Genomic DNA, 72,089 nt, shown 5'->3' with positions numbered 1-72,089 from the left:
TTGTGAGGGGTTTTGTGTAGCTTCGGAAGCTAATACATAGTTGGGACTTTCATTGTATTTGGCTCTGCTTGTAAATCGGTGGCTAAAAGTTTATGTGTGTTACAAATTTCGTTTTCTGAAAATGGAGTCAGTTGGAATGTTGGTGAATTGGTGATTTCCTTTTTCAGAACCTCAATGTAAAATTTACGTCAAACAATAATAATATTGTAAGCAGCTTTATCGGCCGGGACAAACACAAATTCCTTGGCTTGTTCTTTTAGTTTATGTTTGATACGAGAAATAGGTTTATTGTGGTTATTGTTAATAGTAAAATGATCTTTAAAATGTTGAATACGTATATCAACTATCTTCATTACTGAATTGAAAAAAGAGTCCGAAGATTATTTGTCAGCTTTTTCACGTTTTATCCATTTCATACAGTAAGTATGGAGTGAGTCGTGGATGATATTACGACACTCATTCCAATTATAATAGACGGGGGACGATATTTAGGTCCTTTACTGAGGAAAAAGTAAAATCATAAAAATACTGAACTCAGAGGAAAATCAATTTGGAAAGTCCATAGTCACATGGCAAAATCAAAAAACAAAACGCATCAAAAACGAATGGACAAGAACTGTCATATTCCTGACTTGGTACAGGCATTTTCAAATGTAGAAAATGGTGGATTAAACCTGGTTCTATAGCGCTAACCCTCTCACTTTAATAACAGTCTCATCAAATTCCGCTACATTTACATGATGCGTTAAATAAACAGTCACAATTAATAAAATAGTCAAAATATGGGTACATCAGTCATCATCGTATAACAATTTAAAAAGGAACAATTTAACAGGACACAAAAACATCTACTATCTACGAACACATGGATTGATTTGAGTGTCTGAAGTCAGCAAAATTATATACGTCACATAAATTTGTCGTTCAATGTGCATACAAACAATGTTAAAATTTACATAGGCAATGTACGCATACAGGGTTAAAAAATCAAAAGTATGTAAGAATAATTTACAGCAATAGACCGAGATTCAAACTAGTCCAAAAGTTATCGATAAAATTTATGAGAATCCAAAACTTTTAAAAGGAACAATTTAACAGGACACAAAACATCTACTTTCTACGAACACATGGATTGATTTGAGTGTCTGACGTCAGAAAAAAATATATACGTCACATAAATTTGCCGTTCAATGTGCATACAAACAATTTTAAAATTTACATAGGCAATGTACGCATACAGGGTTAAAAAATCAAAAGTATGTAAGAATAATTTACAGAAATGGACCGAAATTCAAACTAGTCCAAAAGTTATCCATAAAATTTATGAGAATCCAAAACTTTTAAAAGGAACAATTTAACAGGACATAAAAACATCTACTATCTACGAACACATGGATTGATTTGAGTGTCTGACGTCAGAAAAATTATAAACGTCACATAAATTTGTCGTTCACTGTGCATACAAACAATTTTAAAATGTACATAGGCAAGGTACGCATACAGGGTTAAAAAATCAAAAGTATGTAAGAATAAATTACAGAAATAGACCGAGATTCAAACGTGTCCAAAAGTTATACATAGAATTTATGAGAATCCATAAATTGTTAATTCCACTACGCCATTGATTGATTTTGATGTTTGTGATTCAACGTATATAGTAATTCATAATAGAAATATATCATAATGACATATTATAGACAAATATCATACTGGCGGGATCTTTTAAAGTACACAGTCACGTTATAAGCACAAAAGAAATACAAAAAGTCACATATACAAAACAAATCACCAAAAAATGAAAGCCAATACAAACAAATTGACGAGATGTATAAGTACCGAGCCACGTCAAACGGATATCCCATAAAACCATTCAACAGTAAAAGTAATCTTAATAATAGAACAAAAACAAATAAAAGAACAATAAAACATGTTGTTAAGATGATACACAACATCAGTACGCAGAATCTATACATCAAGACCATCGTGTATTATTTGAGAAGTTGATACGGAATATTTATCAACAAGGTCTTGGTACCTTCCGATGAACGTTTTTAGAAAAAGGAATGATGTTAACTCTCGGTCTTGAACGATGTTAAGATCTCCTGTCATAACATGGGAAATGGGTCCATAAATATATTCGGAATTACTGCAATTACATGAAGTAGGTGTATTTTGACTGATATTAACATCTTTACACAATTGACTATAATTATACACAAATTTCCGGGTAGATTTCTTGTAAATATAACAAATAAGAGGTAGCTCAGTATTGTCAAAATATCCAGGAATTTGTTCTTTAACAGAATGGTCGTTAAATATACCGGCAATATTTACAAAATCAAAGCCTTTATTGACATACTTAGTTTTAATAAAATGTTTTTTATGATCTTCAGCGCGATCAATTTTGGGAAATAATTTAGAATAACAATATGCCATAATAATTTAAACAATTTCATACTTAGGACTGCTATATGAAATTGTGTTGCAATCCTCAAAAATTTTATTTAACTTATGAACCGGTAACGAACAGAGTTTTGTTAACAGATAATGTCTGCCGTTGTTTTTTGAAATAGAAATTAGGTCCGAAATAATTTTTTTTTTTTTTTTTTTTTTTTTTTTTTTTTTTTTTTTAATTTTTATTATTTATAACTTCCAATTTACAACATAATATACACAAATATAATAGCAATATAATATATAAATCTATAGATATTTTTTAATCAATACAACTGTCTATTAGGAAGCAATTTTTTTTATTTTTTTTTAAATACAAATATAAGATAAAGAGTAAAGCAGTTTGAACACCGGAGAGAGAGAGGGAGAGAGAGAGAAAGAGAAAGAGAGTGAGAGTGAGAGAGAAGAGTGTGATGAGTTTTCAATATAATTCATCTAGAAATTGAATTCTATTTTAGTATAGTAAATACAGCATTTTCATTTATAACATGTATAATATTGAATGTAAAGTATATACATTTTTGTATTTAACTAAGTAATGTATCAAAAACATTCCATTCTCTGAGAAACTGATGTTCACATTTGTTTTTCATAGCAATATTTTTGTCCATTGCATACACATATTTCATCTTTTCTTTTACTGAGTTTAATGTAAGATTTTTTTTAAAACATCTAGAATTATAAATATATTGCTTTATGGTAAGAAAAATAGTATTTTCTGCATTGCCTTTTGATATTTTTGCAGAGTTACCAAACAAAAAAACTTCTTGTGTAAAAAGTACACTAATTCCATTGGTCAGAAACCAATTTTCAATCTGTTCTAATAATAATTGTGTATGTTCACATTCCCAAAATAAATGTTCTAATGTTTCAATTTCTCTATTACAAAAAGTACAATTTGGATTATCATAAATCTTAATTTTATGAAGAAATTTGTTTGTAGCTAAGATTCGATGATTGAATCTATACTGTAGCCACTGTAACTTAGTATTATTTGTGACAACAAATGGCAGTTTATAAAATTTTTTCCAATGATTTTGATCAAAGCCAAAAATTTCAGTCCATTTTAACTGACTAGTGGGAACACTTCCATTTTTATTTAAAACAATATACATATCTTTAGATCCTTTTGAACTTTTAACTAGCCTTTTAATAGCAGATGGAATTAAAGGTAGTTCTAATTTGTGATTTTTTCCCACAAATGATTTTGATGCTTGATGTATAGCAGATATAATACTATTATATCTCATGAAATTCACATTTATCTGATACATTTCTTCTATTTTTTTATGAGAGAAAAAGGTCCCATCTTCATTTACAATATCATTTATAAATCTTATACCATTTTCAAACCAATCTTTATAAAAAATAGGTTTATTTGCTACCTTTATATTATTGTTAAGCCAGATTGGACTAGCAAGAAAGCATTCCCAACTGTCATATTCTTCTTTTTCTCTAAGAAGTTGCCATGCTTTCAGAACATCTTGCCAAAATTTATTTTTGATATGTTGTTGTAATTTTTGGATATAAACACTTCCACAACCATAAAATTTTTCAAGTTCTACATGAACATTTGACAAAAAAACATTCTGCCATTTGTTGTCTGTTTTAAATAATCTCCTTATCCATGTACACTTCAGTGCTAAAATAAATGCACTAAGATTTATCATTTTGAGTCCACCATCTTCAATATCATTTTGTAAAACATCTCTTTTAATTCTATCAATTGGTGAACTCCATATAAAATTGTACATAAGTTGAATAATATTTTTTAAAATATCATCACTTGGATTTGGTAAGGATATAAACAAATGATTTAAAATAGGCAATATCAATGTCTTTACTACAGTAATTCTACCAATAACAGTAAGATTTCGTTTTGACCATTGTCTTATTACACATTTAATTTGTACAATTTTTTCATCATAATTAATTTTTACAATTCTATCAAGATTAACATCAAAGCTTATACCTAATACCTTAAAACATGTTTCTCCCCATGTAAGGTTTCTATTTTGGCATAATACCTCATTACTATACTTTTTATTTCCTATCCAAATAACTTGTGTTTTAGAAAAATTAATGTTTAAACCAGATATATTTCCAAACCAATCTAATTCATTTAATGCTTCATTCAAAGATTCTTCTTTACCATCTAAAATAAGAGATGTGTCATCAGCAAATTGTGAAATTTTGTGCTCAACTTGCGTAATTGTAATACCATTTATCTTATCATTATTTCTTATTTTTAGTGCTAATATCTCAGCACAGAGAATAAAAATATAAGGCGACAAGGGATCACCTTGTCTACAGCCTCGTTCTATAGAAAAAAATTCTGATAGATGTCCTCCCTGGTTAACAGCTGATTTGATATTGTTATAAAAAACTTTAACCCAATTAATTATTGATTCTCCAAAATTGAACAACTTCAAGACACTAGTTAAAAATTCCCAAGAAATCGAATCAAATGCCTTTTCGAAATCAATGAGCAGCAAAAGTCCTGGTATATCTTTTTCCTCTGTAAATTGCATGATATCATAAATTAAACGAAGATTTTCTCCAATATATCTACCACTAATAAATCCAGTTTGGTCGAAATCTATCAGTTTATCTAAAACTGTTTTAAAGCGTTTTGCTATAACTCCAGAGCCAATTTTATAAACTGTATTTAATAAAGATATAGGTCGCCAATTTTTTAAGAAATGTCTAGGCTTATTTCCTTTCGGCAGGCATGTAATGATTCCTTGTTTTTGCGTAACAGATAGTTCACCAATCTCATTACTGTAGTTCAAGGAGTCGACAACAAAAATTTTCAAATCTTTCCAAAAAAATTTAAAGAACTCTGTGGAGAATCCATCAGATCCTGGTGTTTTATTATTTTTCATATTTTTCAATATCAAACCAGCTTCTTCAATTGTTATTTTTCCTTCAAGATTTTTTTTCTCATCATCAGTTAGTTTTTTAAATTGTATATCTTTTAATCCTTCTTTAAGTTTACTGAATTTATCTCCCTTTGACTTGTCTTTATTCTTGTATAAATTTTCATAAAAAGATTTTACTTCTTTTAAAATATCTTTTTGTTTTGAAATTACATCTCCATTTTCTTTTTCTACTTTTGGTATTATCTTATTTGTAAAATTTTTTGATTCTAGCCCACAAAAATAGCTAGTAGGTTTTTCACCCTCTTGTACCCATTGTATTCTTGATCGAATTATCTTCCCTTTAATTTTTTCTTTTCTTATATTTTCTAATTCACATTTTTTATTTTCCAAAATCTGTATTGAACCTTCATCTACCTTTTCTTCCAAAATAAGAATTTCATTTCTAAGATCTTTCTCTTGTTTTTCTTTTACCTTTTTCTTATAAATTGAATAAGATATAGTTTTACCTCTAATTTCCATCAACATTGTCTCAAGAAATAAGTGACTGTTAATATTAAAATGGAGATCTTCATTATTTATGTCTTCAATTCTATCTATATCATAAACAGGTGTTACATATTGTTTTTTAACTTCAACTATTTTTTCTTTAACAATCTTTATATATTCTGAATCATACAATAATGAATTATTAAATTTCCACAATCCTCTACCTCGCTCAAAAGGATTAAATTCTAGATTTAATACAACCATAGAATGATCAGAGCGATAGCTGGGCTCAATATTACAGTTTTTCAAACAGCATAGTAAATCTTCAGATAAAAGAAAAAAATCAAGCCTGGCTTGTTTAAAGGGGGTTCTTTTTCGCCATGTGAAACGCTTCAAATCTGGGTAAAGTTCACGGAAAGGGTCAATGAGACACCTTTCCTGGATGATTTCTAAAACTTTCTCCCGAGCATTCGGGTTATTTACATGTAAATAGTTAAAATAGTCAATATCAGGGTCGAGAACCAGATTAAAATCACCACAAATCATATAGCTATCATTACCAAAATCATCTATAATTGACATAATTCTATCATAAAAAATTGGAGTATCTATATTTGGTCCATAAATAGTTACAAATGTAAAATGTAAAGTATCAACAACTAAGTCTAATACTAAATAATTGCCACCAACATCTTTTTTTTTCTTTTAGGTCCGAAATATTGGTATGATTGGTAATGCATTATAATGATGTCTGTATTTGATGACAAATATATAATTATTCTTACATACAAATACAAACACTATCTCGTGCATTTGACATTTTCGCTAAAGGGTCAAAGAAACCAAATCATTGTACAGTATATACAAAATACCCGCTACAACCAATCTGGAGTTGAGTGTTCATGCTAGTATTATTATCCAAGTTTACATACAATGGTCTGCTCATATCGTTAAAATAGTCCTTTCTTATATAATAAGTTTGACATGCTCATATAATTTGAAATCTGCACATTTTTTAGACAGATAAAATTGAGAAAGGAAATTGGGAATGTGACAACCCGACCTTAGAGTAGACAACAGCCGAAGGTCACCAATGGGTCTTCAATGTAGTGAGAAACTACATCCGTAGGCATCCTTCAGCTGGCCCCTTAAAAAAATGCATACAAGTACAGTGATAATGGACGTCATACTAAACTCCGAATTATACACAAGAAACTAAAATTAAAAATCATACAAACTAACAAAGGTCAGAGGCTCCTGACATGGGACAGGCGCAAAACTGCGGCGGGGTTAAACATTTTTATGATATCTCCACCCACCCCTAAACCTCTAGCCAATGTAAAAAGTAAACGCATATCAATACGCACATTAAAATTCAGTTAAAGAGAATGCCGAGTCTGATGTCAGAAGATGTAAAAGAAGAAAATAAATAATATGACAATAATACATAAATAACAACAAACTGCTGGCAGTTAAATGACATTTGTTTTTATCCACGACCGAAGGAAAACAACCATTGTCCAAATCAAGACATTGAAAGATCACAAGGAAAGTTTGACTTCTGATATGATCTTAAGCAGTTATTCCGTCAAGAAAAAACAAGAAACCTAAACGAAATCTTATGTTTCTTTTGTTATTAAATGATGTGGTTTTTTTTATTTGAAAGAAGTTACTTAGTTCATATTTTTCTTTCTCAGGAAGAAATACATATCATTGATATATTTATCGAATAGTACTTTTTCGTCTTTACCTATATATAATAATGTGTGGGACTATTTTGTTTGTCCTTGTATACCTTAAAGTACATTTGAGAATACAGGGGTAGAGGGCGTACTCCTTTTCCAAAATATCTATACAAATATTGAGCGTATAATCGTCCAAATTATTTTTCGCCTTGCTCCGCTCGTCAGTTTAAATCAAGATACCGCGAACTACACCCTTTTTCAAATATCTTGGATAAATTGTATTGCACGAAAAAAACTTATATGAGTGTCGTTTGCCATTGATAAATACTTTTTAAAACCATCAATGTCGGAAAGTAAGGCATCTCGCATGAGATTTTAAAGTTTAGACTACATACTGTATTGGATTTTTTCCGTGTTTTAGTAGCTCACTAAACTCAAAAAAGTGATACTGGCGAGTATTCTAACGGACACCTGGAAGCTACAGATAATCGTCTATACAGTTATGACCACTAATGATCATACTGACACTCTGTGTTTTTGACATGACAAAAGGTCTTGCCTTTCTAGGCTGCAGTATATGCATTCCTTATACTTAATTTGTGATATGTACAAAAAGGTGTAGTATAATTGCCAATGATACAACTCTTCACAAAAGATCAAATAACACAGATATGTTAACAACTATCGGCCACCGTATAGCTTTCATTAATCTGCAAAGCCCATACCGCATAGTCAGCTATAAGACGCCACAAAATGAAAATGTATAACAACTAAATCGAGAAAACTAAACGGCCAACTTATTGTTAAAAAATTGAACGAAAACACAACAACAAACAATACTCACTAAATTACAGGCTCCTGACTTGGGACAGATACATCTACACTAGGACAATCGTGTAACAGTAAGACAAGATTGATCAATATCATAAACTGGAGAATTATTCTCTATTCATTAGTTGTAGTTGTTTTTTAAATAGTGGTCAACAGCTGTGGAAACTACCAGATCGGTATATGGAGTTTTCTTAGAAATACTAGAAATTGCTGTTTATAAGCTTCGTTTCAGTCTTACGTCTTAATCCCTCTCTTACTGTTTTAATTGTGACATTATCATTTGATAACATACTTCTTAATTTTATTCTATGATCTCTATTGCTTTGACTTGAACATTTATAAAAACTATGTAACATAGAGATACATGCGTAAAATAAGTTCTCGACATAAATTGGCTAAAATATCTGTAAAGAATTCAGCCTCAATTTATAATAATTACGACGGAGAAGACTCAATCCATATATAATACATGTACTTACGCCAGAGAATTAGCGCCAAGCGATAGTACGTATGACGATAATGATACTGATGTATATCATATATCCAGCGACAAATATTATATATATATTAAGGATGATGAAATGATAAATGAATATACCTGTTTATACATGCCCAACACTTAATAACCACCATAAAGACAAACATTTAAGCTTACTCAATCAATATATATGTAATTTTGTTTAGAATCCACTTCTATTTTGATAGGTAAGAGTAAAAGAAAATTCACGTAAAGACTCAAAATGACATTATGGTTGTCTCAAAAATGTAACAAGTATGAAAATTGGCATTATCATCCTCTTTTGATCAGAGATATTTGGGGACAGGATATTGTAGCCAATTACTATGTACAATAAACTAATAGTTTACTATCCACAGTGGCCAATGTTTATATTCAGATTAGTATTCATAAGTTGTTAATCAAGTATACCTTCCAAATAACAATCTATATAAGGAATTGTTGTACAGATTACTTTTATTTACATACATGATAATCAATTACAATATTCTTTTTTTTTAATGTTCGTTGACCTATATTTGAAAGAAAAATGTATGTCAACTATTAAAATTTAAAGAAGAAACATTAAAAAAAAACCGAAAAGATGAAAGGACACCAATCTGATAACGACAAAAATAGCAATTAAAATATCAAAAATAATAAAAGGTTCGTTAAATTTTTTTGAAAAGTATATCGGAAAAACAAATTCATTGTCAAAAGCATGAAAGACAACTCAAATGAATCGTATGATAGATAGGTAAAGATACGTATATATACGTGGTCTTATGACAGTGAAGTTTAGGCGGGAATCTCAATAATCACGTGATATATAATAGTATGATTTCTTTCGTTTTTCATCATCTGAGAAATACTTGACATTGATAAAATTAATTATGAATTGTTTAACAATTTAGGAATACTTAGTTAAAACTCGAGTGACGCATTTGACAAAATTAATTGGTTAGCAATAACCGGTCCCGTTACGTGCGTACGTCGAGTTAGGTACGTATGGCATTTTATTGAATATCTCTATAAAGACATAAAACAGTTACATATAAATATCCGGTTCTTATTTATTTTTATACAAATATATCATGCTTATAAGGGGTATTTGCAAAAAATACCGGTTGAGAGGTACAAATTTCCAGAGCCGTTAGGCGAGGGAAATTCGATTACCTCGAAACCGGTATTTTTGGCAAATACCCCTTGTAAGCATGATATAATTGTTTAATTCCACCGAATGTTCCACTTCAGAAAGTTTATTATAATCAGGTATCATACGAAATTTCGACTTGAATGGCTAATTTATGTATACACTGCATCTGTGGTATTCGCAGTCAATTTGCATTGACCGTACTATAATCATTTCTTATAAAAAAAATTATGTAAAGTCACTGACTGTATACATATCTCCCTTTTTATGATAATAAGCTGGTTCTCGGCTGACTACTACACTGTGTTCATCAGTTTCAGTGAAGCGTAATACAAGTGGGTTACAGTTTTATGTGACCAGTTGACAATTTGTTTCTGTTGAGTTTTATGTATGACGTCATTCCCGGAATTTTTACGTCATTTGGTCCAAATTCAACAATGATGCATTTTTATTCTAAATATTTCATCTGGAACCATATATTTAAAATGACCATAAATTTGTCATATAAGAATAGAAATAATTCATTGAGTTATTTTTAGACATGGTATTCCCTATCTGCCATGGTATTTGCTAGGGTATTCCCCATCTGTCATGGTATTTGCTAGCAAATACCCCGGCACATGGAATTCCCTAATGGCAAATACCCCGGCAGAGAAACGAAAATCGCAATATATAGAAATTGGTGAAAAATATCATGTTTCTCATCCAATCAAAATACAGCATTATTACATAAGGTGGAATTACAATCGTAACACTACAGGTCGGAGGAATTTTGCGAAAATTTTACAGAGGCATAGCTTAGTAATATAAAAAAATAGCAAAGATATTTCCCAGATCAATTAAAATATATATATTTGAAATATTTTTTTTTATAAAACGTTCTTCATTGCTTCAGACACTTATATATCATTTGTGTCTTGTTACGAGTTAAACAACATATTACGAGTTAAACAACATATTACGAGTTAAACAATATATTCAAGAGAAACTATGAAATCAGTAAGTGCCATATATATTTCTAACCCTCCGTTTACCCGAATAAGTTTAATACATATCTCTAATGAAAAGATCGTCACAATTACATTTTCATGTTACCCCACATTAGTACAATCTATCTTATTACTTTTAGAGATATCTTAAACAAAACAATGAACTATGATAATTAAGTATTAACATGTATCCTTAAATTCGTTTTTAATGTTAGGGAAATAACAAATATTTTTTTGTTTAATATCAACAAACTAGGTTAAAAGTAAATGATACATTTTTCTTTATTTAAGAAATTTATAGAGGGGTTTATCGTTTCTAAGAAAACAAATTATAACAAATAAATTGTTCCAAGTTTTAGTTTAAATATTGTGTTCATATTCCCGTTCTTTTATTAGCAAATTAAAGTGTGCCAAATGTATAATGAAATAAAAAAAAAAGGGTATTCGTTGTTTGTTTATCATGTTTTATTGACTACATACGAACATTAGACCGTTGGTTTTCCCGTTTGAATGGTTTTACACTAGTAATTTTGGGGCTCTTTATAGCTTGTTGTTCGGTGTGAGCCAAGGCTCCGTGTTGAAGGCTGTACTTTAACCTATAATGGTTTACTTTTTGAATTGTTATTTGGATGGAGAGCTGTCTCATTGGCACTCACACCACATCTTCCTATATACATTTTAAAAAAGAAGGCTGAAAGATTCTAGTCCATATTTTGGACACACTACTTACAACGAATATAAAAAGCTCATGGACATTTTATAAAAATATTGAGTAGAATTTAACATCGAATATATAGAACCGAATGTTTTGTAAGAAGACACATATTCTATTTGTGTTATTAACAAAGATATTTCCTTTATATTTCCTCTACAAGCTATTTTTACAACGATGTTAATTTTGTAATAAAAACGTTTTACAGTAATTTAAATATACAACAGATCTTTGGTAATTATGAGGTCCTTGTAAGTGTTGCTCATATTCTCATTCCTATACCTTTAAATATAAATATAAATAATGTCAATACCCACACATAGTTCTACAGATGTCGCCTGTGTATTTCAAATTTCTGTGTCCTCATTCATTCAATATAAACAAAACAATTTAACACGATGTTTTAGAATGGTTTTGGTTATTAATAAAAACAATCCCATATGTATAAAATATATCCATATTTTTGTTTGCTATTTGCATATTCTTATCTTACAATTTTTATAATAATTAAGAAACTCAACTAAACGTTTTCAATATTTCATTCCTTTAAAGAGACGACGAGATGGATGAATGAAATCACATTTGTAAACAATTGCATTGTTGAAATCTATACATTGAGTGGTGATAACAATCTTGTTGGGTGTCTTCTCCATCTTGGATTGTAAAAAACAGAGAACCAAAGTTTCATATTTTCTATCAAGTTAGCAAAATGTGACGCAGGAATGCAGATATTTAATGTGAATTCTCATTTAAAAGAACCAATTGAAAAGAATATAACTTACAAATATTAATATTTTTGCAAATGTTGATTAGTTTTGGTTATTTAAAAGAAAAATTAAATTGGTATTTCAAGGGGAGATATCCCTCAAACAGTGCATTTCTGAAGGATTCTACATGAATTTTTCCTACTTTGTATTTTAGCCGGAAAAAATGTACGGTGACTCTATCTTTTCTTTTGATATTATCAAAGCATTGTCTGAAAGGTATCTTTTCCTTAACTATTTAATAATTCTTTTATATTGTTTAGTTTCTAAACACACAATGGTGTTTTTCCTGTATAATCCATACAAAATGTGTCATTTTGTCATGTCCTGTAGCTTGAGAATAAAGTAAACGGTACCAATTTTCTTGCACCAGATGCGCATTTCGACAATACATGTCTCTTCAGTGATGATCGTGGCCAAAATATTTGAAATCCAAAGCTTATATAAAAGATGAAGGGCTATAATCCAAAAGGTCCAAAAAGTATAGCCAAATCCGTAAAAGGAATCAGAGCTTTGCATGAGGGAGATACATTCCTGAATTTATAATAATTTCTAAATATTTTGTAACAGCAAATTTTAATAACACAAAAAATCCGTATCTTCATGCCAGTACCGAAGTAATGCACGGTGACCTATCACTTTTATTATATTTTTCAACATATATCAGTAGATACTACGTTTTCGCAAAGAATGAACAAATTCTATCATTTTTGATCCCATACCACCTAAAGATTTTTTCAATCGAAATTAAAGTTAAAGTAGCTCACAGTAATGTTGACTTCCTTAGACACTCGTTACTTTTTAAAAATAGGTGGTTTTAATTTGTCTCACGGTGACTCTATTGATCATCTTAACAAAATGATCGAATTTCTCAATTATAATATTTTTTCCGTTATTGCATATTATTTAAACCTACGATAGCACGATTTTGTTTGGGTATTGATAAAAGTACTTTTTTGTGTAGAATATGTCCTTTTTGGTCTCATATATTCCTATCTTACAATTTTTAAAATCGTACTTAAATCATGCACAAATTATATATTTTTTTCTATTCTGTAACGAATACAATATAAACTTCCTATAAGAGACGGGAATGATAAAGGAAATTCCATTTGTAAAATTACATGAGTTGTTGAAATCTATATACATTTGTATTAAGTGGTCATAATAATCTTAAATCTTATCGAAAATAAGGTGTATGTAGCTTACACAAATTTGACTTCCCTAGACAATCAAAAATTACTTGGTACCTTTGAAAATATATGTTTTAATGTTTTGAAAGAGACTCAAACGATGACCGTATTTTTCAATTACGATAATTTTTCTTCCGCAATTGTACATAGTTTCAGCCTTAGATATGATTAAAAAAATTAATATATTTATGGAAGAAGTTAACATAGTAAATTCTAATACTACTGATTTTTCAGTAACTTTTACACCTATCAATTATAATTTTGCTTTGCAGACTATATTCTCATACACGTAGATATACTCACACATATTTATAGCGCATTTGATTGAAATTGTCGCATTTGACAATGACATTGAATACAAAATTATCTCAATAATAGCTCGTTTATAGATGCAATATTTAAACTTATATTACAGTATATGTCAATTTTTGTTTAATACATTATGTGTTTTGTATATCTTTTCAGTCATTCCTAATCGTCTCTGTTTTGTGTGTTATGTACGATGTACTGCCTTTATTGGCAATGCCCATTTCCTGTAGTGGTGAGTCGCCTGAAAATTATATGAGATTACAAATACTGGAAAGATTGTATACCCATATCAAACCATCAGCCGAATCTTTGAAACAGAAAGTGGTAAGTCAAACTATATTAATTATCTAATTTAAGAAAAGAAAATTTACAGATTGATATTCGGTTAGCTTTTTAATTTTTAATTGATGGAACCTTGAATTTGTCTGAATAATTAGTTACCAACATTATATCTGTAGGTTTCTTTTGTGATTTCAACAATGGTAAAAAAGGTATCTAAAATATAACAAAAATTAAGATCTTATTCCGTTGAAGTATATGTGTATATGATTTTCATTTACTTTTTGTTTTCATACTTATATAATAACAACTTGGAGGAAAATAAGTAAGAAAAGTCCATAATCAAATGGCAAAATAAAAGTTCAAACACATTAAAAAATGGATCACAGCTTTCATATTCCTGACATGGTACAGTTATTTTCTGATGTATTAATCGGAGGACTAAATATGTTTTTAATGCTAGCCCAACCTCTCACTTTCATTGCAGTCGCATTAAATTTCTTTAAATTGACAACGATGTGTAAACAAAACAAACGGACATAAGATAATTATAAAACTATTTTTCAAGGGTTCAGTCATCCCAGGCTGGGCAAAACCACATTTAGACGCTGCACCACCAGTAAGTGGTTTTCCTATTATATCTTCAAGTGGAAAATGCTCATTTTGTAGTCAGGTATGTTGTTATCATAAAATAAATTTTAAAAAACAAAATATAAAGAAGACGTAAAAAAAAAGGTTATGATTAAAAAAAGTTAAACATATATTTATGAAAAGATTTGACATAGTGAAATTCGTTATCAAAAGTAATATTTAAAGCAAATGAAATTTGTATTTTCAAATAAGTGTAAGCATTGATCTGTAAAAGATGGATTATAAAAGATTCTTAATGCCATTTTTTAATAAATAATTACACCAATAAAATGAAGGAGTAGGTTCAATAAGACCCCTTTTTGGCCCTAAAATATAGCAGTTTTACAATATTGTGAAAAAGTTATCCTTTAATCTATCTATTGGAAAGTAGAATGCTTCTGCTATATAAATATGTGCTGTTTTTGACAATAAAATGCACATATATCGGATACTAGCATCATTAAGTCATACTAAATCACTTAAAAATCTTCACAATTTAGACGGTTTCATGTTTCAATGAAAGAGACCGCATTCGTGTTCATTCAAACTATTGAAATGTAAGTTGTATTTGATGATATAACATAACATATGTAAAGGTTGAGGATGAACACGGAGCCATTTTCAATTTGACAAAAAAACATCTGAAAAGTGACGTTTTTTGGTATATTTGATAGATTTGTCGTATATGCTTAAACCGGACCGTTTGTAACCACTAAATCAGTTAAAATCGTTCACATAAACTGATTGAATCAATTGAAATAGACACTTAAGTGTTTTAAAAATGTAAAAATTAATCTGAAATTTGGGGTCAAAATCGACCCTTACCGGACCTACTCCTTTATATGGAGACGGCAAAATGTAATTGAAGAGTTTGCAATTCGAAACAATCAATAAGTTTATTCTCTCCCTCTTACTATTGTCAATGTATGCAAAACGCATCATCTTAAAAAAAAATTTTGTTTATTATCATGAAAATGAAACAATAATCAACGTTAATAATAATCGCTAACACATACCTCAGAAACACACATGATGCTGATCAACTATTTCAGGCTTTTTTAGATTGATTTTATTTGTATTGTTTTGCTGACAAGTGTTTTAAAAATGCGCATTGTTATTAAATGCAATATCAGTAGTTAGTTCAAACATAATCTTAAATCAATCCTAATTCTATATTATTTTTTTCTAATGTGACGTCATTTTTCATTTTTTGATGATCTGTTTAACAAATTCAAATGACGTCATTTTTTGTCATTTTTTACAGTTTCAAATATGACGTCATTTGATCTTGAGGTTTAAACTTGTTCGGATGTATACTTTCTGTGTTGCAAATGTCTGGTTATGTAATGTATTTCATTTGTTTCCTGTAATTAGTTAATACTTCAGTTTTATCATGTACATCTTTTGTATAGTCATTTTATAAAATTTACTGTTTGCAAAAGTATAATTATTCTAAATAATAGGGATGTTCTGGTAACTAACAGAAAACCCTTGCCGTTTTTGACACAACTTTTTTTATCTTTTGGTCCTCGATGCTGTTCAACTTTGTACTTGTTTCGGCTTTAAAACTTTTGTATCTGGTCGTCACTAGTAGGTGGAGAAAATGCACTTCTGGCGTAATAAAAGTTTGAACTTGTTGCCTTTTGTTGGCTGTTGTTCGTGTGATTGTTGGTCAATTGTGTTCCTCAATTTATTTATATTTTAGTCCTGTGGTGTTGTGTTGTCATTTTGATGTTATATTTCACATGGCCATAAAAGTGCAAGGTTTGGCATACCACAAAACCAGGTTCAACCCACCATTTTTTCCTTTAAAAATGTCCTGTACCAAGTCAGGAATATGGCCACTGTTATATTATAGTTCGTTTCTGTGTATGTGTTACATGTTAACGTTGCGTCGTTTGATTTCTCTTATTTTTTAGAGTAAATTCACATTGCGATAAGACGTGTCACGGTACTTGTCTATCCCTACTTCATGGATTTGGTTTTAATGTTTTATTTGTTATTCTTGTGGGATTGTGTCTGATGCTCGGTTCGTTTCTGTGTGTGTTACATTTAAGTGTTATGTCGTTGTTCTCCTCTTCTATTTAATGCGTTTCCCTCGGTTTTAGTTTGTTACCCCGATTTTGATTTTTGTCCATGGATTTATGAGTTTTGAACAGCGGTATACTACTGTTGCCTTTATTTACTTTTTATTTTACAGATAAGCGACTGTTTTAATAACGACTGTGAACCACTTGAAATTTTAATGAGGTTCGTTCACAGCGAGGTGTCTTCTGATTATACTACAGACATTGTGAATTTAACAGCAGATTTATCTGTAGTTCGTGAACAAATGGGTTGTGAAGCAAAACATATATCTCCAGCAGTAGATATATTTCAAGAAAACGATACGGAATATAGAATTGCAAAAGATACCGTTGAGTTTATTGATACACTGGTACAACGGTACTCAACAGTATACTAAACAAGATGTCCTATTAGTATTATAGGTAATACAAATGTTCAGTATCTGAACTTTTAAAAGTGGTATCTTATATTTAGATTCAATTTGTTGTGTGTGCGTGTGCATTTTTTGTTGTACTGTGAATAAATTTTTTCAATAAATTTTACATCAGGCATTATATTTATTGTAAGAACTATTGTAAAATATTCGATTCAATCTTTTTTTCATAACTGTGATATTTATTATAATATTGTATGATTACATAAACTTGAATCTTAACATACCAAACACAAAGATAAATCATATCCCCATCATTATATAACAACATACAGTTTTTTGTGACATGTGTTTGTACCAAGTCAGGAATATGACAGTTCTTGTCCATTCGTTTTTGATGCGTTTGTTATTTGATTTTGCCATGTGATTACGGACTTCCCGAATTGATTTTCCTCTAAGTTCAGTATTTTTGTGATTTTACTTTGTTTTTGTTAAATATGTTAAGGGCAAATCTGAATATTCATAGTCATTCCAAGAAACAAATATACAACCATTGAAACAAATAACGCATTATTGTATGGATCCTAAATTCTAATATGACGTTCCTCTTTTGCTCTGGAACCATAGTCAAGTTCTCCTTCCATTCTCAAGAGTTAATGGTAAATATAAGGGTATCAAAAAATTTGTTCAAGTAACTTCACATTAAATTATTAATGTTTACACTACTACCTCCTGATATTTTCACCATTCATCACTGAAATACTTTAGTAGTCTGGTGTTTGACGTTTTGTTATATTCACATTAGTGATAAATTTGTATTGTGTTTCATCGATTTGTTTTTTTTTATAACATAATATTTACATTATAACTATTTTTTATTTTATCTATATTTTTATCTTATTCATTTTTTCTTCGATGAAATGTAGGACAATCTTGTCTCTGATTGTTTTCTATGTATCTAAAATATTCTAAACTTTTGTTTCAGTGATATGTTTCCTTTAATTTATATTTACTTTCATATTTTGTAATAAAAATTTACATTTAACTTATTTTTGTTGTATCCATTATTATATGCACAAGGCGCTTATCTTCAATCGAGCAAAACATATAGCTGATATCTAATATTAAAAATGTTATTTTCAACACATTCTGTCCGGCATCTTCATTTGTTGAACCTTACAACATTTATCTATTATTGCTATGATGAAGATATTAATGGAAAGATAATCATGATATAACTAAAGCAACATCATTTTACTCATGTTCAAATTGCATACATCGATTATGAAGGGCCACAGAGTAACACTTACAAATTGAGGGAATCTCGTAAACTCCAAAAAGAAACGAGACTGAGTGAGACGAATATGAATCATTTCAAAAGAGAAAGTTTGAGTCAGGCTTATGACACGAATCAATCACCAGTTTTAACTTTGATACTTTTAAAAAATAAATATTTTATTTTCAGCACAAATTTTATTTATTACTTTATTAGTAGTTACTTTATAACATAAAACTTTTATAAAAATCGATTCGTTTTATTTGTGCCAGATGAGTTTTAATATATATCAATCATTGAAAAATCTCCAAATTGTCTCCCTTTAATAGGTGCAAAAAAAGCAATTTTTTTGCATTGAAATTGAAATATCGTTTTTAACTCATCGGTGACCTAAATATTTTTATTATAAATAAGTAAGCTGTATTTAAACTAAACTATTGTAGGATTTAGCCGATTTATGTAATTTACTTTTTTTTTACGATATTACCTCTATTTCTCCAATTAGTTCAACAGAAAAAAAACTTTACAAAAATATAAGCTACTTTCGTAGGCAGATTTTGAATGTAAATGAACGGTGACCCCATTTTTTCCATTTGATTTTTCTATTAAGTACTATGAGATAAAGTTCATTTATAGAAAAAGAAAGCGAAATTCTATATTAAGAAAAAAAAAAAGATTTTGACCCGCAAGTCCATTTAACGTTAAACGAAAATCTAGAGAGTTTATTTTTCATGGGCACACGCATTGGTAACAATTCGCGATTTTAAGTGGCTAAATAAGAACAATAAGGTAAAAAGCAAGTGGTTTTAATTAAAGATTTTTAGCTTTTTTGGCTCTGAAAAAAACTTTCAAATTAAAAAAAAAATCAACAGGTATTTATGATACACGTTTGTATAAATAAATGTTCCTTTGATTATCAAGCGAACAGTTAAAAAATAATAATTTGCTGTCCGGTATGTGAGCCTACATTTCATTGTAGTATTTTTGTATCAAATAAAATGTCTTTTTTTAGGTTGATCACATTACAATTATCGCCAATAAACTATTTTGTGAACAGCACTTCTTGCAATGTTAAAAACAAAACACCTCTTACCTCAAAATATTAATCAACAAATTTTGAAAAAACTACATCTGAGGAACAAAGAATCAAAAATCAACAGGACATTGTGTGCAAGCATGAAAAAAATCTTTGCTAGTGTCTAAGTTGAAAGCAGCAAATGTTTGGAGGAGATAAACAAAACAATAAGAAATTGATTTTTTTAAATAAACGACACCGAAAATAGATTTAAATCCATTTACAAGGTACATTCTTTATTAGTATAAGGATGTCATTATACTTATAAAATCTCGGAGGCAAACATATCACAGATCACATTAGTAACATGATAATCGACAGAACAAACATCAAAGAGTCATAAACAGGAATAAATTGTTTTCAATGCGGAAGTTTGCAACGGTTTTGATTTGAATTATATTATTGACAAAACATTGCATTGATTCGAGACGAATGATGCTATCTTGCCGACAGGGTTACATCCTGGTACAATTGATTTAATAAGAAAAGATAATCGTATAAGCGGCACTTATGATGACGGTAAAATACAAAACATATGCGGCTCTCCGTTCATTATTACATATTTCAAATGTGAGTTTGTAATCATGTCAATTGAAGTGATGAATTCTGCTACTTAAGTTGGTGCAAAACACCACAACTAAAAATAATTTGGCTTGTCCAATTTTGATAAAATTTCCACATTATTGATATTCATGTCAACACCGAAGTGTGCACTTTTTTTTCACAAAAAACTATGTACTTAATTCCGAACACCTTTATTGCAACCGTCATTAAAAACTTATATTACCAAAAACAACTGACATTTAAGACACTCAGAGAAATTCAATGTGTGTCATCTGAGTTTTGTAGTTTTGAGTGATCAATAAGATTATAACGCAAAAAGTTATCAATGGTACCAAGATTATAATTTAGTACACTAGACCCGCGTTTCGACTACAGAAGACTCATCAGTGACGATCATATCAAAATAGTCATGAATCCAAAAAAGTACAAAGATGAAGAGCATTGAGAATCCCAAATTCGAAAAAGTTGTACCAACATATTTACGTGCTTTAAGAGACAATCAATTCCCAAATACCTTTACTTTATCAGTCACGTTGTCTAATTGTCGCATTGGACTCATGAAAAATGTTCCTTCTGTATTGAAAATGTCATTTGAATGAATTTAAAAGAATAATATTTTTTGTGAACCATGGTTTTTTTTCGACATTCAGACATTAGTTAAAAGTAAAATCACAAAAATACTGACCTCTGAAGAAAATTCAAAACGGAAAGTCCCTTATTGAATTGCAAAATCAAAAATACAAAAACACCAAACGAACGGCCAACAACTGTCATATTCCTGATAAAGTACATGCATTTTCGTTTGTCAAAAATGGTTGATTAAACCTAGTTTTAAGGCTATAATTCTCTTACTCATATGACAGTTGCATCACATTTTATACTATTAACACCGATGTGTGAACAAAACAAACATACAAGGTATTATATGAGTAGCTGTAATTACTTCCAAACACATATACAGGATAGTGTCGTCTATATTTCATTTTGTTACATATTGAAATGAGTACACGACAACTTCTGTGTAAAAAAATAAATTAGACGACAACTAGAAAAGTGTTTAATCTTATGGGTAAACATGGTAAAAGAGTTGGTAATATCAAATAATAGATAAAACCCAAAACTCGAAGACAATCGAAAAAACCATGACAAAATATTTTGTTTAAACAAAAATAAAAAATTTCACAATTCACAACAAAAATGAAGTGTGAGGTATGATAAAACAAAATGTTATTGGTGTAATACTGACACGTATATCACGGAAATGAATACCCAATACCCTCCTTTATATTACTATTTCCTTCCTCCACAGTGACTATCATTTACAACACTACAAATATATTATTCCTGAAAATCTACGACTCACGGAAATGCTTATTGACGGAATACAACAATATACATTATAAAAACTATATTAGCCTGCAAAAAGCATGATTTTATAAAAAAAAAACAACAGTAAACTAATCACTTTCCTTTCCTGCAAACAATAGTCAGATCCAAATGTGATGTTCAATTATGGGTATTAAATATTTGAGAAGTGCTGTATTAGATATCTCAATAAACGGATGGTACTTCGAAAAAAAAATTCTAAAAAGCATTAGATCTATAAAAGGTTTTTTTTTTGCTAACGAATGTTATTTTAGTTTCTAAGGAAATGTAAACTGATAACGTATTCAAATATAAAATAATCCTGCTACGTCATAATAAAAATAAACCAAATGGCAAGAAAAATTAGAAAAATAATCTGAATAATCATAGTGTTCTGAAAGAAATCATACAAGAAAGAAGCTTAACATAACGGATGGAAAATCATGGTTAATATTGAAATGGGGTCAATAAACCTAAAACCTGACACAGTTAAACCAAATCACGTATACGGAAGTCAATGAAACCTTTCAAGTATAAAACAAACCAAGTTTGTCACGATATCGGATATTGTTTTCTTGACATTGTCAGATTAGTCAAATAAAAGGAAAAATAATTAGAGTGATAGCGCCTGTGAGGTATTAATTGACTAATGTTATATGTCTTTTCAAACAATTTCTTACGTAAACTGGTACAAATCTGGAACATTTTATGGCATTGCCATTGAACTGTTAATTTTTCGTTTAGATTTACTTTAATATTAACAAAATAAATACATTTGACTTGTAGATGTTCCAATGTTGTTTTTTATTTGCTTGTTTATGACTTCACTCAACACTCTGGGTTATAAAGTATAGCATTAGTTTTAATAGATGAAGGGAGCTGCAATTTCTTGAGAGAACCGTCGACAGTCGTAGTACTAAACAGACCACGCCAGTACACTTTTGTTTGATAGAGATAGGGGTATCTCTTTTAAGTTTAACAATTATATGCATGTTGTTCAGGAACACAACACACGTATTTCGTCTGTATTGCCGTTCACCAGTGATGGTGTTTTTCCTGATTATTTCTGGTTTTGTAGAAACCAGTATAAGAAGTTAGTGCAGTGAAGATTAAAACAAATAGTGCAACCTGATATCTCTATAGTCTTTACAGTTCAGAGAATATTGTATACTTTGGATTCTTTTTTTTTTGTGGATTAAGGAAACTGTTCTTAGTTAAAGAACACTTGCATGTTCGTGGATATTTAATTTTGTCGACGTCTGTGTACAAGCAAAATATACATTAATATAACCGATACTGAAAAGTAAGCGACTGTGAGCAATGATATGCACAAATGGAGAGTTGACGACAGACACAGTCATACCATACATTTGTGATGTTATAGCTCACACATTTCATTTTTCATCTAGATATTTTTCATTTCTTAAACTTTTTTTTAACGTTATTCAATGTTTTGCAGATTGCTTTTTTTCTGTCTTTGTTTCCGATTTATTAGTCTTTGTTTTGATATAACAACACTGAAGTATTGAGTTCGACCCCTTCCTCGTGTTGTTGCACACTACTCTAATCCTAATTGACTAGGATTGTCAGTTTTTCTATGGAAGTTGGTTTTCTCCAGACACATCGACTTCCTCCGCGAACATAAATTGACCACTACACAATAGCACAAAAAGCAGTTCGTAAAAAAGGCACTAAACCACAGAAAATCAAATCATCTTTTATGTTGTACTAATTTGTAAAGTGGCTGAATAAAAATGTCAGTATTGCAATTGATGTTTTGATAACTCTACAAATTTTGCAATTTAGGGTCGGCATTGCGAAGCTTACTACAAATCCCCTGATTACAACCAGAATCGCAGCGCCGATTAGACCAGTTTGTATCAAACTGCAATATTTGAATCAGTCCCTTGTTTATAGTAGATACTCATATTACACAGTGAAACACACATGCATGGCAAATGAATAATTCAGCTTTGTATCACTTAGATTTTTTTTAACAAAATACCAAATGCCCACAAGACTGCTTCCTTAACAATATATATTGATATATGAAAACAACAATCAAATAATGTTAATTAATTTCCTTTTACAGAAATATCCTTTAAATCTTTTTCCATATAAAACTAAAAATAGTTCTTGCATAATAAATATTATCACATCACTCTTGCAAATGCAATAATATGCATCCTCTGGGAATTTGTTTATAAAGTTGTTCTGATCAGCTTTCATCATTTTCGACGGATAAAGCTGTTTTAAGTGATTTGCATGACTGAACTATTTTCAAAAGGAATACATTATTAACGGGTAGTGCTGCGTTGTAAAGTACATTTTTAAGTTGCTACTTAAATGTGTCCACAAGCATTCTTGAGATAAATCGAATAAATGAAAGAAGCCAAATGAAAATGTGAATGGTTTTCCTTGGGGAAATTTTCTTCTTGATAGAAATACTCATCATATAAAGTATATTAAGCATGTTTAGTACTACTAATAACACTAAGCTAGTACATATTCAAATGCATCTAAATAACTGTGTCTGATAGAAGTGCTATTTAATATGTATACAGGACTTTTCTCGGATCAATATTGTCTGTGTTTTTTTTCTATCAGTATTCTTTTTCCTCTCTGTTCTATTTAGCTATAAGACTACGCAAACTAGAAAAAGTGATATTGCGGTGTTATTTTTAGAATATCTAACAACCGATGTATTCTATAAAGTCATTTTGAGAATTTAATCAAATTGTTCAAAGTTTTAAAAAAAATGGATTTAAATGATCGATTAAATTTAAATATGATATATTAAATACATAAAAGAGGGGTCAAAGATAACAAAGTTCCAAAATAAACTCACACCACATCTCCCTATATCTATTTACAACTTAATGGCTAACAACGAAAATGACAAAAACACAGATCGTAAAACATAAAACACAACATAAAAAGCTAACAACTAAGCATTACGAACCCCACTAAAAAATCGGGATAATTCCAGGTGCTTCAGAAGGATAAGCAGATCCTGCTCCATCTGTGGCGCCGTCATGTTGCCTATGTAATTACAAACCCGGTAGATAGTGTTATTCGGTAAGTCACATTTATGAAAAGGGAATAGATGATAGCTACGAATTAAAAAACATATCGGATATCATCTGGAAAACGGTTATTCAATTCGTGATGGCGTCTGTAAAATTAACAAATGGTTGATTTCAATTTCACTATCTGGTACTATAGGTTTATAAGCTTCCTTGTAAGCAGCAACCCTCTATCAACGAAATTTTGATAAAAAAAAATACAGGATCGAAAATATCGTGTTAATTGAGAGAGATATAATCTGTATGAGGGCTCTGCTAAACTGTTGCTATATAGAAATGAAATGTTCACAATGGGGAATTTAAAATCATCTCGTTTGTCGTAAAGTTTTCAACCGACCATTATTGTCAATTTGTAGATTTAAGACAAGATATGAGGCAGACTTAACTGTATCTGTTGTTTCCGTTATCTCTAGATCGATGTGATAGATGAGTTTAACATAGTCACCAAGGTTTTGATTATTTAATGAACGAACTTAATCTATCAGGTGGAAAGTAAAGATAAAGGAAATTGCTAACTGCTTTTCTTCCTTCCTAAGTTCCAAAATAAAGTCATCCTCATAAGAGATGTACACAAAAGACAAAAAAAATATTCAAATTACAAATAACATGTTGTTAGTGTTAAAGAGACAATTTAAAATCTTTAAAATTCCAACAAAATTGAATGATCGAAGAAGAACATATAATGCACTGACAGTTTTGATACAAATATTGTTGGATATTATTAATATAAAAATTTCAGCTGGTGAATGAGGCCAAAATAAGTCATATCAACCATTAGAAATATTTGAACTTCGGACTTCGTCTTTAGCCAATATACCTCTTTCATATCAATATTTTATTGTATCTACCTCATATAAAGGCAATACTTGTATAATCAAACAGCAAGTCAACAATTCGTGCATATCAAAGACGTTTAAAATCATATTCATGATATTATGAATATAAGTAATGAGCATTATTTGGATATATATTTATAAGAATAGTTCATGAGTACCAATTAATGAGGTACCTCAGATGTGTTTAAAACATATTTTTAGTAAACATTGTTACAAACATTCATATTTCATAAATGGTAGAATTATCATACGGCTTTATTTTTATATCTAAGTACTGGCAAAATATAATGCTTCAAATTAAAAAAGAATGACGAAAGTCCTTTTCTTTTAAATTGGTACGTGGGGGCAAAGATAAGAAAATGAATGATGTCTTTGGAGAAAGATATCTATATTTGTGTTATCAATTAGTGAATTTCAAAAGGTTTCACATCATTTATAGGCAAGAATAAACTTAAATCACAGTAATTCGTGTGGTTACAAAATCAATATTGCTATGGACGTTTTCATATATTTACAAGTTTATTAATTCAGTGTCGAAATTATGCATTCAAAGACAAACAAGCTGAACCAAATTGAAACAAACTGAAAGAAATATTTGCTATTAGCCGTTTTGTTTCCAATTGACATGCTGTATTTGATTCCCTGCTGTTGTTTTTAGTGAAAGCTCCTAATACTAATACATATTATTTCGACAATAGGTTAAAGCGTCACATTTGAGTCTTTTGTAGAAAAAACTCGTGTTTGAGGTGCAAAATGCTGATCATGTTATCAATAGTGACTTAATATACATGTTCTTTCCTTGCAAATGTATAATTCAGTTTACAATGACGTGGAACTTGATCAGCAAGATATTGCATTATGTGTAAGACACAAGACTGCTAACGAACTCTAGAATACGCTCATGGTACAAAGTGTGATGTTTTTGTTTTTAAACTTGACTTACATTAACCGCGCCAAAGCACAGAAACTAGCTCAAGGTTAAAATGTGTTCTCCCACTCAGCGGGACAATCTCACCATAACAATAATGAAAACAGTAAGTTGAAATAGTCGTTTAACACTGATGCTGTCTTGTATACAATTGGAGGCAGTTTAGTAAAAGCTTCACGACACATTGAGGAACAATGCATGATCTTACATGCATAATCATTTGTAGAAGAACCACGTAAAAAAACGGGAATAATTTATTGGTTGCCTAAAGGCAATTAATTGCCTTGTACATTCCATGTAATTGTTTATTTTATTTTAAATATATGTTTAAAGGCTTCATATTAAATGTGGTTTGTTAGAAGTATTGCTATTAACGTTGACGCCTACAATACAAAAAGTAGGATAACAAACAAAAAACAACAGTTTTGTATATATTGTTTCTGATAATAAGGACATCTTCATATTACAATAGTACTATGAATTGAAAACAAGAAATATGGATTATTAGTACTATTTGAAGTGTTCTTTAAACATTGAATAAGCTAAACGTATATAACTATACTTCAAGGTGTTTTTTTTTGTATTCATAGCATTTTTTTTGCAGTTATAAAAATCATCTGCATTTGTTTTTGAATAGAATGTATATAAATAAAGGCAACAGTAGTATACCGCTGTTCAAAACCCATAAATCCATGGACAAAAAACAAAATCGGGGTAACAAACTAAAACCGAGGGAAACGCATTAAATATAAGAGAACAACGACACAACACCGAAACGCAACACACACAGAAACGGACCAAGCATCAGACAAAACACCACGAGAATAACAAATATAACATGAAAACCAAATACATGAATTTGGGATAGACAAGTACCGTGCCACGTCTTATCTCAATATCTCAAAAATAAGAGAAAACACAAACGACTGAACGTTAAAAAAAAAACACACAAAGAAACGAACAATAATATAACAATGGCCATCTTCCTGACTTGATACAGGACACTTTTAAAGGGGAATAAAAGTGGTGGGTTGAACCTGTTTTTGTGGCATGCCAAACTTCGCACTTTAATGGCAAAGTTAAATATAACATTGAAATGACAACATAATATTACAGGACTACAATACAAATAAGTAGGAGAACATATTAGACAAAGAAACACATGATTAATAGATAACAAAAAGCATCAGGTTTAAAATTCAATACGTCAAAAACGCGCCTTGTCCACACAAGACTCACCAGTGACGCCCAGATATAAAAGATCGAAAGTGAAAAAAGTACAAAGTTGTACAGCACTGAGGATTAAAAGTTGAAAAGGTTTCGCCAAATACGGCATTGTTTTTATGCCCGTAATAAGAACATTCTTATTATATAGAACAATGCATGCTATTGCAAACAGTAAATTTTATCAAATGAATATGAAAGAGATACTGTAAACCAACATATTTTCGCGGATACTTTATTTCGCGTTTTACCCTTTCTTGACCACTTCGCGGCTATTTAATTTCGCGATTATCTGATTTACTTGATGAAGTTTATTAAGGATGGATCAAAGGTTGACATATTTGTGACGATTTATATTCGCGTTATTTTTCTACTCGCGAAAGTCGCGAAAATAAATCGCTCGCGAAAATAAGTTGGTTTACAGTATACATAAAGAAACTTAAGTATTAACTAATTACAGAAAACTAAACCCGAATACATAACGCCCAGATATAAAAGATCGAAAGTGAAAAAGGTACAAAGTTGTACAGCACTGAAGATCAAAAGTTGAGAACAATTCATGCTATTGCAAACAGTAAATTTTAACAAATGAATATGAAAGAGATATACATAATGAAACTGAAGTATTAACTAATTACAGAAAACTAAACCCGAATACATAATGCTAAGTTTATATTATAAAGTTTAAATTGAACGATAGAGGAATAATACATAATTGGGCAACATGTTTTCACTATTATTTGCAGATTAATGGTTTTGCAAAAAGATAAAACATATGATCTCTATAAATTATGCAGTTTTGGATAATGTTTAGTTGTTGGTAGGGTTTTATTGCATTGTCTTTGGATTTCTATGTTGTGTTATGTGTATTATTGCCGAGACGAACCTATGAATGAAAATATATAGCATCAAACTTTCATGAACGTACAAGACGAATTAAAGCCGTTCAAGATCGAATGAACAATATAAAAAAATACCATTCTTTGGGTATTTGTGTACAAGTTCAGTACACCAGTACCCGTTATCTAGTTAAGTTATAGATACGTTTAAATAACATCGAAAGAAAACATTGATACTGCTATAATAAGGTCACTAATTGGTCCAATCATCCCACGGATTTATATTTGACTGGAATATCGATACAATCAAATTATAACACATTTAATAAAAAATGAAATTACAACATTTCCTATTTCTAAATTTATACTTACAATGTAGGTGTTAAGATAAGAGATGAATTATTTCTTTAGATGACTTTATCAATATTTATGTTATCAATTAATGAATTTCAAAGGTTACACTTAGAAAACAGAGGGACATAAATTAAGAACGTCCCTTATCATTTTGGTAAATTGTGCAGATAAAACATCAATATTCTTATTGATTGTATCATACATTTAGATTAAAAAAAATCAAAGTCAGATTTATGCATTCAAAGAAAATGCACTGATTTAAACACATATTTGCCGCAGTGATATAGCCAGCGTGTTTAAAATTGACATGGCTGTATTTAATAACATGCTTTTGTGTTTAGTAAAACAACTATCACAGAGTATTTTTAGCTGGCTCAGAAACAAAAATGAATACGTGTTCGAATAGTTATATGGATCGTTAACAATGATGATGTGTTTGCCACAATATATTTTGAGTAGTTTTGTAAAAGTTTTACAACTCTCTGCAGAAGCTCTATCTTTGGTTTTCTATGTTGTTTTTTGTGTAATATGTCAAGTACGCAACCATGAATGAAAATGCATATCATCTAACGTTTCACGTGCAGCAGGTATAAAAGCTGTTCAATATGATATGAATTTTATCAGAAAATACCATCGCATGAATATCAATTTACAAGTACAGTGCGTATGTACCAATGAATTAAGTACCTCAGATGTGTTTAAAAGAAAACTTTGATTCATCTCTTATTACGTCACTCATTGCTGCAATCATCCTATATTTAAGTGACATATCAATACAATCAAAATACAACACTTAGAATCGAATAACGAAATTTTCTTTTAACTACATTAATACGTAGGTGTTGTGATGAGAAAATGAAAAAAAAATTGGAAGAAGGGAATCTATAACTTTGTGATTGCAACGCATTGATGAATTTCATAAGTTGCATTTAGTAAATATCAAAAGAAAAAGAAAAAAAAACTAATCATAGTTTGTATCATTTGACTGTTAGTTTATGAAGTAAAACTCATTCATATGGATAATATCATATGTTAACAAGTTTGATAATGCAGCACCGACATAATGGATTGAATACAAATCAGTGATAGTATCAAATATTCGCGAAGCTATATAGCTAGCTTGTTTTAAACTGGCACGATTGTATTTGATTTAGTGTAAACTTTTATTACTTAATATTTAGCTTTTTATGGACGCTCATTCCTTGCAAATAAATAATTCATGTTTGGTTCAATCAGGGGAACAAATAAATACTTGCTAAGCACTTGACATATACACATAAACATAATATGTCAATTATAATTTACGCTGGTCACATATTTGTCAACTAAAGTCTGAAAGCGTTATTTCGGTTTAATTCCATATAAAACTGAAATAGATACTTGCAAATATTCTCCCTTCAAATTTTTTGTAATTTCCTATGATAATCAACGCATTATATTGGTACATGTTTTCTGAAGCTGTGATAAACTCAATTTATTTTTTACGGTTTCCAGTAATTTGAACGACTTCAATATTTTTTTAATCTAAAAGTAAGAAATTGATAGAGGGTTATGCTACATTGTATATAGTTGTGAGAAAGTCCTCTTTAACAAAGTCAGCTAAACAAGAGCATATAAAACATGGAGTTGGTATGTGGGAAGTTTTGATTACTGATCAATAAACATAAAAACAACATATATAACTTTAGCAAGTCATAAATACGTCAGTCTGTGAAACCCTTCAACAAAAGAACACAAACTTTCTTGTCCGAACTTATCACTTTATTAAATATTGTATTCTTTACGTATTTGATTAGTTTGATAGGGATGGGATGTCAGTTATAAGGCATTTCCATTCTCAATTTTATTAATTGACCTCTTCTGTAAATATAATATGAACAACAACTCCTACACTCATTGTTATAACACAGAATGCGGTCTTTAACTGGTAATGTATCATTTCGATTTGATAAATGTAATGGTTATGCTTAAAATAAGGAAATGTGGGTATCATAAAATCATCTTCCAAACCCGAAAGCGACATGCGTTGACCGACATGCGATCTTTTACAATAGTGTAAAAAAAAGTATCAAATCATATATAGTTTAAACATGTTTTAAGTAAATTCATGAGTGACTATCAAAGGTCTGCTTTCAACAAAATATATCTTAAAAGACAAGATAATTTGCATTATAACAACCACTTATGAGTAATTCAAAATGCAAAAAAAATGCCAACGCTACCAGAAGGATTTTTAAACTCATATTCACAATGTTAAATAGTACATACAATCTAGAAAGAACAGTTTAAGAAACCAAAATAACGCATAGACTGACAACATGCACCCATCCAAACACCGTGTGTAGTTGCAGATGGTGTGTATACGGAAGGATACTCCGATCATCATTCACATGTCCGTTTTGGCGTTGAAACTTATAACAGATGCTTATTAAAATATGAACTACATGTATTGACATTACATTCCAAATTAGGAATATGCCTAGGATTTGCGATTCTTTGAAAATGCCATAGTGTCGTATTGATAATTGATGTTTATTTATGCATAATTATTTAATTTGTTACATTATTTTTTTCTATTATGCTTTATTTTAATTATGTCAGTGGACTAAAAGGTGTACAATAAATCAGTTTTAATTGATAAAACTGGCACTAGTTGTTAATTTGTTGGACCAGCGTATTAGACTTAGCAATTGCTAATTAACGCAAATAGTTTGATTGTTTAAGTCATCCGTGTTATATGTATGTGATGTACGTGTACAAATTAACGTGCTGCTGGATTCCAATTATTGTAACATTTACCAAAAAATGTCTAAATTTATAATAAAAGTTTTCAACAACTGTTATATAAAATTTGAAGTTTTATATTTTTTACGAACATTGATTGCACCAAGTAAGAATTATCACTGTTGTGAGCTATTCGATAAAGTCTAACATTTGATTTTTGAATCCAGAATCACTAAATGTTATTATTAACAATCTTTAATTCTAGATCGTAATGGTGTATTATAATTGTATAATCCAAAATTGTTGAGAAAACTACATTCAATTATGTCTAGTGTTCATTATTAGTCGAATTTAGTTGATTAATGAAAGTGTGATAGCATAGCATTAATTCTTGAATCTATCTGTATTATACATAATTTAGGTTTAAGTGAAACAGATCACATTTTTCATTCAAATTTCTCATAGACAGTAAATCATATTTCCAATTCTGTAACTATAACAGATTGTTGTCATGTCATAACCTCATTTACTAAAGCTACATCTAGCATCGGTAGTGATGTCTGTTATATATGATTGATGATATCAATATCCGTTTTATGTATAAACTATAGTTTCTTTGCACACTATATTCAAAAGTCGGTTGATGAGTCTAAGCAATATTGGGGACACATTTTGTTCTTTATGATGAAGAGAAATAATGATATATAAATAAAACAAGACAAATGTAATGAAACTAAACAATACTCGAAAGATATTCCGACGATATATATATTGTTAACAACAAAATTAGCCCTTGCAACCGTCGAGTATCAATTTCGTTTACATGTCATCTGTATCATGATTTAGTGCCGCTGTTGGAAACACAATAAAGTCAATTCGAGACACTTGAATACATTCCTTTTTGTTTTATTCTTGAGTAATCTTCAAGAGTCTTCTTAAAATTTTGATTGTCGTCACGTCTTATTATTAACCATGGTCTGAATAGTCTTTCTATAGTGATCATATAAAAAAAAGTAAAAACACAAAAATATTAAACTCCGAGGAAAATTCAAAAAGGAAAATCAAAAATCAAAAGACAAAATCAAAAGTCCAAACATCAAACGATTGGATAACAACTGTCATATTCCTGACTTGGTACAGGCATTTTCTAATGTAGAACATGGTGGATTGAACCCGGTTTTATAGCTAGCTAAACATCTCACTTTTATAACCGACCACGTGGTCTTTGTTACCACTGGTGAAGGTATCTTTACCAGTCTAGTAGTCAACACTTCTTTGTTGACACAATCGTCTTTATTGTAGTTATAATCATAAACTAACGGTTAATGAAACTTAAGATATAAATAATAGATTTCTTTATCTGTATTTGGCCAAATCTTTCGGAATGTTTGGTTATCAATACTTTTAAACTTCGTACAGTTTAAAACTTTTATATTTTGTTATTCTAGCGTCACTGCTGATGCTTTTGTTGACGAACGGTACATCTAGCGAGGAACATCGAACTTGATCCTAGTAACTTTGAAAGTTTCTGTACTGCATTTTTTTGTTTTCTATGATTTGTTTGTAGAAACAGTGCCATTAGACTAGTACAGCCGTTCAAAAGTGACACCAACAAAGACATACTGTACTGGATGACACCTTTTTTCTTCACTGACCTGCAGAGAGGAGAATGGTCACAGTTCAGCATGCAGGGAAAAAAGTCATTTTAATTCAATACTTTTTAAATCAAATATTGAAAAATTCTAATTGTTGATAATGTCCCATCATGCATTTATTACATTCATGCCCATTGCCAATAAGCAGAAATCCCCTTTACCGAAGTCACATGAGTTAAAGCCAATATTTTTTTAAGCAAAAAAAACCAAACACATAGACAAGAAAAGTAGTATAACCAAGTTGATAGTCTTACAGAATCTAGTTGGAAATCACTGTCTTTGTTATTGGAATAAAATGCATACTTACATGATGCACATTCTTATTTTTCAGGCTTTTTGTTGGTTTCTGTCGAGAGCTACACGTATAGTTATCAAGTACAAGTATTATTCATAAACGTGTGGACTGTTTATCATGGAGTTTTTGAAAGAACGTACACAAGGTTTTTTATTAACATTATTTTATTTTTCATTTTGGAAATTTTCTGGTACACAAATTATATTTGATTCTTACATCATGAAAGTTATTTAATATTGCGATTTTACCAATTTAGTTCAACTCTAGAATTAATTACTTTTGCGATAGAACTTAAACCAATCATAAATAAAATCTTCAATACAAAGAGGAAAAGGTTAGTAACAGCAATATACAAAACAATACATCGAAACACAATGGTCAAAGAAAAATATGATACAAAGACACAACACAAGACCGTAGAACATCATACAGAAAACCAATGGCTCGCCCAGCTAGTCCGAATTTATAGTATTTAATATCTGAATTCAATATGTTACAAACAAGACAAACATCGATCTAGGATTAGTTGCTCGCAGTAACATCTTATTTTCACTTGCGATACAATATTTTGTTTTACTTTATTGTACAGATTTCTTCGATATATAAATACATGACATATAAAATTGTTCCTCTTTATCATCGTGTCTTTTTTCTCGGCTAATACCTCCAACGCCTGTACGTACAATTAACATAGCAGCAACTGCATATATACCTATGTGACCAACTTCAATTCGACGTAACTGCGAGCACCTTCAATACTATATTATAAGACATTAAAATGGCAAACTTTATATAGTACCATTAAACCCCACCCGTTAAAACCGCCAAAACTTTCCTCGTGCCTTATGCACCTAACATCTTTTTAAATAGTTCATACTGTTACAAAGATTCATATTTGATGTGATCTTGTGACTATCAAGTGATTTTGATAGTTTGTTTTTATGTTGTGCTTAAATGCACTTGTCCCATTTTTAGCTCACCTGGCCCGAAGGGCCAAGTGAGCTTTTCTCATCACTTGGCGTCCGGCGTCCGTCGTCGTCCGTCGTCGTCCGTCGTCGTCCTGCGTTAACTTTTACAAAAATCTTCTCCTCTGAAACTACTGGGCCAAATTTAACCAAACTTGGCCACAATTATCATTGGGGTATCTAGTTTAAAAATTGTGTCCGGTGACCCCGCCAACTAACCAAGATGGCCGCCATGGCTATAAATAGAACATAGGGGTAAAATGCAGTTTTTGGCTTATAACTCAAAAACCAAAGCATTTAGGGCAAATCTGACATGGGGTAATATTGTTAATCAGATTGAGATCTATCTGCCCTGAAATTTTCTGACATTCCGTTGTTAGGTTGCTGCCCCTGAATTTGGTAATTTTAAGGAAATTTTGTTGTTTTTGGTTATTATCTTGAATATTATTTCAGATAGAGATAAACTGTAAAAAGCAATAATGTTCAGCAAAGTAAGATCTACAAATAAGTCAACATGACCAAAATGATCAGTTGACCACTTTTGGAGTTATTGGTTTTATAGTCAATTTTTAACCATTTTTCGTAAATCTTAGTAATCTTTTAGAAAAATCTTCTCCTCTGAAACTGCTGGGCCAAATTATTTGAAACTTGGCCACAATCATCATTATGGTATCTAGTTTAAAAATTGTGTCCGGTGACCCCGCCAACTAACCAAGATGACCGCCATGGCTATAAATAGAACATAGGGGTAAAATGCAGTTTTTGGCTTATAACTCAAAAACCAAAGCATTTAGAGCAAATCTGACATTGGATAAAATTGTTAATCAGGGGTCTGTTGTTCAACTTGTGATTAAACTAATCATATGATTAATTTTAATCAGTCGTTAAAAGTTAATCGGATGATTAGTAAATGCAATGATTAAATTTCGTTGTTCAACTTATTTTAATCATTGTATTTACTAATCATGCGATTAATTTTTAATCATATGATTAAGTTTGGGTAGTTAGCAAGTGTTTCCCACAATGCATTGTAAATCAGGGCCTCTATAACTTCCCTGTTTGCATTAAATCATAACATTCTTCTTTTAAACAGTTTTTGGGTACCAATAGTTATTGAATAAATATCTTATAACATGTTCATATTTTTTTATGGAATCATATTCACTTTTAGGTTAATTTGTTTCCAGTTCACAATGAAATGTTCTTTAATAAATGGAAAAATAATTTCAGTGAAAAGTCAAGTAATGCCCTAGCTACTTGAAGAATATGCGGCATGGCCAATTTGTGTGTCCCTACATGTTTACCATGAAATGGTTATGGGTACATTTTGTAATAATCAAAATTTGCATTTCACTTGAAATATCATTCAACATTTGGTTGTTCTATAAACTCAGAAAGATCCAGAAATAATGTCAGTGATCTGAATTGTCTCCAGTCAAGAATGCTTCCGATTCATGGCCGTGATTTTCATGATTTTACCCCGGTTTTCCACATATATCCAGATCATAATGATTTCTTTAAAATCCTGTCACTTATGTTGGTGTTTTTTGTACAACCTTCATCACATGCTAAATGACAAAATAACATCTCCATTGACGCGTTGATGAAAAGTGCTTTCTTTCACGTCCGCGTTTCATCAAGTATGGCAAGCCAAGTTAACATTTAAGATATTTTTTTAGGATGGTGTAGATCGCACTATATTTAACATAACTGAGATCGATTGTAGTTCCTATGGCACAAGGAGATACAGAGGGACAATTACAAATATTCAATTGTGTAAGTGTAAAGGCATAATTCACAGTCCGTCAAAGTTGTAATTCTATCAGTCAAGGTATCTGACTTTTCAATATTTAAAAAAAATTGAAATAGCAACTTTTTCGTGAAATTATTTGACAATACCCTAGCTGTCAGAAAATTTTTTTCAGATAGAAATAATAATAAAGATCAATGAAAGCAATCCGACAGTAGGATATATTTTGGTATCCGATAATCATGTGGGATAGGGTGCATAAGAGTAAATATAAAGACAAGAAGATGTAGTATGAATGCCAACGAGACAACTCCCTTTCGGAGACAAAATGTTGTAGAAGTTAAGGAATTATAGGTCACCGTACGTCCTCCAACAACGAGAAAAACTCATAAGGTTGAATAAGCTATACATTTTAAAGGCCTAGGTATGACAAATCGCGGTAAAACAATTACAGTCACATGCAAATAGCCGATTGTATACAAGTAGCAGATGCTTATTTGGTCCCTTTTGTGTAGTCTCTTTTACCATTGGATTATATTATACAACTAACCAACAAAGATGTCTGCTTACTATAAATAAAATAACTATGGATTATATATGTTTATGTTTCTTTTTTTTTTTTTTGGCAAAAAGTACTGTGACAGCTTCTTGTTTGAAATAAATTCTTTTAATTGATGTCTGATATATGTATGCATTTAGTGTTTGCAAGTAGACGTTCAGTTAATTCTTATCTACTCTAAAATAACAGTATATTCTTTAAAACCTTTCAGAAGTTATAAACACATCTCCAATATTTTTATTCAACGCGTTTCAGCAGAAAAATACGAAAATACAAAGCAAATAATTAATGTTTTCATCGTTTGTTTGTCTCAGACTGATTGATAAAATTGAGAATGGAAATGGGGAAAATGTCAAAGAGACAACAACCTGACCAAAGAACATAAAACAGCCGAAGGCCACGTACTTATACCGGGTCTTCCACACAGCGACAAAATCCAGCACCCGGAGGCGGGGTTCAACTGACCCCTCAATATAAATTGTGTACTAGTCCAGTGAAAATGGACGTCACACTTAACTCCAAAACATATTATAAACTGATCTAAAAATTAATCTAGACAAAGTGATCATCGGCTCCCCCCCCCCCACACACACACACTTCATTCTGAGGTAACTGTATTAAAACAAAGTAAATATGAGACTGTATTTGAGATATTGTTGTGCCCCCGCAGATGTAAATTTAATTCTAAATCAAAACACCTTAAAAATTGTATAAGAAAAAAAACATAAAACGTAATTTCCTGTCGATATCCACGTTTAGATAGTATGTCCTTATAATCTAAAAGGTTTCATGAAATTCTGTTGTTGGTGACAACTGTTGCAGTAGTACATTGAGGCAAACAAGTTCAAAGGGGCGTAACTCCTAGATAATAACCTGAATCATAATCTCATGTCAATATGCTCATCTACATAGTATGTCCTTATTATCTACTATTCCACATGCACATCTTCAGTATATATGTTTAAATAGTCATAAAACTGAAGACTTCCTAGCATTCAAACTGTGGGAGGAGTTATCCATCCGGAAATTATATGCATTTTTTATTTAAGCATATATACTCCAATAATGACAAGTTCAACTATCTCCCAAAAAAGCTAATATTGATAAAAATCAAAACCCTGACCACATGCACACCTTGGATATATGTACAAATAGACAGCAAAGCTAAAACTTCCTAGAATTAACACTATATGAGGAGTTATGTGGAATAACTATATACCATAATGGGACGGAAAGACTGACGGATGGAAAGATGAACGGACAGGGGACCCCGAACCCCATATAAGACATTCACTATTAACAAAGGTCAGATGCTCCTGACTTGAGACAGGCGCACAAATGCGTTGGGGTTAAATAAGTTTTGAGAGATCTCAACCCTCCACCTTTACTATCTACAACTCTAGCCAATGTAGAATAAAGAACAACATAAATTACGCATAGTAAAACTCAGCTTAAAAGAAGTCTGAGTCTGAAGTCAGATAAGGTAACAAATAAAACTAAACAAAATGACAATGATATGCCAGGGGCACCCTCTCCGTGTTAAAAATATACATGAAATATTAGTCACTGTACCTTTCTAACCATGAGTTTTTTTTTATCCGCTACATGTCAAGAAATCTTTGTTCAAATAGCCGATGAACCCCTATTGCACCCATTAGGAGATACATATTTGATTCCATTAAATGAAATTAATTTATGACCTACATGTACGTGTCGCTAAGAACACGATCATAATATAACAAATGGTCAATATATAAAATTCTCCATGTAATTTTCTCTATTGGATTTTTGCATGCCCTTTATTGTTAATACCCAGACTTAACAAATCGATCAGATCGGTAATCGAACACTTATCGATCATTTTCGATCAGTACTCGATTGATGTCTTGAAGTCATTGATCAGAAATTGATCAAACTCTCTCGGGAAATATTGACCCAATTTATACTTTATCACATAGGCGGATCCAGGGGGCTGGGGGGCCTTTCGTGGGGAAAATTTGGTTGATTATATAGGGAATCATTGAAGAGTCAGTGCCCCCCCCTCTTTAGGAAAAGTTTATGGATCCGCCACTGTATCATGTCTTACTTGGACTATTATACCGGAGTAGCATATAGTTGAGTGTTAAATAAATCCAACATAATATTATATTTTGCAATGATCCAAATTATTTGAATGACCGGCACTTATAAGTAAAATTCTCCCTCTTTCCCAACGGGGGTGAGTTGCTTCTTTTGAAATATCTCTGACACTCGAAAAATCAAATGAGATTTTCCATATTCTTGATAACAGGTGCTTGCGTTTGTATATTACACGTCAGTTGAGAAATATGAAACATATCATTGACTCACTTTTTTTTTTACTAAATCACTAACATAACACACTTGCAGTAGAACATTTTCATAATAAATTAATAAATAATTGGAGTGGACGTTCAGGAGGGGGTATCTGGGGTCTGACCCCCTTTTTATTTGACAATCAAAGCCTTTGAAAGGAGACATATAGTTGGAACAATCCTTTTAACTTAGGCACTGTTGGACCCCCCCCCTTTTTTCCCCAAATGGCTGGATCCATCCATTATTTGGGTCCTCGTCTAACATATGTTTTAATAGTAAATGGAAAATAAATAATGGTTAAAAAATCCCGTGTAAAGATAAAAACCGTAAGGTCCGAGCTATCTGTAGGACGAATTTACCCGTTAGAATTTACCTGCGTAAACTGTTAGGTCAAGGGCGCTACCAGAGAATGTGCTATTATTTGAACTTCGAAAAATGGGGAAATTAGCAAAGACTTGCTTCCAAAATCACCTATGGCCTGTACATTAATGCTTTGGTAACATTTATTATTTATAAAGCTGTTTTGCGTAATATTTTATTGAATGATTCCGCACAATAATGTGGCCGTCGTTGCAATCAACACCGTCACTGAGCGGTAAAATACAAACGGAAATCTGCCGAAATGTGCAGTTTCATTCTGTTATCAAATGACCAATTAATGAGTGCGTCCGATCCTTCGCCCCATCTTGTCAAATCTCTTGTCAATTTATGTGTCAACTCAACTCCTAGCAAATATATTGTGTTTCTTTCAAATATTAAAGCTCTTTCATAGCTGAAATCTCTTTCCAGGAGGTAAATATATCTTAAACATCTCTTATTACAAGGATAAACTTATTTTTGCATTGGTACTGCAGCCATCTTGGATGCTTTAATCATATGATTAAAATTTAATATACCTCAAAGAGGTCGATTAAGTTTAACGACAGTTTTAGCATTTTTAACGCAGCGTTAAAATTAATGACAAGTTGAACAACACACTAATCATATGATTAAATTTAATCGAATGATTAAGAAATTTTAACGACGCGTTAGCACTAACGACAAGTTGAACAACAGACCCCAGGTGAAGATCTATCTGCCCTGAAATTTTCAGATGAATTGGACAACCTGTTTTTGGGTTGCGGCCCCTGAATTGGTAATTTTAAGGAAATTTTGCTGTTTTTGGTTATTATATTGAATATTATTATAGATATAGGTAAACTGTAAACAGCAATAATGTTCAGCAAGGTCAGGTTTACAAATAAGTCAACATGACCAAAATGGTCAGTCGACCTCTTTAGGAGTTATTGCCCTTTAAAGTCAATTTTTAACCATTCTTCGTAAATTTTATATATCTTTTACTAAAATCTTCTTCTCTGAAACTGCTGTGCCAAATTGATCCAAACTTGGCCACAATCATCTTTGGGGTTTCTTGTTTAAAAAATGTGTCCGGTGACCTGGCCATCAAACCAAGATGGCCGCCACAGCTAAAAATAGAACATAGGGGTAAAATGCAGTTTTTGGCTTATAACTCAAAAACCAAATAATTTAGAGAAAATCTGACATGAAGTAAAATTGTTAATCAGGTCAAGATCTATCTGCCCTGAAATTTTCAGATGAATTGGACAACCTGTTTTTGGGTTGCGGCCCCTGAATTGGTAATTTTAAGGAAATTTTGCTGTTTTATATTGAATATCATTATAGATATAGGTAAACTGTAAACAGCAATAATGTTCAGCAAAGTAAGATCTACAAATAAGGCAACATGAACGAAATGGTCAATTGACCCCTGTAGGAGTTATTGACCTTTGTAGTCAATTTTCAATCTGCTTCCTTTGTTTAATATTAACATAGACCAAGGTGAGCGACACAGGCTCTTTAGAGCCTCTAGTTTTAAAATGCATGGAGACTGTTGTTCAATTCTTATCCTTGGTTCGTATTTATCATATCGGCTTTCCGCAAATTGGTATAAATTAGACTGTTAGTTTTTCTCAATTGGATTCCTATGTTTGATGTCAGGGTCTTTTAAAGCTACACTATACAGTATGGTTTGTTCTCATTGACGAATGCCGTATAATGTGCCATAATTGCTCACCTAATTTAGAATTTGGCGGATAGTTGTCTCTTTGGCAATCATAAAACATCTACGTTTTTATATTCGCTATGTTGATGGGACTATTAAATCATATATGGTGACAATGAAAAACAAGACCTCCATAGTTCTATTATAGCTTCGGTTTAATCTAGTGTTTTGTCATGTTTGGACAAAAATTGTTAAGAATAATATGAATTTCTGTGAAACAGCACTTTGAATTATCCTTTGATTATTGTAAGTCAACATGAAAAGAGGTAAAACTTTTCATTAATTTAACGTTAAAATGAAATGACAATTTATCATTATTTATATGAATTTTATGCCGTTTTACATACATTGCAACCAATATTTATTTCATTTTCTGTTATAATGAAACTTCTACGAAAGAAAAAAATGCATATGATGATTAACCGGGATTCTTGTATGTAAAACTTTTCATTAATTTAACGTAAAAATGAAATGACAATTTACTATTATTTATATGAATGTTGTGCCATTTTACACACATTGCAACCAGTATTTATTTCATTTCTGTTAAAATGAAACTTCTACGAAGGAAAAAAATTGCATATGGTGATTAACCGGGATTCTTGTCTGTAAAAGAGTCCATAATCTAATAATGGTTAAATAACACAATGACTGCAAACAGTACAAAAAGTACAATGAGTGTATGTACTACCACTGGGTCGATGCCACTGCTGCTGAAGATTTATTTCCCCGAGGGTATCACAAGCCCAGTAGTCAGCACTTTTTGTGCTGACATGAAATTATCAATGATATGGTTGTATTTATAAATTAACTGTTCACAAAATATTGATCTTTTTGAAATACAAGGCTTTTCTACCTCAGACATAGAAAACTTAAGCTGTATTTGGAAAAACTTTAAGAAATTTTGGTCCTCAATGCTCTTTAACTTTATTTGGCCTTTTTAACTTATTTGGGATTCGAGCGTGACTGGTGAGTCTTTTGTAGACAAAACGCGCGTCTGGCGTATATACAAAATTAAGTCCTGGTATCTATGATGAGTTCATTTACAAATGAAATACTATTCGCGTGGTCTTAATTGGAGGGAACAATAAATTTTATGTAAAGCGAGGAAACTTTCGAAATGGACTTATATTAATATTGAATAGTATTCGTTAAAAGAGGTGCATTCAATAATTCATTTAACAAACAATTATGTTACGAAAGACTATAAATTCGCAAGCAATGGACCACTTGATTCACATAAACCTTGATAATCATGTGTTATATTGTAGGATAATGTTTTTATGACACAGCTAGAAGTCGGTAGCAGCATTATAATACGTATGCATGATATATAGATTGTCATTGAACCCATTTTGTCTTTGATTGCACCAGTAAATGCAGAATTGTACAATGGGATTTCATTCAAAAGAGGGACGAAAGATACCAGAGGGACAGTCAATCGACATTAAACTAACAACGCCAACGTCAAACTTCACGCACTAACTCATATTTTCACAAAAGTGTGCGTGCAGTATGTTTAGTATATTTGTTCATGATGCGTCTTTTAGATTTTTGGCATAAAAAATCAATCAAAAACCATATAACTTATCATTTAATTCCACTGTAGATGTAAGTAGTCAAATCATGATGCAATAGATTTGGTCTTACCAAATACCTTAACATGTTAAATGATAGTATGTTTGTCTCAGACTGCTTGCCCAATCTTTAAATTATAATTGTTGAATGTGTATTAATTAATATTCTAAACGGAAAAGAAGTCATTTCGTTTTCTTTTTTGTTTTTGTTTAAACTGGCTAGGATATTCATAAGTCAGGACTATAAGGTTGACATAGGCTGTAAAGGGCTAAAGCACACACTGAAAAAAAGACAAAAAAAGGAACAACAATAAAAACAACAATAAAACAAAACAAGACATAAAAACCAAAAGACTGAGCAGTATGATGAGCCTTTCTAAAACAGTGTGTAATGTAAGGTGCATCGGAAGGGTGCAAATATATTGTTCAATCCGTGGCGCCAAGTGTGTTCCTCAAGTGAACCAATAATATTTTCATTCGGTTAATAACATAACCTCTGTAAATGCATTATCGTAAACATAAATATCAACTTCTAGACAGGTATTTGAAAAAAACAAGAACAAAATCGTACATGCAGTGAAAAAACAAGATATGTTAGGCATTTCGTATAAAAAAAAAACAGAGTAAGTTGAGTATATGTAGGCTTAATATTTGAATGCTGATAAACTCGTTGTTGAAACATGTTGATAATGAACATTATTAGTTACAGAGTGTGTTAATAACCTAATATGATATATACAGTGTCAGTAAATTCCATATGCTCGAACCCCATATGGAATTTGCTTACCCTGTACAGATCATATTAGCTCACTAGCACACTATGTAACGAATTTATCTTTCCGACTATCTTTATTTGTTGAATTTAGACTACAGTTGTCTTAATTGCTATCATGACACATCTTATTATTTCTGTATTAATGTGTTCAAGTGTTCAATTTTACGAACCTTCTTCATTTGTTCTGCACTAAATATCTAATTTTAACGATACATATTTATTATCAACAACCTTGATATCAACAATTTTAAACAGAGCTTAAATAGTTTTAAATAATCAAACAATGCCCAAGTCGTAAATCCACAACTAACCGTGTATTGAAATAAGCCCCGCCTTCCTACTAACCTAATATTGAATATACACGGTCTCAACGAGGTCGCTTTTAACCAATCATATTCCTAGAAATGTATAGGAGGTAAGATAACTACTTATATTATATCATCTTGGTGTGTGAATGAATGAATCTTTATTGTATTAGCAACAACATTGCTTTAGCTTTGTGGTCAATTTTTTTTTATCTAGCATTGTGCATATGTTCTGTGAAATACTTTATAGTTCAATTACAGGTCAAACAAATAAACCGAACGAAAACCACACAACAGATAGAGAAACATTTCTGTTTTAGAGAGCTGGTCTATACAATTGTGTAAAGCTCTTTCTATTTTATATTTATAATATTAAGTTTATTATGAAGTATAATATTAATGTAGGTATGGAAAGAACCACTGTACGAGTTTCTGAATTAAGTTTCTTTTTAAATAAAACAAATATTTGGCAACTTGGTATAAAAGAATACGAAAAGTCATGTTTTTTTACATGTCTTAGGAACAAATATGTGTAATTATTTATCGGGATTTTTTTATTGTCCGTAAAAGTGTTTCCAAATATAATCTCTATCATGTATATTGAGACTCAAACTCGCAGATAGCAATTGACACCGGTATCATAGTTGATCTGATCGACGGAAAGACAGTGCCTAAGATCAAGTACACTGAGTGAGAGGCTTAGCGCTATAGAACCAGGTTAAATTCACAATTTTCTACATTTGAAAATGCCTGTATCAAGTCAGGAATATGACAGTTCTTGTCCAATCGTTTTTGGTGCGTTTTATTATTTGATTTTGCCATGTGATTATAGACTTTCCGAATTGATTTTCCTCTAATTTCAGTATTTTTGTGATTTTAATTTTTACAAATATATTATACCCATTTACACTGTCATTTAGTATGCATTAAAACACAAGTGTTACATAACGCAGATCAATGAAGAAATAAAACCTGAATATAGCTTTTATATGTTTTATATGGTTGCATTAGTAAACATCATGATATTTAATCTAACATCCAACCTTTAGAAATATATTTTACCATTAAATTACCACAGAGTTGAGCCGTTTCCAATATATGGTTTTCTTTACTAAAAACATTTCGAACGTATACTGACTCACGGTATAGGGTATAATGTGGGATTTATTTGGCAGTATGATTCGATAAATTATCAACAATATGTATGTATGTACGTATACGTAGATCCTTCCGTTTATGGTGCATCCCTCGAGAGCTGCGAATGTACATTGGGATCCATGTACACTCCCTTTCGGGATTATTTGAGATATGTTACTATAAACGTATTTTACAACAATATATACAAGGACAATCCCCGACAAAATACAAGGGAGTGGTCAGCACATTGGACAAAATCCGTTAGGAATATAAACAGTATGACGCTATTGTTGAAGTTTCTTATCAAATGCATACAATATATTCGTCAGTATGGTAAACTCAAAAGTAAAGTGACAATTTACCGTTATTTATATGAATTTCTGATGACTTCAAAAGCTTTACTCCATATTTTGTTCAGAAAAATTAAAAAAAAAACATTACAAGAACCCACGGAAAATAAAATACCAACAAAAATCATTAGATCTATGAAAGGTTTTTTTAAGCTAGCGAATGATATATTAGTTTCTAAGGAAATCTAAACTGATAACGTATTCAAATATCAAATAATCCTGCTATGTCATAGTAAAAATAAACCGCATGGCAAGAAACAATTAGAAACATAATCTGAATAATCCTATTGTTCTGAAAGAAATCATGCAAGAAAGAAGCTTAACATAACGGATGGAAAATCATGGTAAATATTGAAATGGGGTCAATAAACCTAAAACCTGACACAATTAAAACCAAATCACGTATACGAAAGTCAATGAAACCTTTCAAGTATAAAACAAACCAAGTTTGTCACGTTATCGGATATTGTATTCTTGACATTGTCAGATTGGTCAAATAAAAAGAAAAATAATAGAGTGATAGCGCCTGTGAGGTATTAATTGACTAATTTTATATGTCTTTTCAAACAGTTCCTTACGTAAATTGGTATAAATCTGGAACAGTTTACGGCATTGCCTTTGTACTGTTAATTTTCCGTTCAGATTTTTCTCTAGTATTAACAATATAAATTCATTGGACTTGTAGATGCGCCAATTTTTTTTTTATTTGCTAGTTTATGACTTCACTCAACACTCTGGGTTATATTATAGCATTAGTTTCAATTGATCAAAGACTAATGAAGACACATAGTATCTTAGAAAAAAATGTCAACACGAAAGTTTATAAATCCATAAAACAATAAAAACATATGTGTGTTCGCAACTTTGATAACCTATCGGATATTGTATTTTTAACATTGTCCAATTAGTTTTAAATAAAATTTTCACCTGTAAGGTAATAGTTTCATATTGTACTGGATATAGCTTTTTACGCATATCGGTTAAAATTAATTAATAAAGGGAGACGCAATTTTTTGAGAGAACCGTCGACAGTCGTAATACTAAAAAGACCACACCAGTACACTTTTGTGTGATAGGGATAGGGGCATATTTATTAAGTTTAACTATTATATGCAGGTTCAGGAACACAAGACACGTACTTCGTCTGTATTGCCGTTCACCAGTAATAATGTTTTCCCTGTCATTTCTGGTTTAAAAGAAACCAGTATAAAAAGTGAGTGCAGTGTAGATTTAAAAAAATCCATTTCAGAGGATATTGCATACTTTGGATTGTTTTGTTTTTGTGAATTAAGGAAAATATTCTTGGATTAAGGAACACTTGCATGTTCGTGGATATTTAATTTTTTGGTTTTGTCGAAGTATGTCTACAAGCAAAATATACATGAATGTAACCCCCGATACTGTTATTCAATGTTTTGCAGATTGCTTTTTTTCTGTGTTTGTGTCCGATGTATTAGTCTTTGTTTTGATATAACAACACTGAAGTATTGAGTTCGACCCCTTTCTCGTGTTGTTGCACACGACTCTAATCCTAATTGACTAGGATTGTCAGTTTTCCTATGGAAGTTGGTTTTCTCCGGACACTCCGACTTCCTATGTCAAAAAAAAAGTGATCGCCACGCAATAGCACAAAAAGCAGAGCATTAGAGAGGCACTAAAACACAGAAAATCAAATCAGCCTTTAATTTTTACCAATTTGTGAAGTGGATGAAAAAAACGTCAATTGTGCAATTGATGTTATGATAACTCTACAAATTTAACAATTTTTCGTCGGCATTGCGAAGCTTACTACAAATACCATGACTACAATCAGGATCGCAGCGCCGATTAAACCAGCTTGTATCAAATCGACACTGCAATATTTGAATCAGTCCCTTGTTTATAGTAGATACTCCTATTACACACATGCATAACAGAGGAATAATTCAGCTTTGTATCACCTGTTTTTTTTTATTTATTAAATACATAAAAGATGGGCGAAAGATACCAAAGGTCCAAAATAAAGTCACACCACATTTTCCTATATCTATTGACAACGTAATGGCTGACAACGAAAAAGACAAACGGACAGATAATAGTACATAAAACACAACAAAAAAACGAAAGACTAAGCAACACGAACCCTACTAAAAATCTAGATCATCCTATGGCTCCGTCATGTTGCTTATGTAATTACAAAGTACTTTTCGGTAAGTCACATTCATGAAAAGGGAATGGATTGTAGTTATGAAATAAAAGAAAAAAGAAATGTCTGATATCATCTGTAAAACGTTTATTCCATAACGTCAACCAACTCGTGATAGCGTCCGTAAAATTTACGAAAGGGTGATTTCAACTTCACCATTTGATACTCTTGATTCAATTCTTTAATATTGGTACGTGGGTGCAAAGATAAGAAAATAAATGATGTCTTTGGAAAAAGATATCTATATTTGTGTTATCAATTGATGAATTTCAAAAGGTTACACTTTATTTATAGACAAGTAAAAAATAAAAAAAACACTTTTCATTTAACAATTATTCGTGTGGTTAAAACATCAATGTTACTTTGGAAATTATCATACATTCGCTGGATTATTAATTCAGTTGAAATTATACATTCAATGACAAGCTGAAACAAACCGAAACAAATATTTACTATGATATAGCCATTTTGTTTCCTTTGTCATGCTGTATTTGATTGCATGCTCTTGTTTAAAGTAAAAACTCCTATAGATATATCGTATTTCGACATTAGAATAAAGCTTCACTTTTAAGTCTTTTGAAGAAGCAGTTCATGTCTGACGTACACAATGATAATCAAGGTGTCTATGATGACTTAATATACATGTTCTTTCTTTCCTTGCAAATGTATAATTCAGTTTACAATGACGTAGAATTTGATCAGCAAGATATTGCAATATATGTACGACACTAGCTGCTAGCAAACTACGAAATATGCTCATGGTACAACATGTGCTGGGTTTTTGGGGTTTATGTGTCAAAGGAACATCAACACCCACCAAAGCGCAGGAAAAGGCTCAAGGTTAAAATGTGTCCTTCCACGCAGCGGGCAATTCTCACCAAAACAATAATGAATACAGTAAGTTAAAAATGGTCGTCAAACACTGATGTAGTCTTATATACAATTGAAAGCAGTTTTGTAAAAGCTTAACGATACATTAAGGAACAATGTATTATCTTACATGTATAATCATTTGAAGAAGAATCACGTAAAAATACTGGAATAATTTCATTATGCCTACAGGCAAGTCATTACAGAGTTAATTTCATTCAATTGTTTATTTTATTTTACATATATGTTTGAAGGTTTCATATTAAATGTGGTTTGTTAGAAGTATCTCTGCATATTGCTATTAACATCTCGAATACAAAAAATTATGAGAAAGATAAGAAAACAACAATAGCTTTGTATATATTATTTCTTACAATAAGGACATCATCGTATTGCAATAGTACTAAGATTAGAAATCATTACATCCCAGCTCCTTTGTTCTAACAGGGGTGATCTGAGCCGGATCACTCCTACCAGATCACCCCAGTTTGAGTTTCTTTGTTATAGAAAAAAGAAGATGTTTTTATGATTGCCAATGAGACAACTATCCACAAAAGACCAAAATGACACAGACATTAACAATTATGCATACTTTCCTTTGTTCTGTAACATTTTAGCGGGAATGTCAAATCTACTATAAAACTTATAATCAATTATACGGAAAGATTATCTATCAAAATTCACGTAGAAAAAATCCAGTGTATATGATGGGATTCGAACTCAAGACATTTAGCATATCAAGCCACGACACATACCACTAAACCAATACGACTGGATACGAAATAATAGTAATTTGACATACTTATTAAAGGAAGCAATATCTTTTTATAAGTGGAGCGAGTTGTCAGATCTTTATTCAGTTATGTTATGTCAACAGGGGACCATCGATCGGTAGTAGCCGTAATCTCGAAGTGAGAAGAATGTTTCAATTTACATTTTAAATGCCAAAAAAGGGTTGAATGCTTTCAGTCTTATTTTATGTTTACTTTTTGTCTTTCAATGTGTGATTTGTGATCAATAAAGTAGAGGAAATCTGTAAAACAACATTGTCCCATATCATGATGTAATAATAAGTACATATTATACAAAGGAGACAAATCATGAGAAGCGATTTTGGAAAAAATATTTTTTTTTTTTTTAATCTCAAATGTGCCTAAATGGAAGTAAACAATTTAACACTATAGTTCAAGGTTTTCCTAAAGAACAAAAATATTTGGTTTAATCGAAAAATAGGAGAAGGAAACGACATATATAATAACTTAATAAATGTTATTTAGGAAACACTGTAAATGGGTCGTGTTCGCTCTCTGTAATAATGGAAATTAGAAAGAAAGGCAGGAAAGACGATGTTCAGGATTGTATGTTTGTCTGACAAAGAATATGACACTCACAAAAGTACATTTTAACAACAGCAAAAAACAGCGTTACACTTATATTTGCCTGTATGTACGACAGCTAATCCGAGATGAATTGAAGACATTTTCTAATTGGACCTTAATCTATATTTCAGAGGATACCTGTAGCGATTTATATAATGTTATATTTCATTAAATATAGAAAAAGTAAAAATCGTCAAACAACATATTAACAGATACAATACAAAATGTGGAATGAGACTGTTACCATGTAAGTAACAATTTGTCAAAGTCAAGTAAACCAGTATAAGTCACAAAGTACATACAGCCTTGGATCATAATAACAACAAGATATGATAACAACAAGATATAACGGGCCCCAAAAATAACTGGTGTAAAACCTTTAAAAAAAACAAGAAACGAGAAACACTTTGAAGCCCTATCAACAAACTAGTAAATATCAGTCGTTTCATTGTTTTATAGTATCTTGAGAGCGTTATTATCCATATTTGTTTTACCATTATTATCACCACATAAAGTAGTGAACGACGCATGAATGATAGAGTATTGTTTTTCCTATGATTGTACCGGTTACCTTTTTAATTGTGTATCTCAAAACTGTACAGTATGATTCAGATTTTGTTGTGCGCTGTACCTATAATGTTACTCATTAAACAGGATGCATTGCAAGTTTTATTTCCATACTATGTGTGCTTGTTCACATCATAGTGAACTGAATGTTGTACTACATCTTTTTGGTACTCATATCTGAATGTTGCATGAGTTCGTGGTGTACTCCGACTGTTCATGACGTGTGTACATTAAATCTGTTAGATCTGTTAATGTTTTTTCATGTTTAAAACAGGTATTTTGAATGATGTCTGTTTTAAAGTAACTTTTGATTATTGCTAAGACAGAACCAATCAAATCAAGGTCATCACTCAAGACATTTTACGGTCGCAGTCATGAGCTGATTGCCCATTATGACAAAAGTGTGTCAGAAATCATATCTGATATTCTTCCTCATTCATAAGAACATTCCAGCATGACCGAACTAAACAACGAAATAACAGGACGAATGCCGTATCAGGTGCAGGAACTGATTACCCTTCCGGAGCACCTGATTTCACTCCTGGTTATTAGGAGAGTTCGTGTTGTTTCTTAATTATTATTTATAACTGTTGATGTAAATGTCCGTTGGTTTTGTGAGTCTTTGGTTACTCCCTGGTTTTTATTTATTGTCTTGTAAGTTTACATGAAAAGAGGTAAAACATTAGTTATAACGATACTTGGTTCAGATGAACTGATCTATAACAATAAAGAGTTTCGTGTTGATTTTTTATATCTTTTAACATCCGTTAAGAAAGTAAACCGTATGACAATATTGTTGAAGTTTTTAATAAAATGCAGACAATATTTTAGTCATTATGGTATACGTAAAAGTGAAATGACAATTTACGGTTATTTATATAAATTTTATGTAATTTTTGAACAAATGGATCAGATACCAGTTTGATTTCTGACGAATGTACTGTATAATTTTTGTTCTAATAACCTCAATTCTGAAATAGAAAACATATTTAGGTCAAGTTTTATAGACAGCAGGATAATAAGAGTCGGTAAAACTGGGAATACGGTATAACAGGTTAATTAAATACTTTGAAATTAAAAGCATTTGCTTGTTACTTTATCATGTTAGATATTTCAATTAAACAATTATCCACTAGTTCTGTTAAACTCTAGCTTAGGGTTCAGTTATAGTAGGCAAGTACACGTAATCATTCGAAAGTTATAAGTATTTCCGTTACTGTTTTTAAAGATTGGAAGGTTCTAAAAACTGTAAAAAGGTATAAGTTTTTTGGATTTTTTTTCTTTCTCTCACTTAAAAATCTCAATTTGTAATTCTGGCAGTGATGTAGATTTACAATTATTAATAGCGTTTGTTTCCATATATCAGTAGCAAAATGTGTTAACCTGTACACAACTCAGTTCAACCAGTATTTCGTTTGCTTAAAGGAATTTAAATTCATTAAGAATTAGTGCAAAAAAGTCGTTTTCACTTTCTGTAATTATAAATCATTTCTAAGAAAATACAAGAAAGATATATGGTGATTTGCCTTGATTGTATTTGTGTTTGCTAAAGCTGCAATCTGCTTGCACTGATTTAAAGAGACTCTGACCCACCACAGACGTTCACTTTATCGACACTAATATAGTTTGCTCAAGGAAGAGCAACTTGTTTGTTGTGTTTTAATCTATACTAAACATTAGCATATTCTACAGGAAAATAACGTATCACTAAATTACATGTTACATCGCTTTAAAGAAAATAATATTTATTCTAACAACACATTGCATGATTTAAGTGTTTTTTGTTAAGTTTCATGATAAAGCAGTGAATGATGAGTATATGATATTTTAATTCATAAATGTTTAAAAAGAAAAGTATTTGCCTTAATTTTTTTAACCAAACATTTAGTGTTCAAATAGATAATTAAAAAAGAGGAAAAACGGCGACCATTGATATTGAATCATTGTACGTGCATTGTGCAACGAAACAAATTGTCAACGAAGCAAAATTGATAGATCTTTTTTAAGAAATAAGCAAATTTTATGGACCTTAAAAAATAAAGAGCTAAAAAGGAAATTATCACGTATCCATCGATATTGCTAGTAGGTTATAACAAATAACTGAGTCGCTTACATGTAGAAATGTGCTGTAAATAGAAAAACGAGGGACAAAAACATACACATACCAGCCAGTTGATAAAATGACTTATTGGCATTCATTCCGCATCTTATAAATTTTATGAGTTGTTCAATGTTGTCAAATCGTTTAGCTTAAACTATACAACAAAGCTTTTGAAATCAGTGGTTTGAATATATTGACTCACACTCAACAGATGAACTCAATATTCATACAACTAGACATATCCACAAAACATGACAACACAATGCCCCAAATCACTCAGAAAATAAAATATTGAAGCATATCAAAAAAATATGTACAAAACATCTTCAGCTCGAGTGATTTTGCATCTGAAGGGAAACTGTTGTCTTTGATTTTTAAATTTCAGATTTGTATAGTTTACAAAATGATGTAAAGTTTGATTAATCGATACTGATCAGTTGCTAATGGTGTTCTTCATTAAAGCATTACATCAATCCATAAACTTGTATCTGTGTAGCTACTAGTGCTGGTGCACCAACTACCCTGTGGTATGAAAAGCACGTAGTCAGTTCGTATGTACTGACATTATATATCTTTTTCAAGTTGATTAATTCCAATTCAACAAAAAGATATATTCATTTTGTAATTCTATATTTATTTAGGTCAGCAATTCCACTTTTACAGTACTTTGGTAAATCCTTTCAAATCCTAAAAATTAAAATTACATAAGGTAAACAGGAGAACAAGGATTACATCAGTTGAAAACAAAAACAGAAAACATCACCAACAGACAAAAAATGTTTAAAAGCAGTCATCAATTGACAGAACACAATAATCAAATAAAATATAATAGCAAAACAAATCCTGCAAAATATATGGCTCGTATCACGTGCTCTTCAAGGGGAAACAGATGAATTTGAGAAAATTACCAACAAGACGTTTCCTTTTTCGTTTGATCTTGTGTCGCCGTAATGATTTTACTAATACTAATAAAAAAAAGTACTTTGTCTACCGATGATTAGGAAAATGAATCTTTATGACACCGACACCGACTGTTCCTTATTCCCCATCCATGTGCATCTTAAAATTATATTAATTTTCAAGTCAAAAACCGATGTTTTAGTAGTTATTGCTGTATCATGTGTGTCATATTTGTTTTATGTAACTTGTTTTGATATAGATTAGACCGTTAGTTTTCACAATTGAAATTTCGAATTTTCATTTTGGAGCCTTTTATTGTCGAGTATTCAGTATGGGTTGTCTCATTGTTGAATGGTGTAGGGTGTCCTATAGTTGTTTACCTCAATTGAACTTTGGTGGGTTATAGTCTTTTTGGTAAGCATTCCACATATTCATTTTTAGATTAATCGTTTTATAGGAATGTTGAGGGAACAATGAAATGACAATACGATTACTATAATACAATACCTCTGATTTTCTATTGTTGCTTTTGTTTTATTTAATGTTTTGTCATGTTTAAAACAGGTATTTTGAATGATGTCTGTTTTAAAGCAATTTTCATTAACTGTTGATTATTGCTAAGACAGAGCCAATCAAATTAAGGTCATCACTCAAGACATTTTACGGTCGCAGTCATGAGCTGATTGCCCATTATGACAAAAGTTAGTCAGAAATCGTATCTAATATTCTTCCTCAGTCATAAGAACCTTCCAGCATGACCGAACTAAACAACAAAATAACACGACGGATGCCATTAACGGTGCAGGAACTGCTTACCCTTCCGGAGCACCTGATTTCACTCCTGGTTATTAGGAGAGTTCATGTTGTTTCTTAATTATCATTTATAACTGTTGATGTAAATGTCCTTTGGTTTTGTGAGTCTTACCACCTGGTTTTGATTTATTGTCTTGTAAGTCCACATGAAAAGAGGTAAAACATTAGTTATAACGATACTTGGTTCAAGAAAAAGAGTTTCGTCTTGATTTTTGATATCTTTTAACATCCGTTACGAAAGTAAACCGTATGACAATATTGTTGAAGTTTTTCATAAAATGCAGACAATATTTTAGTCATTATGGTAAACGTAAAAGTGAAATGACAATTTACGGTTATTTTTATAAATTTTATGTAATTTTTGATACATTCAAACTTCATTTTCTGTAATTACAAACATGTCGACGGAGAACAAAAAGACATGTGATGATTAACCGGGATCCTGGTGGTTTGTAATGGTTAAAAAAGCAATGGCTGACAAACGTACAAAATTAAAAAAAAAATACTATTAGCATGATTTTTACTTGAAGAATCATTAAATTATTTAATACTATTTTTACTATATTTAATAGTATACTATGGAAACTTGGTTGAATTTGACGTACATATTGATATCGAATAGAATTCATAAAACATAGACTGAGGTGATTCATTCAATTACACATTTCAAAGAATAATTCTTTAACGAAAGATTATGAATCTTCAAATAGTGTGTCACTGGATTTCCATAAGCATTAAATTGCTTATGTTGAAGTGCACGCTAAACATGCTGAAGGCTTTTTGAAAAATCTTTAATGTAACGGAATGAAGAAGCAACTCATATTCCTCCCCCCCCCCCCCCCCCCCCCCCCCCCCCCCCAAACAATAACCTGAGTAGTGTGAAGTATGCTTTAATGATTGTGTTATATTTTTTTTGGCAGACAAAGTTCAAACAAATACCAAAGCATCGTATATGTGTACGAAGACTCCAATCATGATGAAAAGAATAAAAAGCTGATATATACAATAGTTCATTCTTTTTTTTCAAAATATTAAGTATGCCAGTATGGAGGTGATTAGGATCACAGTTTGCATGATGTTCCCTTTTAAATGCCTAAAAGTCGCGGGCGACGTGATAAACAGGACAACAGACATTTAATTAGCCATATTTATTATAATTTACTAGAACTCACCCGTGAAATCGCTGGTCCGTGACTGAATTAAAGTATATAACTATGTTTAAGCCTAATTTCAACCTGGATATTTAGCAGGGTTTAGTATTGATATTGTCATCTGATAAAAAGAAAAAAGAACTTAGAAAAATACAAAAGTATAGAAACGTATATATTGAAAGTGATATCCCATATGAAACCAGAGTGGCAAATTCCAACATGCGCACCATTTTAAAGGAGATGGGAAAACTAAACGAATTTAAAGTCTCACAAGGAAAATTAGTGCGAAATTTTCAGCGAAATCAGTCACAAAATGATGGAAGATAGGATTTATTGCTTGGTGTTTGGAACGTAGGCGGTTGGTCGCATCATGTTGAAAGTGATAATTATAACTTTTGAAAAACAGTTTCAGAACATTTGAGCTGCGACATCATTGGTGTATGTGAAACATTTCTGATTGGTAAAAATAAAATTAATATAAACGGCTATCATTCTTATGGAAACAACCGAAAAATCAATCACAAAAAAGCAAAACGTGGATCAGGAGGAGTTGGAGTATTCGTTAAAGATATTATTGAACAACAGTACAAGATAGAAGTATTAGATGACAACATAGAAGACATACTCTGGGTGAAACTTACAAATGAACATGAAACGTTTTGTATATGTGTGTGTTACTTACCACCTAAAGGCTCAACACGAACAAATGATCCCGAACAATTCTATTCCGATCTTACTAGACAAGTGTACATGTATCAGAATTTAGGCAAATTATATATAGTCGTAGATTTTAATTCAAGATGCTCAGATACATCTGACTTTATAGAAGGGGTAGACGAGATACCAAGTAGAGAGACAATTTACCAAGGATCAAATGCAAATGGAGATTTACTTATTGACTTTCTCGTCCATTGTAATATTTGTATGCTAAACGGAAGAAAAGGAAAACCAGACTTTACATGCATTTCAAAACGTGGTAAATCGGTAGTTGACTATATATTCACAACTCACGAAAATTTAAACTCGTGCATAGACTTCAATGTGAAAACCATGTCTGATATAACTGATTCCTTAGATCTTCAAGAGTGCAGCCAAATACCAGATCATTCAGTGCTACAGGCAGTCATAAAAAGGGAAGCATCTGTACCTAGTAATACCTTGGTAAAATATCCAACAAATTTAAAACGAATCCCAAATAAACCAAAATCTTATCAAATTCCTAACGATTTCTTAAATGATGACAATGCTCGAGAAAAAATTGAACAAACTATAAACAAAATAGAAAATGCACTTGCAGATAGACGAGACGTTGACGAAGCATATAGTGATTTGTTTCAATTGATTAGTAGTGAAATTATCTCAAAAATAGGACACGAGAGTGCACATAATGACCAGCATAAAATAACTGGTAGAAAGTCAAAATATAAACCATACTGGAACGAAAACCTTCAAGAACATTGGGAGAATGCATGTGAACAAGAGAAAGTATGGCTAAAGTGTAAGATATGTGGACCGAAGAAAAAACGTCTTAGAGAACACTTCGTAACAGCCAGAAATGATTTTGATAAATTTTTGCGAAAGGAAAAGCGTGAAAATCAATTGCGACAACAAAAAGAACTTTTTGATCTATCGAAAGAAAGTAATACGAGGGATTTTTGGCGAAAAATAGGAAAACTAGGAATAGCGAAAGAAAGACATGACAAAATACCAATGGAAGTTCGTCTACCTAATGGCAATATCAGCAAGGATATAAATGTTGTTTATGAAACCTGGAAAAATGAATATGAACATTTGTTTAACACTAGCGACGGGGAATACGATGAGGGATTTCTAACATTTATTCAACAACAAGTAGATCATGACCTAGTGAACAATATTGAGAATATCTCGGACACATTAAACTCTTATATTTCATATGAGGACGTGGAAAAGTCTGTTTATCGTGCAAAGTTGAAAAAGTCCACCGGGTTAGACCAGATATGCGCAGAATTTCTCCGCAACAATTCATGTGTTGATACATGTATGATATTCAGGATCGTAAAATTCGCATTCGATAACGGAGTTGTACCAGAAACCTGGAACCAAATCTTAATTAATCCGATTTTAAAACCAGATAAAGACAGTCGTGACCCTCTTGGATATAGAGGAATAGCTCTTATGTCAATTCCTTGTAAAATATATGCTGACATTCTAAATGTACGATTGTCATCTTGGTTAGAAGACAACAAAATTCTTGCTGACGAGCAAAACGGTTTCAGGAAGGATCGTGGCTGTATGGAACATCTTTACGCTTTAACAACTCTTATCACTAATAGGAAAATTGAACGCAAGTCGACTTTTGCGTGCTTCATCGACGCAAAAAAGGCCTTTGACACCGTGAACAGAGAAATGTTGTGGTATAAACTGATGGAACTTGGTATAAATGGAAAGTTCTTGAAAGGGTTACAGTCATTGTACGTAGATGTTCGTTACGCCGTAAAAATCAATGGGTACATGACAGATATGTTTAACGTTAATTTGGGTGTGAAACAAGGATGTAAATTATCTCCGACATTGTTCTCAGTTTATGTAAACGATCTAGCAGAAGAAATCAACTCTTTAAATTTGGGTATACCAATTAATGCAGATAGTATGATTTCGATATTATTATACGCAGATGACATTGTTCTATTGGCGCCCGACGAAGAAGCACTTCAGCAAATGTTAAATATTGTTCATATATGGTGTTTGAAATGGAGATTATGTATAAATTTTGACAAAACTGGTGTAGTGCATTTCAGATGTGGATCCTCACCTCGATCTAACTTTGATTTTACATGTGGAAATACCATTGTATAATACGACAGCAAATATAGATATCTTGGAATGTGGATAGATAAACACCTAGACTGGAAGTTTACGGTTAGAGAAGTTAGAAAATTGGCCAGTCGAGCTTTGTCTGCACTTTATACTAAATTTATAGCCTGTGGCGGAATGGACTTTGATATATACAAAAAATTATATGAAAACCTTGTTCAACCTGTATTGTTGTACGGATCAAGTATCTGGGGTATATCGGAACATAAACAACTAGAAACTGTGCAAAATAGGGCATGTAGATACTTTTTAGGGGCCTTTAAAAACTCCACCAATCTAGCCGTTCGTGGAGATATGGGATGGACCACAGTTAAAACAAAACAGAACATTTAAGTGATGAGATTGTTTTTCAAACTTTCTAATTGAGAGGATGATAGAATAGTTCGGACTATCCATGAAACTAGTAAGACTAAACAACGATCTTGGCATTCACGTGTATTAGCTTTACTGAGAAAATCAGAATTGAACTTTTTAATCAATTTCAGCATAACGACAAAACAAAAGCTACGAATGGCTCAAGACAAATTAACTGCTATAGATCAAGAAAAATGGTTAGCTGAGGTTTTTGAAGATACAAATTCTATAAATGGAAACAAGCTTAGAACATTCAGAAGGTTCAAAAACAATTGTAAAACTAGTTTATTTGTTAAAACAGTCAAATTTCGTGACCATCGACGCATTTTATCAAACTTTCGATGTGGATCGCTACCGCTTGCGGTTGAGACCGGACGTTACACCAAGCCGACCACTCCATTATGTGATAGACTTTGTCTTTTCTGTAATGACAATTTTATAGAGACAGAACAACATTTTTTAATAGACTGTAATTTTTATTCAGATATAAGAGAAGAACTTTTTAATTTTATTAATGTTTTGAATACCACTTTTAATGCTTTTAACTCTGATGAGAAATTTGATTTTATTATGAACTGTGATCATGCTCAGGTTTTATTAGCCAAGACATTACATCTTATGTTTAAACGTAGGAAGATTAATTTGTAAAATTTTTAATCACTATTGATTGTATAAATGAACTTAAAAGAGTTTTTTTTTTAAGAATTTTTAGTATCATGAAAAGTTTTATTATTTAAATATTTCTTTTATATTATAGTATATATTTTTTAGTTTGAAAAGGATGAAAGTGTCTCATATGTCTTAAAGGCAGGGATCTAATATTGTTTTAAAGAATTTTTTTATATTGTATATGATGATGTATGTTGGATCGTGACACTATAATAAACTATTTACTTACTTACTATTTACTTACTCTGATAAAGTAATGGTGATTATTAGATGCACAGTTTTCTCTACTTTCAAAATCGTTCTGTTTGAAACCGTCGAACTGGAACTGATCAATTATTGGTAATATTGATTATTTGAAAAACAATAAGGTCTGGAATGGAGTTATTTTTTATCAACAGCAATGTCAAATATTAGTTATGAAAAAAGTTGAATTCTTTGTTTCTCTGTTTTGCGTCATGCCGACTAACAAATTGGAAACTGTACCTTTACGCCTTATTTTAAGTCTAGATTTTTTAGTATTCGTATTGTCATCTTTTTAAGTCATACTGATTAAAATACTACAATAGGAAACAATGTGACAAAGACAGAATTTAGTAATGTTATCCCTGTGATTATGACCAGTGTGTTAAGCAAGTCCAAAATACACTGTTTGGGGTGCGCCTGCTAGATGCGGAACGTACAGCTAAGGTATATGTAAAATGTGAATATACTATTGGTATCGGTATCGGATTCGCCCCGGAACTTGTTAGTTTTTGGCAATATTAATTATTTATTGGGAAAACAAAAGGGTCCTATATTAGCTATATATAAAGTTGAATTCTTTGATTTGTCGTTTTTACCACATGACGGCTGACAAATTGGACTTCGTTATCTTAGTATTAAAGATGTTCCTCATGAAAGTCTCAATTTGGATATAATGCTTTCTTTAGACTCTGAGTTGCAGGCAGTATTGAATTAGATCCACATCTTAGCCAATAACTAAGGGATACAATTAACCAAAGGACAGTGTTTTTACCTTCCTAAGATCGTGGACACTTACAAGTTTGATGATAGTCTTAGTAATAAGATAATACAAATGTCTTTATTAAATACATTGCATAATATATTGCAAATGACACACATTTCTAAAACTTTTACCATGCAATATCTGTTATAAGATATGTATTTTAAACACGTGTTTTACATATGACGAAATTGTATAGCTTTTATATGGTTGCATTAGTAAGCAAACAGGAATATAATCTAGATATTTAACATTTAAAAAAATATATGCATTACCTGAAACTATCGCCATTTTGTGCATTTTTCCTTTGATCTTTATTTTGTGACAATTTTTCATATCAAGCTACTAGCTAGAGCTGGAAAATTATCGCTAGAAACTAAGGAGGCACGTGCCGTTGCTAATGAAATTGACATGAAATTAGCATTGTTCATCTAAATTCGATTGCTTTTCTCGCTTTCGCCGTACCGGCTCAAGCTAGAAAATCACGTTCGTTGAGATGATCAACGATACTCTATAATTATCACAGGGTTGAGCCGTATCAAATAGATTGTTTTCTTAAGCAAAGAAATTTAACACGCAAACTTATTTAATTGTCTATATTTTTTTCTCGTAGAGGGTATATTTGTGTGTCTTATTTGCCCGTTCAATTCGTTAGCATATACAACTATATATTGCCCACTTGGGGTTGTCTTCATGAGAAAATTGTCATAAAACAAAGTAATCACATTACAGAAACACTTTTGCTTTAACGAAATAGAGTTAAGGTGCGACCAAAACTTACATAGGAAATATGTACATTTAAAATGCGTTTCCTGTGTGTTTATCGTTCTAAGCTAAGGTTTTTTTTATATGTTAAAAGGTCGAAACAAAAATGTGTCAAACAGTCAGGGGTGACTTCAGGTGCTCCGGAAGGGTAAGCATATCCCTGTCCACACGTGGTACCCATAGTGTTGCTTATCTAATAACAAACCCGGTTTATAGTCCATGTTGGTAGGTCACATTGGCAAAATAAAGTTGGCTATGAAGACTTCAACATGTTATGTGTTTGCGCAATCTTTAGACTCAAACAGTTGAATGTGTACTTAAAGTTCTTTCTATTCTTTTTTTGGAACATTAAGGATATTATAAAGTATAATAGTAATGTTGGTACGGAAGGAACAAATATACAGTTTGAATGCAGTCTATCTTTTAATATATAAAAGAATGCAAACAGTCAGTTTACCAATATTATATGAAAGTGATACCATTTAGTAACAAGTGCAAAAGGGTCATCTTAACTCTCTATGAATATTGACATGTCTAAGGAAGAAATACTTGTAATAATTTACTATGATTTTATAATTGTCTGTAAAAATATTAATCTAAGTATAGTGCTTTATTGAGACTCAAACTCGCAGATAACAATTTGACAAAACCGGCATTATAATTGATCTGATCGATGGAAAGACATTGTATTTGACTCAGATTGACGACACTTACAAATTTTATGTTAGTTTTAGTTATTAGATACAAAAGATGAGTTGTCATCTAATAAATTTTAAGAAACATTGCTTTTAGTAAGACAACAAAATGTCAAATGACACTTATTATTATACTCTTTAACATTAAAACACTGTTATTTAATATGCATTATAAACAAAAGTGTTACATAACGCAGATCAATGACAAAATAAAGTCTGAATGTAGTTTTTATATGTTTTATTTGGTTGCATGAGAAGCCAACATTATATTTAATCTAAACATTCAACCTTTAGAAAAATAGATTACCTTTATTTTACAACAGAGTTGAACCGTTTCTAATAAATTGCTTTCTTAACCAAAGTCATTTCTAAACTGCCTATGTTTGTTTTTCTTATAAAACTTCGAACGTATACTGACTCACGACAAAGGGTATAATGTTGGACTTATTTGCAATAAGGTTCGACAAATTATAAACCAATAAATAAAAAGAAGATGTGGTATGATTGCCAATGAGATATCTATCCACAAAAGACCAAAATGACACAAAATTCACAACTTTAGGTCATTGTACGGCCTTCAACAATGAGAAAAACCCTTACCGCAGAGTAAGCTATAAAAGGCTCCGATAAGACAATAAAAAAACAATTCAATAGTTATCAAAGGTACCAGGATTATAATTAAGTACGCCAGACGCGCGTTTCGTCTACATAAGACTCATCAGTGACGCTCATATCAAAATATTTTTAAAGCCAAACAAGTACAAAGTTGAAGAGCATTGAGGATCCAAAATTCCAAAAAGTTGTGCCAAATACAGCTAAGGTTATCTATTCCTGGGATAAGAAAATCCTTAGTTTTACGAAAAATTTAAAGTTTTGTAACCAGTAAATTTATAAAAATGACCACATAATTGATATTCATGTCATCAACGAAGTGCTGACTACTGGGCTGGTGATACCCTCGGACACGAAACGTCCACCAGCAGTGGCATCGACCCAGTGGTGTAAATAGTTATCAAAGGTACCAGGATTATAATTAAGTACGCCAGACGCGCGTTTCGTCTACATAAGACTCATCAGTGACGCTCATATCAAAATATTTATAAAGCCAAACAAGTACAAAGTTGAAGAGCATTGAGGATCCAAAATTCCAAAAAGTTGTGCCAAATACAGCTAAGGTTATCTATTCCTGGGATAAGAAAATCCTTAGTTTTACGAAAAATTTAAAGTTTTGTAACCAGTTAATTTAAAAAAATGACCACATAATTGATATTCATGTCATCACTGAAGTGCTGACTACTGGGCTGGTGATACCATCGGGGACGAAACGTTCACCAGCAGTGGCATCGACCCAGTGGTGTAAATAGTTATCAAAGGTACCAGGATTATAATTAAGTACGCCAGACGCGCGTTTCGTCTACATAAGACTCATCAGTGACGCTCATATCAAAATATTTATAAAGTCAAACAAGTACAAAGTTGAAGAGCATTGAGGATCCAAAATTCCAAAAAGTTGTGCCAAATACAGCTAAGGTTATCTATTCCTGGGATAAGAAAATCCTTAGTTTTACGAAAAATTTAAAGTTTTGTAACCAGTAAATTTATAAAAATGACCACATAATTGATATTCATGTCATCACTGAAGTGCTGACTACTGGGCTGGTGATACCCTCGGGGACGAAACGTTCACCAGCAGTGGCATCGACCCAGTGGTGTAAATAGTTATCAAAGGTACCAGGATTATAATTAAGTACGCCAGACGCGCGTTTCGTCTACATAAGACTCATCAGTGACGCTCATATCAAAATATTTATAAAGCCAAACAAGTACAAAGTTGAAGAGCATTGAGGATCCAAAATTCCAAAAAGTTGTGCCAAATACAGCTAAGGTTATCTATTCCTGGGATAAGAAAATCCTTAGTTTTACGAAAAATTTAAAGTTTTGTAACCAGTAAATTTATAAAAATGACCACATAATTGATATTCATGTCATTACCGAAGTGCTGACTACGTACTGGGCTGGTGATACCCTCGGGGACGAAACGTCCACCAGCAGTGGCATCGACCCAGTGGTGAAAATAGTTATCAAAGGTACCAGGATTATAATTAAGTACTCCAGGCGCGCGTTTCGTCTACATAAGACTCATCAGTGACGCTCATATCAAAATATTTATAAAGCCAAACAAGTACAAAGTTGAAGAGCATTGAGAAATGAGAAACGAGAAAACTAACGTCCTTATTTAGAAAAATATTTTAAAATATGTATACATATACGTAGATCCTTCCGTTTACGGAGCACCCTTCGAGAGCTGCAAAGATACATTGGAATCCATGTATACTCCCTATCCGAATTATTTGAGATATGTAACTATAAACGTATTTACAACAATATTTACAAGGAAAATCCCCACCTCAATACAAGGGAGTGGTCGGCACACGGGGCAGTATCCGTTGGGAAAGGAAACAGTATGACACTATTGGTGAAGTTTCTAATGACAATTAGACAACTGACAATTTACTGTTATTTTCATTTATCGGCAATTCGTATTTTTTTCCTTTGATCTTACTGGCTAATATTTTCGAGTATCAGCGTACTGGCTGTATCACTGAAAATATTAGGCAATACATTGTGTGACGTCATAATTACCGATAAACAGAATAATAGGTAGTTTCGTTTTTGATACTGACTATATCATGTGGAATATATAAACTCGCCCTAACGGGCTCGTCTAGATATTCCACATAATATCGTCAGTATCAAAAACGAAACTACCTATTATTCTATATGAATTTCTCATGGCTTCATAACTTCACTCCATATATTGTCAGAAAAATAAAATCCTCCAATAAAAGAACCCACGTACATGCACTTTTTACTGAAACCACGAGAGCTGTTTGTGTATCAAGTGTTGTGCATATGTTCTGTTAAACAATATTTTACTTTCAAATTCAATTAAAGTAACACAATTAAAACGAACGAATACCATACAGAGAAACACTGCTGTTTAAAAGAGCCGATCTTCACAATTGTTTAAAGTTTTTTTTGCTTTTTTTTTTTAGAATATTACGTCAGCCGGTATGGAAGAAACCAGTATCACAGTATGTATGAATGTCCCCTTTAAACATGTTAAATACCTAAAACTCGTGGGCTACGTGATTAAAAGGAATACAAACATTCAGTAAACTAGAATTCATTTGAATTTCATACCATTTAAGAAACAATGCAAACGTGTAATCTTTTCCTTCTATGATTATTCAAATGTATAATACAGACTGGAAATATCTGTCAGCATTTATCGTTATTTATTTTTCTATGAAAATCTGAATTTGTATATAATTCTTTATGAAGACGCTGTGCAGCAGATATATTAAATTAAATCCTTATCCTAGTGGATATAATGGACCGAAAACACTTTATCTGTCTTAGATCGAGAACACTTGCAAATTTGATGTTAAACTTTATTGTAAGATAGTACAAATGTCTTTATCTATTACATTACATGATACATTGCAAATGACACACATTTCTAAACCTTAATCATTCAATATCTGTTAAAAGATATCCATTTAAAACACATATGTTACATAACGTGGTGCCATGACGAAATAAATCCTACATTGTATAACCTTAATATGGTTGCATAAGTAAACAAACAGGATATTTAATATAGATATTTAATATTTAAAATGTTTTATACAGTACCTTAATATTACCACACGGTTGTGCAGTGTCAAAAATATTGTTTTCGTAACCAAAGTATTTCCACTCATTATTCTTTTAACTGTCTTTTTTCTCTAATTTAACTTCTTACGTAGAGAGTATATTTATATTGAATATGCAATGACAATCTAGTACGGTTAGATACACATGAAAAGGGTGTAGCTAGGAATTCAGGTCTCGTTTAAGTTTAACTCAATACTATATTTCAGATATGTTAATTGTAATTGAAGGTAAAGTTAAGTACAGTAAATAAAGGCAACAGTAGTATACCGCTGTTCAAAACTCATAAATCCATGGACAAAAAACAAAATCGGGGCAACAAACCAAAACCGAGGGAAACGCATTAAATATAAGAGAACAACGACACAACACCGAAACGCAACAGCACACAGAAACGGACCAAGCAACAGACAATACACCACGATAATAACAAATATAACATCAAAACCAAATACATGAATATGGGATAGACAAGTACCGTGCCACGTCTTATCTCAAAAATAAGAGAAAACAGAAACGACTAAACGTTAAAATGCAACACACACACAGAAACGAACAATATTATAACAATGGTATAAAAACAGTAAATTTGATGTAAAAATAAAAAAACTCACTCCGGCTTTGCGGTTTGAACACACAGTCTCTGGAGTGATCAGATTGTTCATATTACCACTGAGACAACAAAAACATAGATAAAAACATCACATTTAAGTCTCTAAGTCCTATTCTCTGTATAGAACACAGTTTCGAAAGAACATAATCTAAATTCAAATATCCAAGTAAGATGGTTTTGCAAATTCTTGTAAATTTAAGCAAATATTTCATATCGTAATGTTCGTATTTTTTTATTGAAATTACAATAGTTCTTCATTTACGTGATATGTTGTCCAACATCCATAAAAATCAAATATTTAAAAACAAAGTTTGTTACTGATAATCCAACTCAAAATACAATTTACATGATATTTTGGATGTTCTTAAATCTTTAAACGAAACTAATTAGAAGTCATTGAACCCAAAACTCTACCACGTTGACTCATACAAGTTAAAAAAAACAAAGGTATAGATTTTTAAACATTACAACAAAAGACCAACGTCATGACAGAAAAAAAGCGGCAAACGAATGAAAACCAAACCAAACATCGGAAGCTGGACTGACTTGGAACCTGGGAGGATATTGGTGTCTTTGATATTGAAACTTCAGACATTCCTAGTTTATAAAATGATTTGAAATTTGATTAATAATCTTATAAATGCACATGAGGCTCTTTTGATGTTGTTCTCGGTATTTTTCATTTCCTTTGTTTGGGTTCTGATTGGAAATTCGCACATGGTGCATAGAATTTATTTTGTTATCTTTGGGCATAAAAATCACGTAGCCATTGTGTTTACTCAAGCATTATTTTGCTTTGATATTGTGACATTTTACTTGCAAGAATGATATTGAATTTTGTAATTCAAAGGATGTCTAGTTTGTTTCCGTATAACTGCTACATTCCGATTACAAATTTTCATTTCATAATGGGCATTTGAACTAAGAGTTAGCAGCACATCATTTATGAAGAAAAGATGAAGACAACAATGCTTGCATAATAAAAATTGATATTTCGATCGTAAACAGAAAACAGTATTGCTACAAATAAAAACCACATAACGACAAACTCGTCTACCAAATACTACGCAGATCAATAGAGATAATACAAGATAGCTGTCTAAATGTTCTTTTTTGGTCTGTCAAATATTTCGATGTATGGTTGACTAGCCGACCATAACTTTACAAACAGAAATTATATTACAATTATCCAGACAGAAGGAACTATAACATATTTATCAAGATATTTACGATTATCACTTACTAGAATATCTACTTCAACCTCGTACTTTATTTGACCTTTTTAACTTTTTGGGATTCGAGCGTCACTGATGAGTCTTTTGTAGACGAAACACGCGTCTGGCGTATATACTAAATTTAGTCCTGGTATCTATGATGAGTGTATAGTAAAACTTGCTTCTACCAACGTTGAATAATCTTTAAAAACAAAGCTTTATAACTATTACATGATATAGAAGATACATGATGAAGGAATACTCTGTGTAGCTTATACAAAAGAAGATGTGGTATGATTGCCAATATATCAACTATCCACAAAAGACCAAAATGACACAAACATTAACAACTATAGGTCACCGTACGGCCTTCAACAATGAGCAAAGGCCATACCGCATAGTCAGCTATTAAAGGCCCCGATAAGACAATGTAACACGATTCAAACGAGAAAACTAACGGCCTTATTTATGTAAAAAAAATGAACACATAAACAAACGACAACCACTGAATTACAGGCTCCTGACTTGGGACAGGCACATGCATAAATAATGTGGCGGGGTTAAACATGTTAGCGGGATATCCCAACCCTCCCTCTAACCTAGGACAGTGGTATAACTGTACAACATAAGAACGAACTATAAAAATCAGTTAGACAAAAAATAAAGTGATCGTGGCCGGGTACTTATACATCCCGACACAAAAAGACACAATGAACAGACCTGAGAGTACTCGCAGTTATCTGACAGCTAGTTTAAAGCCACTAACAACTAATAAAAAAAAACATGCCTCTAAGACTAAACACTCAATCCGTACACATCCAACATACAATGGATTTAGTGTAAAGACGTTATAAACAGCCAGAGAAAAACATTGTGCAATGCCAAGTTACAGGTATCGACAGATTGTAGATCCATGAAAATGTATATGTATATACTAATAATATTTAGTCAGCGTTTAATCTCCTGATAACAAAATCAATGTCTATACCAATAAAAACAATATTCAATGATCTTATTGCAACCAAACTTCAAAACCAAATCTTTATATCTATGGAAGAATTTAGTAAAGGTTTTAAGTAATTTATGGTAACGATATCCCTGGTTTAATAATTTACCAGAAATACATAGGTTGCGTTCGTCAAAATCAAAAACGTCACAACAGACACGGGCATAGCGAACAAGTTGTGAAATATAAACACCGTAAGATGGTGCCAAAGGAACATCATCATCTAAAAAGGGAAAATTAACAATAGGGAACGAAAAATCGTCTCTTTATATATATAGTACTAGTTTATCATTGTTTATGAAAATGACACAATCTAATGGCGATCTTAAAATTTTTATTTTGATGAATCTCTCGTATGCCTTCACGGAAGTAAAAAAAATGTGTCTATAATTTCTCGTCAAGTGCAGACATCATTTGATTCAATCTTAAGAAAAAAAAACATGAACATGAACCAGCAATTTGCAGTTTTGTTACATAAATGAACTGCTATTCAGGAAACAGTGTAAAAGGGTCGTGTTAATTTTCTATAATTGTAGAAATAGCAAAGGCAGGAAGGAAATATATTTTGACGGATTGAATATATATCTGTCAATGGGTATAGTTGCGTTCAATTGTTAAATAAGAGACTCATAAAAGTACATTTTAAAGCAAAACCATCATTATTCATGTTACAGATATATTTGTTTTGAGGAACGACATTTTCCATTGTGGATCGTTAGATGTGATTTCTTTAATATTTTAAGCAATATTATATCAAAATATAAGGCAAGCTAGAGTTGATTTTATCGGTTTTAGTGGCATGCTGTAAAATAAAAAAAAACTCACTGTTCATTTCAGATTGTGTTAAAAATGTTAATTAATGTGTTTTTTAACTTTTTTTTAAAAGTAACAACTTGAATGATTTCAGTTCTAAAGCACTGATTATATATATTTTGCAATAACACCACGTACACTTAAATATGTTGGACAAAAGGAATTATGCTTTTAAGGTGTGACAATCTTTTGTATATTCAATTGTTGTTATTAGTTTGTTTTCAAAACTCCTTTAGGAACTGTATGGTGGTATTAAAGGGGTTTCAAAATTATTGCAAAATATAAAACATGTATATGGGATAAACAATCATTTGTACCAGCAATTTAGAATTGTTTGTATGAATTATATATCAATTAAGATCAGTGCATGTGAGTCGTGTTCACTTTCTGTAATTATAGAACTATTGTAATTAAAAAAACAAGAATGATCTATAATGATTTGCCAGGATTTTATCTTTGTCTGTTAAATGCTTCATCTGCTTGCAATGATTTAATAGGACACTAACACACATAAGTACACTTTACAAATGAGATAACTACTCAAGTAATAACAACTGGAAGGGAACACATAGGTTATGTTGTAGATCGAGGGAATTGACAAATTTGTCTTTAAATTATATCTTGTAACTTTAGACAGTAAAGGGAACTTATTGGATCCTTGAATCGTGAAAAAATGCTATTAGCAGAATTATAAATCGTTCGGCAAAACATTTAATTCTCTGTGTGTACATTGAGATTTCATTATTTTTAAACAATATAACAACAAAAGTCGGTTAAATGATTTAACAAGAGTGCACACTGAAATGTCTCGCCTTCTTTACTAATCATTGATATTATGTTGATAGTCCTAAGTATAAACCTTTATTACAACTGTCACATTAACTTAACAATAACCAAGATAGCTAAACGAAGACCAATGAACCATGAAAATGAGGTCAAGGTCAGATGAACCATGCCAGACAGACATGTACAGCTAACAATGCTTCAATACAACAAATATAATTGACCTATTACTTAAAGTTTAAGAAGAATAAACCAAAACACAAAAACTCAACACTGTGCAATTAACCGTGAAATTGAGATCATGGTCAAATAAAACTTGCGGGACTGACATATAGATCATAATATATTTCTATACACCAAATATAGTTGAGCTTTGGCATATAATATAACATAAAAAGACCAAAACTAAAAACTAAACTTTGACCACTGAACCATGAAAATGAGGTCAAGGTCTGATGACATCTGCCCGCTAGACACGTACACCTTACAATCATTCCATACAACAGATATAGTAGACCTTTTTGCATAAAGTATGAGAAAAACAGACCAAAACACAAAAACTTAACTATAACCACTGAACCATGAAAATGAGGTCAAGGTCAGATGACACCTGCCAGTTGGACATGTACACCTTACAGTCCTTCCATACACCAAATATACTAGCCCTATTGCTTATAGTATCTGAGATATGAACTTGACCACCAAAACTTAACCTTGATCACTGATCAATGAAATGAGGTCGAGGTCAAGTGAAAACTGTTTGTCGGGAAGGAGGACATTGCAAGTTACGCACACACCAAATATAGTTATCATATTACTTATAATAAGGAAGAATTCAACATTACAAAAATTCTGAATTTTTTTTTCAAGTGGTCACTGAACCATGAAAATGAGGTCAAGGACATTGGACATGTGACTGACGGAAACTTCGTAACATGAGTCATCTACATACATAGTATGAAGCATCCAGGTCTTTCACCTTCTAAAATATTAACCTTTTAAGAAGTTAGCTAACGCCGAAGCCGGATCACTATCCCTATGTCGAGCTTTCTGCAACAAAAGACTCGACAAAAATCAATCCAAATAACATGTTATATGATTGTTCCAGTTAAGATTAAAATTCGTATAGTTCAATGATTTAGTTAAAAAAAGATTTTTGGCCTTTCGTAAATTATGTTTATGTAACATCACCGTTATCTATTGTAAAGTAGCTGCTTACGTACATGCTATGTTTTAAAACTTTCGAAAAAACAATTCACAGAGTAAATTGCTATCGGACAAGGTATGGGTCTTTATGATCAGAAAAACTTTTAAATAACAGCACACGTAACTAATTGGTCAAGTTCAGTTTGGCGCTCAATTTTAAAGCGTATTCAGAATTGCTCAAACAATTTGCTAGCAGTCAATAAATATCTAATCGGTTTACGTTTCTACTGTTCAGAAGTTGTTCCTTATCTGTTCACATTGACATCTTAAACATAAGTAGATGCAAATCTATCTAACAGTCCTGAATTGATTTCAAATTGACAACAAGTCTGAACATGACTTTATAATTTACTGTTAATTCTTTTCAAATGACCAGGGTGAGGTTAAAATAATAATGACCATATAAGATTAAAACTCATTTAAGGTGGTACCTAACACTACATGGAGAAAACTCTGTAAAGTCAGCTAAACGTTTTAGTAACTTTGTGTTTTAAAGGGATTATCAAGCTTCTTAATGATCAAATTTTGTGTTTGTCAAACTGCTATATAACCAGTGTAATTTTTCTGACAAAACGGTTGGTTCAAAATTTTTGAAATCTTCATTTTTTGTTAAAGGATCAAAGTAAATACATTGTCAAAATTTTATGAAAATTAAACAAGCCAAATTAATTTTAGTGAAAGTGTTGGTACTACCATAAAAATGAAATTTGATTTTCCATTACATAGCGCTACAAAGTAATCATAAAAAAAAATTCATTAACCACAAAATGTTTAATCCTCTTTTATTGCGTTTTCCTAAGTTTAAGTTTGTAACCTGGATATGTTTTGTTTTTCTCAATCGATCTATGAATTTTGAAAAATGGTATACTACTGTTGCGTTTATTTATTCCAAACTTTCTGATGTATTATATGTATTTAGTATTTTCAATATATTCAATTATATGTTAGAGTAAATACATAGTAATTTGTAAGCCATTGTATTCATTTTCTGTAGTAATCATCATTTTAAAGACACGAAAGTAGCAAGAAAGAGACTAGGAGCTTGTATTTTTTGTTTATGTGTTACATATTTGTTTTTCGTTCATTTTTTT

This window comes from Mytilus trossulus, chromosome 11, assembly GCF_036588685.1.
Source record: "Mytilus trossulus isolate FHL-02 chromosome 11, PNRI_Mtr1.1.1.hap1, whole genome shotgun sequence".
Classification (NCBI taxonomy): Eukaryota; Metazoa; Mollusca; class Bivalvia; order Mytilida; family Mytilidae; genus Mytilus; species Mytilus trossulus.
This window is presented reverse-complemented; position numbering follows the sequence as displayed.